Genomic DNA, 72,089 nt, shown 5'->3' with positions numbered 1-72,089 from the left:
TATACACTATCGTGCAGTGCAAAACTACTAATGCTATATTCTTTCAGCGAAAAATCTGTTAAATGATTATTGAATATCGAAATTTTTCAAATTCATTTAGTTAATATACAATGCTACAAAAGTAACAATAAAACAAAATTTTTGTGCTTAAAATTGTTTTATATAACTACGGTGACCATATTTTGTTCAGCAAAATACAGAACAGGAGAGAATAAAACCACCATTTTCTTAATCAGGTTATTTTTAACCTTAAAAATTTCAATTGTCAATAACGTTTTAAACAAAGTATGTATAACAAGTAGTCCGACTCTCACGTACACGAAATTACCCCTCCACATTTACGGGTCTTGTGTGAATACAACTGGTGAGAAATACTATTGTGTCAAAATACTTAAAATTTCTGCTTACATATTCGAATTAATAGCGGGTTTTACGCCAAATCTCACCTGTCCACAGAAATAGTAAAGGCGATTGCAAATAATAATGGTAAAAAAAGTCCAAAATGGCTTAAGTAGATCCAAACATTCCAATCGGAACCAAAATATATAACACATTTTGATATACAAGAAATTTAAGTAATGATATATAAAATTTGCACTTTATTTTGTCCGACAAAAAAGTGAATTTACTTTAATTTTAGATATTTTAAAGAAAATTTTAAGTACAATAGTTTTGTTTTATTGTTATTTTGTAGCATTGTATATTAACTTAATGAATTTAAAAAAATTTCAATATTCAATAATCATTTAACAGATTTTTCGTGGAAAGAATAGATCATGAGTACTTTTGCACTTACGTCTTTTTCGTTAAATATTTAATAGGTGTGAACGTACCTTAAATAATAATTTAATAATTTTTAAATTCTATTTTATTTTATTTATTAATACGTGATAAGCACATTATGCATTGTTGTATTTGAAATGAAAGATGATACAAATGTAAACAACTTTTATTATTTTTAACATCTTCTGTTCATTCCTTCAAGATGAAACTAAGTGTAAAAAGTCTATTATGTAGCAAAATTGTTTTTAAATATTATTTGTAAAAGAAACTGGGAAAATAAGACATTAGAAAAAAATAACATGTTTTTAGACTAAAGTTCAACGATAATGTTACTTTAACCAAAGACACTAAAATATAAAGATGTTGCAGTCAGAGACAGAAAATTATTATTATCCATGAAATTTTTGCTTAAAAAAATCAGTATGAAAGAATCGTCCTAGAAATGTTTTGAATGTGCAAGAAAAAAAATATTTCCCAGAACTTATTTAATCGATTTCCTCAATTAACTTTTTTTCTTGATTTTTATAATAAAAATTGAAAATAAAGATTATTTTTGATTTTTATTCAATTTGTTTCAATAAAAAATTATTTGCGTTTTTTGTAATAATACTCACTCAGTAATTTTTATTTATTCAAACAAAAAATAGAAATCAATCAATAATTTTTATTTTTCAAAACAAAGAGTAAAAATCACCTAAAGAATTTTAATTTTCCAATTTTCGAATCTAATTTCTGCACAATTTCAGCAAATTTGGTCGATGATATCAGTGGTAAAGAAATTTTACCAATTTTCTATTAATCTCTGTTTAAACCCGATCATTTTTAAGACAAATAGTTTGTGCAATTTTTGAGTATTTCGCAAAATTGTTTTATTGTTTGAAAGTGGAGTTTTTTTGACCACAGACTAAACCGAGCAAGCGTTATTAATTTGAACAAAAATTCGTACTAGCATATTTATGAATCTTATAAAGATAAGCCTAATATTTGTTTGTAAAATTTTTCAAAACTACAAAAAATTTTCTTATATTTACTTTTATGTGTCTTCAGAATCACAAAATTCTCGGGAAAAATTTTTAATAACTCAAAACTTTTTTAACCAATTTTGAGTTTTTCTATCTTTTTGGAAAGACAATTTTGTAGACATTAAGATTTTTCTATAAAATGGTGCAATAATTAATACTTAAAGTCTCATTTTGTGAAAAAAAACTCCAAAAAGTGCCATTTTCTCCCATATAATCGCATTTACAAACTTTGGCGGCGATTCGCGGGCTCTTACCCTCAAAATAATTGAATAATATTTTACAGTCTTCCATTTGACGTTAAAATACAACATAAGTTCACTATTAGAAGTTGATCCAAGAGAAAAGCCTATTTTCGACCCACCCTAATGTACATACGTATGTAAATATGAGAACTTTTGCACTTTATTTTGTCCGATATAAGTATATACACTATCGTGCAGTGCAAAACTACTAATGCTATATTCTTTCAGCGAAAAATCTGTTAAATGATTATTGAATATCGAAATTTTTCAAATTCATTTAGTTAATATACAATGCTACAAAATAACAATAAAACAAAACTATTGTACTTAAAATTTTCTTTAAAATATCTAAAATTAAAGTAAATTCACTTTTTTGTCGTGGAAAGAATAGATCATGAGTACTTTTGCACTTACGTCTTTTTCGTTAAATATTTAATAGGTGTGAACGTACCTTAAATAATAATTTAATAATTTTTAAATTCTATTTTATTTTATTTATTAATACGTGATAAGCACATTATGCATTGTTGTATTTGAAATGAAAGATGATACAAATGTAAACAACTTTTATTATTTTTAACATCTTCTGTTCATTCCTTCAAGATGAAACTAAGTGTAAAAAGTCTATTATGTAGCAAAATTGTTTTTAAATATTATTTGTAAAAGAAACTGGGAAAATAAGACATTAGAAAAAAATAACATGTTTTTAGACTAAAGTTCAACGATAATGTTACTTTAACCAAAGACACTAAAATATAAAGATGTTGCAGTCAGAGACAGAAAATTATTATTATCCATGAAATTTTTGCTTAAAAAAATCAGTATGAAAGAATCGTCCTAGAAATGTTTTGAATGTGCAAGAAAAAAAATATTTCCCAGAACTTATTTAATCGATTTCCTCAATTAACTTTTTTTCTTGATTTTTATAATAAAAATTGAAAATAAAGATTATTTTTGATTTTTATTCAATTTGTTTCAATAAAAAATTATTTGCGTTTTTTGTAATAATACTCACTCAGTAATTTTTATTTATTCAAACAAAAAATAGAAATCAATCAATAATTTTTATTTTTCAAAACAAAGAGTAAAAATCACCTAAAGAATTTTAATTTTCCAATTTTCGAATCTAATTTCTGCACAATTTCAGCAAATTTGGTCGATGATATCAGTGGTAAAGAAATTTTACCAATTTTCTATTAATCTCTGTTTAAACCCGATCATTTTTGATGGGTTTTAAAGGTAAATTAATTTCAAAAAATAAAAATCATTGTCTGATTTTTATTTGTACCTTATGGTTTAAAAATTATTTATGTTTTTTATTATTGATTTTTATTTGAAAAAGTTCTTAGTAATTTTTACGGAAAATAAAAAAAACTAGCTATACCCAGTGTGCTTTGCTACACTAAAATAAAAAAAACACTACGATTTTGAAGATTCCAACTATGTATAATAGTTTTCCGATATACATTGTTTACATATTGGGGATGCCACGCAAATTATTGCAAGTTCGCCAATTTTTCTAAACGTTAATTTAGATTTTAATGTAACCTGTTATGGATACACAATCCATGCACAATAGTAAACTCCCGTTTGCTTGTTGATTTGTATGTGTTATTGTTATAAAACATAAATACATTGTCAGCATAAATAAATTCAAATATGAAAACAACTCATATTTCTTTCACCATAAATAAATTCAAATATGAAAACAACTCATATTTCTTTCATCATAAATAAATTCAAATATGAAAACAACTCATATTTCTTTTCAAATGTAAAACTGCTGACTGAATGTCTGTCAGAGTTTTAGTTGATAAACAAATGATATAATTTAAGTTAGTTGTTTAAGAACATCACGACAATAAAGTCGAAAAAAAATAAAGAAACGGTTTTTATTTAATTGGCGCAGTCGGTAGGATACTCGGGTATCCTTGTGTATATTTCGTATATATAAGCGTAAATTATATATGCTTAGAAGCAAGCGATATTAAGTGTTTCAACATTTTTCACTGAGTATTCGAAAAAAAAAAAAAAAAAATATATATATATATATATATATATATATATATATATATATATATATATATATATATATATATATATATATATATATATATATATATATATATAACGTTGATGATATAATTCCTACCCTAATGTTGTATAATGAACAAGCACAAAGGATGTGCATCAACATAATAAAAAGCAAACTGATGCGTAAGGCTCGAAGAGCAATGGAAATACATCCACACTTAAATAACTGGAGTGAAATAAAGGCAATGTTGGAAACCAATTTTGGAGGTTTCCAAACAGCTGATCAATTGTATGAGGAACTGCACGCGGCGCAATACAGAGGAAGTACAATAAACTTCCACAACTACATACTACAAAAGTTGGCAATTTTGAACCAAAAAAGCAGACAAGAAGGAAATATGCAGGATGTTGAAAGGAACATACAAACTGCACTAAAGGTGTTCACAACAAGATTACCCGTACACATGAGAACAGTTCTTTGTTCTCTAAAACCTCTAACCATGGAGGAAGCTATGCATGAGTTGGCCCAATCAGGGTTCTTGAATGAAGAAAAGGGCACCGATAGGAAGGAAGGAAGAAATAATTGGCAGCCTAAGACCAATTATAACAAACAACGGGACAACAAACAACACAACAACGGGCAACAAAACAATAGATGGCTACAAAATAATGATCAACATAACAACTGGCAACCTAAGCTATACTTACCAACAACACAGCAACAACCGGAACCGATGGACGTTTCAACAACTCAGACGAGAAGATAAAACCATCATGGTCAGCAGTCCAAGGAAGCGGAATGTAATTGTAAGTGTTTGAATTTTGATTATAAAAATTATGTTAGACAAGACAGACAGAGTTACGGGTCTCATGAACCAGGAAATTTTCCTGTAATGGCCTCTCACCTAAAAGACCCGGGAGACTCGGACTCCCATATATCCTGTTTAGAGGAAAATCAAGGTCCTTGCGACTATTAATTGACACAGGATCGACCGAAAACTTTTTAAATTTTGACCATTGTCCCCCACAATTTATCAAAAGGTTGGAGAACACCATATCGATTAAAACAGCATCAGGAATTTTTAATATTTCCCACGAGGGTATTATACCAAAAGACAGTATTCAAATACCATTAGTTTCAGATACCACTTTCGGTTTATACGAATTTCATGATTTTTTCCATGGACTTTTGAGACATTTGACTTTAAGATTAAACAGAGCAACAATTAATTACGAAGAAAAAACTTTAAAAATAAATGGAAGGACATTAAGGTTATATTATGAAGGAGATGATGAGGAGACGACAGTTTCAGATGATATATATCGGTTACCAGAATTTTATAGTATTGAGCAATTAGGTAATACTAATAATCCTTTACGTTTAGACCATTTGAATTCCGAAGAATCAAAAGCTATTCGTATCTTAATTCCGAAACATGAAGATGTTTTCTATCATAAAGGTGATGATTTGACCTTTACAAATGAAGTAAAGCATAAAATTGATACAGGACTGACAGGTCCCATATATTCTAAAACATATAGATATCCTAGTATTCATACAGAAGAAGTAGAAAAACAAAAAGGAATCATAAAACATTCAAATTCACCATATAACGCACCTATATGGATTGTCCCTAAAAAAGAGGACAAAGTAGGTAACAAAGAATGGCGTATAGTCATAGATTACCGCAAATTAAATCAGGTTACTAAGGAAGATAAATATCCTATACCACGAATAGATGACATACTAGACAAACTAGGTAGAGCGAATTATTTTTCGACATTAGATCTTACCAAGGGATTCTATCAAATAGAAGTAGAACCTGAAGACCGCGAAAAAACAGCTTTCTCTACGCATAATGGTCATTTTGAGTTCCTTCGAATGTATTTTGGGCTTAAAAACGGTCCTTCGACTTTTCAGCGCATGATGAACAATGTTCTTAGGGAACATGTTAACAAAATCTGTGTTATTTACATGGACGACATCTTAGTATTTTCGACTTCTCTACAAGAGCACATTAGTAACTTAGAAAAAATATTTATTACATTGAGGAAAGCAAACTTAAAAGTGTCTTTAAATAAAAGCGAGTTCTTGAAAAAAGAAACTGAGTTTCTGGGACATATAGTTACGAACGAAGGCATAAGGCCAAATCCTAATAAAATAGAAGCTATTAAAAAACAAACCATTCCAAAAACGGTCAGGGAAATACAAAGTTTCCTAGGACTAAGTGGTTATTATAGAAAATTTATTCCCAATTATTCTAAAATTGCAAAACCTTTAACGATCCGTCTTAAAAAAGACGCATTTATCAACGTAAATGATAAGGATTATAGGGAGAGTTTTGAAAAATTAAAAAATATTCTTATGTCAGATATGATATTAAGGTATCCTGACTTTAATCAGAAATTTATATTAACAACGGATGCGAGTAATTATGCCTTGGGCGCAGTACTTTCACAAAAGAAAGGGCAAATAGCATTTGCATCAAGAACGCTAAATAAACATGAATGTAATTACTCAACTATAGAGAAAGAATTGCTGTCAATAGTATGGGCAGTAAAACAATTTAGACATTACCTTTACGGAAGAAGATTTGATTTACATACAGATCACAAACCTTTAATATGGATAGCAAACCTAAAAGAACCCAATTCTAAACTTATTCGATGGAAAATCAAGCTCAATGAATATGAGTTCGATATATCCCATGTACAAGGTAAAGAAAACAAAGTAGCGGATGCACTTTCAAGAATTAGGGAAACTAACGTAAACCAAAAATATTATTCACAATGCCAAATATGTGGTAAAAATAACAGAGATAAAACTAGCGAAAATCAACATATGTTGATGCATGAGGGAAAAACAAATTGCCCTTTATGTGGAAAAACTTATGCAACAATAAGTGCATTAAATAAACATTTAAGAGAAATACACTCTAGGGAAGATCTTGCGAAAAACCCAAGAAACCCTTATAGTAAAAAACAAACAACTAGTAGAGTAGACATTGTGGAAAGTATTCCAGTCATTGAAGATGACAACCAAACTGTACATTCTGCTGAAGAAGACAGTTCAGACTTGTTTAAGGTTACAGAAAAACCTTTTCAAAGTTTCAAGAATCAAATTATCCTTAAAAAAGGAGATTTATCTAAAATTGATGAAGATATAATATTTTCTAATAATAGAATAATATATAACTATACAGAACTTGATTCTGAGCTGATAGCGCGAATATTAGACAAGATCATACTATTTAAAGCAGTGGCATTATATTGTCCTGACAAAGAGGATTTAATAAAACTCCAAAATGAATTCAAAAACAGAAAATCTAACCCTAATAATATTATTGAAGCTGAAGTATTCTTAACTAATCATATTATTGAAGAAAAGAATGTTGAAGAAATATTAGAAATAATAGCCAAACATCATAGGTTTGATAATAATTACCCTGGAATACTATTATACAAAATAAACAATTAATCAATGAAACTCTAACACAAGTTAGAAAATTCGAATTACAATACGAATTAGATCATATAGAAAAAATAATTGAACAAGTTAGAGAATTATTATTGGCTTCTAAATTAAGGACTCTTACTAGAGACATACTTACCGATCAAGAGATTAACGACTTTAACATTACAATAGACAAAATTAAAAACATCGAATTGGATGTTGCATTGCATGATAAAAACATAATTTTTATAATTAGGATTCCTAATATGGAAACTGAAACATATGAAGAAATTGTTATCCAACCAATTCCAAACAAGAATAAAAAACAAATTGTATTAGATAATAAGAACTATATTGTTAAGCAAAACACTGTTTATAAAAAACTAACAAAAAATCAGTTCAAGATAACTGTATTCAAAATATATTTAATCAAAATCAAATGACGTAATTATGAAATTAACACTTTAACGGAGGTGATAGAGATTAGAATTAATGCTATTGTAGTAATTAACGGAAACTTTGATGTAAATCATACTTGTAATAAGTTCCCACTTACTTTAAATGGAAACTATTTAATTTATATTGAAAATTGTCAAATTTATTTGGATAAATGGTATAATAAGAAAAACTATCAAGACACTATTATTGTTCCAAATCCTATTAGAAATATAACCACTAATGAATCAATAACTTTAGAAGAATTACATTACAAACATATGGAAAATATCAAAGTTATCAAAGAATTAAAATATCATGAGAAAATACAGTATGTATCTATTGCCACTGTTATAATAATTATTATTGTTGTCTTATGTATCTACACCTATATTAAGATTAAAGAAAATAAGAAAACTCAAGTTACAGTTAACTTACCCATAATTCCTTTGGAAAATGGGCAAGCATCTTCGTCCGGGGGTGTTATGGATACACAATCCATGCACAATAGTAAACTCCCGTTTGCTTGTTGATTTGTATGTGTTATTGTTATAATACATAAATACATTGTCAGCATAAATAAATTCAAATATGAAAACAACTCATATTTCTTTCAGCATAAATAAATTCAAATATGAAAACAACTCATATTTCTTTTCAAATGTAAAACTGCTGACTGAATGTCTGTCAGAGTTTTAGTTGATAAACAAATGATATAATTTAAGTTAGTTGTTTAAGAACATCACGACAATAAAGTCGAAAAAAAAAATAAAGAAACGGTTTTTATTTAATTAACCTATGAAAAATTTGAATAATATAATAGTTTCCCAGATATACGAAATTTTGTTTTTAATTCATATGGGAGATGCCTAGGTCCTATTGAATGTCCGCCCATTTTTCTCTAAATGTTCACATGAATGTTTTTCATGTAAAATTGTTGCATTTAATTCATATGGGAGGTTCCAATTTGCTAGTCCGCCAATTTATTACCAAAATGTTTTTCATGTAAAATTGTTGCATTTAATTCATATGGGAGGTTCCAATTCGCTAGTCCGCCAATTTATTACCAAAATGTTCCCATTGATGTCAAAGTATTTTTGCTCTACCTAATAGTTTCCCAGTCATTTAATTCTATTTAGTTCATATGTAAAGTTCCAAAATCAGCCTCCCCCCCCCCCTAATAACAGTCGGCCCATTTTCCTCAAAATGTTCAAAAAAATGTTATATTTCTTCGTGCAAAATTTGAAGATTTTAAGGTCTATTAGTTTCCCAGACAAACGACAACGCCAAATTATTACCCAAATGTTCACATGGATGTCAAAGTTGTTATTGCAAAATTTAAGGACTTTAGCTCTAATAGTTTCTCAGATATATGTACGAATTTATCTATTTAATTCATATGGGGCGTTCCAAGCGCCACTGATGAAAGTCCGCCCTTTTTCACCAAAATATTCATATGAATATTAAAGCAAAATTTTAAGAATCTAGATCTATTAGTTTCCCAGATAAACGAATTTTTGTATATTTTATTCATATGGGAGGTGCCACGCCCCCTAATGCTAGCCCGCCCCCTTTTTCCTTAAATAATAATATTGACACTATACTGGTTCCGACAAAATTTAAGGACTCTATCTGTTATATTTTCTCAGATATACTGATTTAATTATTTCTTCATATGGATGGTGCCACGCCCACTATAGGCATTCCGCCCATTTTGTCCAAAAATATTCTTATGGATCTGAAAGTTGCCCATACAACATTTGAGGGCTCCAACTCTTACAGTTTCTGAGATATGCGACTTTTAATACTAATTTTTAATGTGGGCGTAGCACGTCGCCCCTTATTTCTAGTCCTCCAATTTTTCCATCAAATAATCATATGGATGTCAAAATTGTCCATAAAAAATTTGAGGACTCTAGTTGTACCATGTTCCGAGATATTCGACTTTTGAAGAAGTGGGCGTGGCCCCCCTTCCACTTGCAATTTCAAAATAAAAAGTAGCCTATAGTTCCTTCCATATATAGGGGAACATACACTGAAAATTTCAAGAAGATCGCTTCAGTGGTTTAGCCTCCTATAAGGTACAAACAAATAAACAAACATACATTGATTTTTATATATATAGATACAAATCAAAAGCAATTTGTATTTTCTGAGAAATGAAATACAAACCAAATAAAATTTTTAAATTTAATTTTTTTAAATAAAAATAATAACAATTACTGTATCTGGTTGCAGTACATACATTTTACGAAAACAAAAATTTTGTGCTTTTTTATGATGCGGGGATAATAAAGAAAATAAAACAAAAAACATTCTCTTGTTCTCTATTATATATAAAAAAAACAATTATTTTAAAAGTATGTATTAGGAAGTTGCTTTAGTTTTGACCAATTCATATTGAGTATGAATTCATTTTTGTGTCCATTAATCATATGTATGCATTAAATCTTGGATTTTTTTGTACTTTTTATAGATAACAAATTACACTATGCGACAAAAATAAATACCTGGGAAGTGATACTATTTTTCTGAAAGGTGGATCCGAGTAGAACACCCAAAATCTAGAGTTACGGTTAAAAACCCGGTTTTTCGTACCTTTAAGCACTTATAATTGAGTCTGAACCGATTTTAAGTTTATCCACGGTTTTAGAAAGTAGAAGCTGAGGCCTTTATAATGACATATATAACGTTTAAGTAACCTGGAGAGATATGTGTGAATTTTATCAGCAAACATAATTTTTATTTTAGTTTTGCACCGATGTCCAAGTTTGGAGATGTGTTTTGAAAGTATTTTATATAGGAACCGTACTATTTATTAATTGATTAGAAACTCATGCCTATTCATGAGAAAAACGCAACTTTGTTTTTAAAAATCCGTTAGCAATTGACGACGTTATTGATCTTTTCATACCCACCATTAAAAAAGGAGGGGGGTATGTTGATTTTGTCATTCCGTGTGTAACACATCGAAATATTGTTCACAGACCCCATAATATACTTTTTTATATTCTGGGACCTCGTAAGATTCTAAGACGATTTAGCTATGTCCACAAAAAAGAGATATTGAGATGAAATTTTCCCAAAATATTTTTCATTGATCAGAAATGTTTGGTATTGAAAATGGGCAAAATCGGTCAACGATTTCACATAGCCCCCATACAAATTTACCCCCCGGAATATTGTGTAAAAAGCTTCAAACATTCACAAATTCGTTGTTTATGAAGCAAATGGCACAAAATTTCGCATAGGTCAGTTTTTCGACCTCCGAAATAAAATTGTGTATTATGTCGGACATAGGATCACAATTGGCCCTACCCCCCATATAAGGTCCCCTTTTGAAAATTACTATAATTCTTATTACTGGCTTAAACATACGAATATAGCGATGAAATTTGACACACATAGGTTTCATGCTAACCACTATCTCTCCACTAAACTATATTTGAATCGGTCCATAATTGCCCCTACCCGCCCATATAAGGTCCCCCTTCAGAAAATGACTTTATCGCTTATTATTGGCGTAAAAATACGAGTATAGCGAAGAAATTTGACATAAATAAGTATCTTAGGAGCCAAAACCTTTCCAGCTAATTTTATGTGGATCGGTCCATAATTGACCCTACTCCCTATATAAGGTCCCCTCCATAAAATTACTTTAAGGCTCATTACTGGCGTAAATGAAATTCGACACTGATAAGTTCTATAGGAACCGAAATCTCTCTACCAATTTGTATGTAGGTCAGTCCATTATAACCCCACGCCATATAAATTTTCCCTCAGAAAATTACTACAACGAGAAAAATACGAATACTGCAATGAAATTAGACATAAACTAATTTTAAGCTAAAATCTTTCTACCATATTTTATGAGGATCGGTCCATAATTAATCTTAACCCCGTACAAGGTCCCTTTAAGAAAATGACTTTAATGCTCATTACTTGCTTAAAAATGTAAATACATAGATCTATGAAATTTGAAATAAATGAGGAACTGTAATCTTCCTACCGAAAGAGCGCTGTCAATAATTAAATCCCCATTAATGGACCTCTTTCAAATATTACCCTGATGTTCTCATTAATATCGACATAATAATAAAATATTCAAAATATCAAAGTTATTTATATGGCAGTGATTTGATGGTGGGTATATACAGTGGCTCCAAAAAATTAGTTCTCAATAATTAATTTACGCTTGTATTTATAAAAAAATCTTATTTTGCTTTTAATGCACTCAATAGTTAAAGCACACTTTAGCCTTAAAAACCAATTATAAAATTGTGATATTCATAAACAAATAATAAACGTATATTAACTATTGTGCTGATTTATGTTTAAGTTGGCAGCACTGTACAATATGGCTGTCATTTTATGTGTTAGTGTTGCGTACAATTAGGATAAAATATTCGTTGATTCGGTTTTCTTAATTTCATATTTTTGTTTATAATAGATTTTTGACAATAAAAACAAACTTTTAAGAAAAATAAATATATATATGGCTTTAATAAATGTCTATTTAGTTCAGATTTATAAATATAACATATAATTTCTAATTATTATTAAAAGTATCCGAATAACGGATATTTTGCGACACATTTTCTTATTTTTACTTATTTTCCTTGTAATTTTTGATAAATTTTTGCAAATATTGATAAATTTCTTTGATATTTGACTAATTTTAATGCCGGCGAATATATTTTGCATTAGTATAACACTAATCAATATAATTTACATGGTTAATTACTTTATGGCATTATATTTAACCAACAAACTTTGAAAAATCCAAATCAAATGATTTTGTCCATCATTTGGTTGACAGACGGGAACTTCCAAATTGCCTAAAAATAGTGCTGGACAATTGGAATATTGTCAAATATTCATGCATTAATCCAATAATGCCTAGATTTGAGTTTTTTCCTCAAAATATAATCGTTTAAAAATTTTCTGGGATTTTATTTACAAATTTGTAAACGTTAAAATTAGAATTTTTAGATTTTATTTTAAAAGAAACCATAATTAGTTTTCGCAATCAACCTAAAATTACCGGAAAAATCTTTATCTGAGAAAAAAATTGTTAAAAATCAACTTATTGTTGGCTTAAAGAAGGGTCGAGCCTACAATAAAATTCTTCTAATTGTCAATGGTTTATTGAAGGTGTTTTAAGCTATTTCACGTTTTTTTTTTATTTAAGTATTCATTATAATTAAAATTACAACAAATTAAAAGAAATAAAGCACTAGCAGCATAGGCTATCGGCTTATGTTTATAACATACATACGTATGTTTAATTCAATATAGACTACAATATAGGCTATTATATAAGTGAGGTAGCTTAAATATTCTTTTCTATATTTAGAGCTTGTAAAAATTTGTAAATTTTATTAATATTATCTGCTGTTGGGATAGCTAGTAGATCCACCAAATTATTGCTATTGCATATTCTTAAGCGAGTGTTGTTTAGTCGTTGACATTCCGAAACAAGGTGAAGGGTTGTTAATGGAGAGTTGTTGCAAAAAGGGCATGTCGGTTGGTTATCTTTAGTGATTAAATATTGATGCGTTAGGCGAGTGTGTGTTAGGCGTAGCCTAATGTAGCACATATTTCTTCGGAAATCAGTAGAGGATGGAAGCAGAATCGGTTTTTTCTTAGGGTTAACATTACTGTAAAGATGATTGTAGGTATTCCATTGGTTAAATATAGATGAGTTGAAGTTGATAATTGGTTTTCTAGTGAGAAAGTTTTTGGAGCGCGGAATAAACAACTTAATTGGATGTAAGTATGCTGATTTTGCTGCATTATCTGCCGCTTCATTACCGATTATTCCAATATGGCTTGGAATCCATAATAATTTAACTTTATTTTTCATTTGTATTAACAATTGTTTTATAATAGTAATTGTAGAGTTCTTATTTTTTATATTGGAAGACGCATCAAAGACAGATCGACTGTCCGTGCAAATTATCCATTTGTCGGTAGTTGTTTTGCAAAATTTTAATGCTTCAGCAATTGCCTCAGCTTCGGCTTCAAAAACAGTTGCATGTTGTGGCAATAAGCCATTGCTTTGTATTGCTCCATTTTCATCAACTACAGCAAATCCTACATGATTTATTGTTTTTGATCCATCAGTATATAGGAATTTCCAATTATCAGCTTTGAAGTTTGATGCCAATTCGTAATAAATGGATTTAAAAACTGTTGGAGAGGTAGAATTTTTGTCAAATAATTGAAGATTTTTCAAGAATGAGTTTGGTTCAAGTAGCCATGGTGGATGATTTTCCAGGGGTGGTCTGAATTTTTTGATGTTAAATTTTTTAGTAATTTTAAAGATGTGTGTTAAAGTTGAAGGATATTTTAGCTCTCTTTTTCTTTTGTACAACAAATCAATGTGTTTTTGTAACAAAGATTTGTGGTGGAAAATTTTATCTGTTAAATTAATTTTAAGTTTATTGGCATGTATGCGTAATGGATCAAAACCACCTTCTGCATATAGATTTTTTTATTGGCGTAGTACGGAATGCTCGTAGACTAGTTCTTATGGATGCGATAAGAATATTTTCTACTATTTTTAAAACAGATCTTGAAGCTTTACTGTAAATTACCAACCCGTAATTAATTTTTGAGAGTACTAATGATTCTACCAATCTTAAAAGACTATTTGTATTCATATGGCTTTTAGGTGAAGATAGATATTTTATTATATTAAGTTTTTTCGTTAAGTGACTCTTTAAATAATTACAATGATTCTTAAAATTGTATTTACAGTCGATATTTAATCCTAAAATCTTACAATTATTTACATTATGAATACTTATATTATTATACACTATTTTAAGATCTCTGCAATTATGTTTTCTACAAATATGAAGATGGTTAGTTTTGTCGAAAGAAATATATGCACCCGATGATTTTGACCAGTTGTCAATATCATTAAGTGTTTTGCAGTATTCCCGTTCAATTTTGCGGTTATCTTGCTCCCTTGCAATAAGATAAAGGTCATCTGCGTATATACAATGGTCTATCTTTTTATTGTTGCTTATAATGCGACTTAAATCATCGAAAGCAATAATAAACAGAGTTACCGATAATGGTGATCCCTGTGGGATCCCATTAAATAAAGGAAATGTGTCGGAATTTATATTGTTTATACGAACTGAAAATTTTCTATTTGTGAGAAATGATTTAATGAATTTAAATATTTTCGGACCAACTTGAAAGTTTCTGGAGTACAATGTGGACACCAACTCTGTCAAATGCTTTCAAAAAGTCAATTGACAAGATCGATGTATGTCTCTTGGTGGAGCGATTTCTACATATTATGTGGTCCAAGTACAAAAGAGCATCTATTGTACTTAGTCCAGATTGAAATCCGACTTGATTTTGCGATAATAGATTATGTTTTCTTATAAACCACATTAGACGTCTTGATATAATTTTTTCCAGAAGTTTAGAAATGCATGGAAGAAGAGAGATGGGGCGGTAGGAGTCAATATCATCTATTGGTTTATTATTTTTATATATAGCAACTACAGAAGCAGTTTTGAAAAATTGTGGAATAGTACCTGTATCAAATATATTATTGAATAAATTTAGTATACGGATTCTGAATTGATCTGGCAGATGTGCCAGCATAGGATAGGATATTTTGTCAAGACCTGGAGATTTACCTTTGGAGGTTGTTATAGCAAAATTTAATTCTTGTAAATTAATTGGATTTTCTATTGTCCTGGATTTAGCAGGACAAGAAGTTACTATCAATGATGATAAAATTTGGGTTTTTACACTAGTAAATTCAGTGGAAAAGTTTGAGTCTTTTGAATTATCTGACCAGTGTTTTGCAAAGGATTTTGCCAATTCATGAGGATCTGTAACCGTTTTTCCATCTAGGGAGATACAGCTTATTGTATTTGGCGTGTAATTACCCGTTAATTTCCGGATGTTCTGCCACAAAACCTTAGAGGGTGTGGATGGATTTAAATTTTCAGTGAAATCATTAAAAGATTTGATTTTGGCTATTTTTTTGGCTCTGTTGAAAATTGCATTATTTCTTTTATATGTGATAAGGTTTTCTGTTGTCATGTTTCGACGAAATGTTTTCCATGCGAGTTGTTTTCTATCACGCAGTTCCTGCAATTGGGAGGACCACCATGGAACAGTTTTAGTTTCATACTTATTTGAAGTTAAGGGAATACTTTCATTAGCCGAAAGTCTAATAATTTTCCTTATAGTAGCGGATTCTTCATTAATATTAGTTGAAGGGGGGGTAGTGTTATTCAAATGTATGATTTTTTTCTGATAAGTATCCCAGTTGGCATAGTTAGTGTTAAATTTTGATATTTTTAATTGTCTCGAATGATTATTAATAAGCAGTTGTGTCACGGTAGGATAGTGGTCGCTATTGTAGAGATCTTTAATAACATACCATCTACACATAGGTGAAATGGATATAGAAGCAATTGAAAGGTCAATGTGGGAAAATGTCCCATGTGTGCTAAGATGGGTTGGGCAGCCATCATTGAGTGTGGCAAGATTAGAGTCCAATAGAAATTGTTCTACTACTTTACCTCTGTTGTTAGGAGCAGAAGATCCCCAAAGGGTGCTCCAAGCATTGAAATCACCAGTTATTATAACTGGTGTATTAATATTTGTCGTAAGGTTATTGAGATCTGAGAGTATTATAGGGGTTAGTGGAGGGAGATATAGTGAGATAATGGAAAATGTAATAGATAAACTTATTTCTATGCCAACTGCATTTAATGACATATTTGTATCTAAAATTTTATGTGGTATATTTCTTTTAATGAGTATTGCAGATCCTTGCTTAGATGTCATGTTGGGATTAAAGAAATAACCAATATAGTCTCTAGGGGTTATAGGAACATAATTATTTTTTAATTTAGTTTCTTGCAAGCATATTATATCAGGTTTTCTTTCGTAAATAAGTAGTTGCAGGTCTGTGTAATTATTGAGGTAACCACGTATATTCCATTGTAGTATATTAATCATTAATTATTAAGAGAATTATCACTGGAAAGAGAGGATGAATTAAGAGAAATCGAGAAGTAAAAAATATTACTCTGAAGTCTCATCATCAGTACCCATAAATTCGATGTCTTTTGTTTCTGTATCAGAGCTAGTTTCGGATAGATTAATATTTTGTTTTTGAGAGTTGAGAAGAGAGTTGTAAGTTTCTTGGAAATTGGAGCTAGTAGGTAAGATTAATGTATGTTTTTTGTTATTTTCGGGGGTTTTATTTTTAAGGTTTGTTGTTGTAGGAGAGATAGTGGTTTGTTTTGAATAATTTTCGTCGAGAGTTTTGTTTTTAGGGTTTGTTGTTGTTAGGGAAGAATTATTTGAAGTAATTACTTCAGAACTATTTGTGTTTTTCTTGTCTGAATCTGTTTTTGTGTTATGTGTTTTGGCTTGTTGTGAAAGAATTTCTGAGAGTTTTTGTTTTAGTTGGGTATTCTTAGTCATATTGGTTTCTGGTGCTTTTATTATTTTATTTTGTTCAGTTAAAGGTTTGTTGGAATTTGAGTTTAATGAAGTGGTATTTTGATTTGTGACAATTTTGGAGTATGTTGTAGAGGTGTTGGTATTTTTAAATTGTTCTCTATGAATATTTGTTGCTTCGCGCATTGTACATTTTCTTTGGGTTTTTATTTTAAGAATTTCTTTTTGCTGAATAAACTTTGAACATTTATTGGAAGAGGCTGGATGGTCTTCGGCACAGTTGGCACAGTATAATCTTGTGCATGCCGTATCAGTGTGGGGAGGTAGATTGCAATTAACGCAGGAGGGGGAATTTTGACAACGTTTAATAGTATGGCCTAATAATTGACATCTTTTGCATCTCATGGGATTGGGGATATACTCACGTACTTTCACCTTGTACCATGATATGTCAATTGATTCTGGGATTGTGTAAAGATCAAATGTTAATAAAATGACACCGGAAGGAATCTTTTTACCATCAATTAATTTCTCATATTTATAGACGTTGACAACTCCTTGAGAGCTTAGTTCACTTACGATTTCATTATCGGGAACAGATTTGAGATATGGAGCATAAACTGTGCCCTTGGTGTAATTGAGTTGTTCATGTAGTTTGCATACTATAGGGCATATACCATGTAGATCCTTAGAATTAATAAACTTTGTTGCCGTTACATTATCTTTAACAAGTAAGAGTAGGCTACCGTCTCTTAATTGAGAGATGGCTAAAATTTCCTTACTAATGAGAATTAGAGCTCTGTGAATAGCAAAGCAAGAATATTCAGATAGTGGTTTATTATTATCAGCTGCGCTTACAACAACATATCTCGGGTTTGTTGGTTTTCGCGTTGGTAAAGCAGGGAAGTCAATTAAAGATTCTCCTCTGTTTCTTTTCTTTCTTTTTCTTTGGGGACTTTGGTCAGCAAGTAATGCAAACCGGTTATCCCCTATGAGGGGGGGCCCGAAGGGCATGATTTCGATTGATCACAACAATACAGTACTTGTAAAGAAAGAAAATTAAGAAACAAAAATATAAAATATTTATTTTAGTTGTTTGTTGGTTTTTATAAGGAAAAAATAATGCACTAAATGTACGCGACGCGCGAAAACAATTGGCTGACTGTACACGTTGAGTGTTAGTCGGAGACTGCTATTTCACGTTTATAAATACGATTTTCCTGAATTTTGCCTAAAATTGTTTAATAAACCTAAAATAAGTTTTTATAAATACAGCCGTTAGTCTTTCATTAGTTTTTTTTAACTACAATTTAAGTATTTTGTAAATTCTATTTGTATTATTTTATTTACTATGCAGTATAGTTTATTGTTATGTACTTAAAAATTTTATGAGATTTTAAAAATTCTAAACGTTTAAGCAAAAACAAAATATGCGTAAAATTTTTGCTCCAAAAAGTGAGTGCACACTTGTTTGTTTTGTTATTAATTGCGAAAATAACGGCACTTTTACAAAAACAAAACAAAGTAAATTGGGATAATAAAACTTTTTAAGATTATTAGCAACATTTTGGTGACACGCATGGTTATAAAAGTAACTTAAAAAAAAGTAATTGTGGACATGCCTCCTAAACAAAAAGAAACTACAGAGGCGGAAAGACAAATCATAATTAATCTGAGTGAATCTCAAAAATCAATTAGGCAAATTGGAGAAATAGTTAAAAGACCTTATTCCACCGTTAAAAAGATTATTGACAAATATAAAAATACCAAAAAGTTAACAAACGAGCCAAGATCTGGACGACCACCTGTCTTATCTGAAGCAAAAAAAGGCTTTATAGTTGGGGAAATCAAAAAAGATCCAAAATTACCAGCTACAAAACTTACAAAAGCCTTTAACATAAGGTTTGGTTACAATATTTGTGTTAATACAGTTCGTAATGTGCTGTATAAAGCTGGTTTACATGGCCGAGTTTCGAGAAAAAAGCCGTTTATAAGCAACGTCTTGACTATGCTAAATCCCACAAAGATAAGCCAATGTAATATTGGAATCGCGTAATTTTTACAGTAATTTTAATTTGTATGTTAATGATGGAAGATACAAGGTATGGAGGAAGCCCAACCAAGAATTAAATGACGCGAATCTATGTCCCACATTTAAACATGGGGTTGGCTCAGTCTTAGTATGGGGGTGTATGAGTGCTGGTGGTGTTGGAAATTTACAGATTATAGATGGCATTATGGACCACAAAAAATATATCGACATTTTAAAAACGCACTTGGTTCCAGCGTACAAAAAATGGGTCTTCCGCCAAATTATATTTTTACCCAGGACCAAACATACCGCCAACAATACTAAGCTGTGGCTGTTGTACAACGTTCCAACATGGATGGAAACACCTCCTCAATAGCCAGATATAAATTCAATCGAAAATCTCTGGGAACTCTTAGACAGAAAAATTAGGGAAAGGAAAATTAGGAACAAAAATTATTTAATACAAGCTTTGCAAGAAGAATGGGCAAATATATCTTCGGAGGTGACCCAAAATTTGGTCAATTCTATTCCAAGAAGACTAGAAGCCATAATTAAAAATAAGGGAGGTCAAACAAAATATTGAAAATAATGTTTCAAGTGATTTTTTTAAATTAATCATAAGTGAGCACTCAATTTTGTACGTGGAAATTAAGTTTTTTTTTTTTGTTTTTGTTTTTTTATATAATATTATGATTTTTTTTTGGTTTTTAAGTATAGAATATTTAACTATAATAAATGATGGATATAAAAATAAATTTTATTTTTAAAATACTTATTTTTTTAATAATAAAAATATGCATTAACAAAATCAAAGTAGCTGTGAGCACTCAGTTTTTGGAGTGACTGTAAGATTCGGCATAGCCGAATATAACACTCTTACTTGTTACTTGTTTTAATAAAAATTGTTCAAAAACTGATTTTCTGAAGGATGCTTTTTATGGAGGATAGGATTAACCCTTTCAGGGTCAAAAATAATTTATGTCGAGAAAAAAAAACTTGAAAACTATTTAAGATAATTTGAGTATGCTGAATTCGGGAAAAATAATATTTGTTGATTTTGGGTTTTCCCTAATGAGTTATAGAAGGTCAAAGTTAAATGTCGAATATATTCGACATTCGAAAAACAGTAACCAAAAAGTACCACCAATATTTTTTATGAATATTGTTTTGTAAAATGTCTTCTTACACTTATATCAATACAATACAATTTAAATCTGTATAGTCCGATCTAGTAAAATACAATTTTTTTGGCCATTAAATGAAGCTGTTTTTTTATATATTGTTAAAAAGCACTTTTTAAAAAGTAGTCATTAGTGACAATTTCTTAAAACCTGATTTTTAAATATTTTACAAATACGGAAGATCTTTCAAAAACTCAATTATAAACATAATAAAGTCTTAATTTTCATCAAAAAGAAAAAATTAAAACTAAAGTTAAAAATTATACTCAAAAAAAGCCTTGAAACATAGTCTATTGTAATGTCGAATATATTCGACCGGCCGATCCTCTAAAAATTTAGTGAAAGGATTTATGTTTATATAAAAGTTATTTATGCTGAATTTCATCGTGATATTAATATTAAGAGGAGAATTATGGAATTCAGGTCATTTTCTGAAGGAGGGTTTGTATGGGGACTAAATAAATGGGGTCAAATAAGACCGTATTGTCTAAAGAATCAGCAGTATCAGTAAAGATTACAGCAAACTCATTTATACCGATTTTTGTATTGTTTGGACCTTATTTGACCCTAGTCCCCATGCAAATCCTCCTTAAGCAAGCGACTTTAATTCCATAATTCTCTTAATTAGATCAATATCACGATGAAATTCTGCTTAAATAACTTTTATATAAATCTAAATGCTTCCACCAAATTGTAGGAGGGTCGGCCCATATTTAGCCCTATCCCCCATATAAAGCATTTTTCGGAAAATCAGTTTTGGAAAAATTTTGTATTAAGAAAAAGATTGTCCGTCGTCAATTGCTAACGGAAAACCAAAGTTGCGTTTTACTCATGAATAAACATGGTTTTCTAATCAGTTAATAAATAGTACGGTTCCTATATAAAATACTTTCAAAAAACATCTCCAAACTTGGACAACGGTAAAAAAACTAAAATAAAAAAATATGTTTGCTGATGAAATTCACACATATCTCTCCAGGTTACTTAAACGTTATATATTTCATAAAGGCCCCAGCTTCTGCTTTCTAAATCCGTGGATAAACTTAAAATCGGTTCAGATTCAACTAAGTTACTGACTTATAAGTGCTTAAAGGTACAAAAAACCGGATTTTTACCCGTAACTCAAGATTTTGGAGGTGTTTGGCAAATTTCAAAAACATATTCTTGTTCTACTCGGATTCACCTTTCAGAAAAATAGTATCACTTCCCAGGTATTTGAATTTTCGTTTATTTTGTCTCACTGTGTTATATTACTTAAAACAACAGTTATAAACCTATAATTTTTTAGAAAAACTTCTCTTAATTTTCTGTTTATAAAATTTGTATAAGAAAATATATGGGATTTTTGCAGAAAAATTTTTAAGATGTTTTGTTATTAAGATTTTTTAGCAAAAACTTACTTCGTAGAAAATTCTTTTCATATACAGGGAAATTTATATTTTTAGTAAATAATAACAATACTTATTTATGAAAATTTTATTTTTATATTTACATTCTTGGAATTTTTAATAAAAAAATTTCCAATTTGCAAAAATTTTTATTTTATATTTTATAGAAAATTTTCTAAAATTTCTATTTTAAAGGCGATTTTTGTAAATTTTCTTTCTATAAAAAATTTTCTAATATTTTTTTCTCTACAGATTTTTTTATTTCTATAGAAAATTAAAAATTAATAAAATTAATTTTCTAGAGAAAATTAAATATGTACAAGCACGTATGTACATATGTTTGCGTCACACTAGAATATGCTCTCCATTATCTCTCAATGGATTTTTAATAAATCCACTGAGGATTTTAGCACCGGCAAATCATTGTATGGCAGTGTAACATCTTTGTATTATAGAGTCTTTGCTTTAACCCTCTACAAATTTTTCTAATTTTTTTACATTTAATGACAATAATTGAAGCCCAAAGACGGACCTACCCAGCGAAAAAAGACGTGCAAAAAAGTAGTAAATGGTATTTTTAATATTTATTTGTTTAACCCTCTGGGACCGATGAGGATTTTTCTTAACTATTTTACTGACGTGGTGTCTACCAGACACCATTTTTTGAAAGCTTATATTCTCTAAGATCTATTTTTTAAACCCACTAAAAATATTTCATTTTATACTTTTAGTGTCTAAGTAGTTATTTATTATATATTTTTTTTTTAATTTCGACGCGATAATTCATGTTAATTGACAAGGTTCAAATTGAAAAATCTAATTTTTCTGATTTTTTTGGTGTCTGTCAGACTACCTCGTCAGTCCCAGAGGGTTAAAATTCACGTTTCCTTTAAATCCTAAGAGAATACCAAAATGAAATATTACAATTCCTATATTAGAGTTACATGAGTGAATTGGATGCAATTTTTCATATGTTCACTTATAACAATTTATTAGAATATACCCAGCAAAAAAATTTTGAAGTTGTTCAAGAAGAAGGGATGCCTTCACGATTTCTTTAGTACGTATTCAATTTAATGCGTTTTAAATACATTATACAAAACTTAGTTTTATATAAGTTTTAATAATACAGCTGATTTTCGTAATGATCTGGCCTCATTTGGGCCTATCCCCCATACAAAGTCCCCTTCAGAAAAATACTTGATGGTCAAAATTTACGTATAAACAGTAATCCCACGATGATATTCTGCATAAATAACTGATGTAGGCGTAAATCCCTCTGCCAAATATGTTTTTTTTTTTATTTTATTATCTTTTCTAAAGTCTAATACGTTTATTTGTGAAAAAAATAAAGAAATATTGTATTTGACGTTTTAATATTATAGGGCACATTTTAAACTAAAGAAGAGTTAAATACCTCTAATTTGAAAGTTTTATTTTCGCCACAAATTAAGTTTCGATTCGAAATTTTCTCCGTTTGGCAACTTTAGTATTCTGCATATTGATTCTATTCTCCGCTACAGGGTGAAGGTGAAGTCAATTATACAAAAACAACAAAAGTAGATACTTTTGTCAAAAAATGTACATGTTGTCACCGTGCTTTTTTTGTATATCCACCATCAACAAAGATGGGGGGTATATTGATTTTGTCATTCCGTTTGTAACACATCGAAATATTGGTCATAGACCCACAAAAGTATATATATTCTGGGTGCTCATTAAATTCTAAGACGATCCATGTCTGTCCGTCCGTCTGTTGAAAGCACGATAGAGTCGGAATGGAAAGAGCTAGAGGCATATAGTAGGTATATAGGCGAAACTGAAGGGGTTTTCAAACAAAATTTGTTATTCTCTTCACACAGACGAGTTCTGAGAGAATAAAACACACTTGAGAGTACTAAACGCACTCACAAAACTTCAAATTTTCTTCGCGAAATTGCGAGGATATTAGCACTTAATAGTTTTTCTTATCACTTAAACTTAATATTTATTATTTTTTGCCATACTTTTAATGTATTTAAAACCCCGAAAATAATTTAAATTTTACAAACGAAAAAAAAATATTTTTTATTCTTTGACATTTCATTTTAATTAAAACTGAAGAAAGAAAAGTTGTAAATTTTTGTATTGAAAATGAAAAAAGTATTTCACATACTTTTTTTTCTTTCTCCATTAGTGCAGAAAAAAATAATAAAAAGACGTGTTTATAATATGTTTTAAGACAAAATATCTTTTGAAAAAATTAATTAACTAATATTTTTATTTACAAGTAGATGAAATCCCAGTAATAACACACAAAAAATAACGTATCAAAAATACATTTATTATTTAGAACAACTGTGTTTTTGTGATTTTTTGTAACATTCTCCCCAGTTGGGTCTTTGACAGGGGACTTAGGTCTTTGACAATCCCTTTCGCCTATATGCTACTATATGGCTAGAGGGTTGAAATTTCACATAAATATTTCTTGTAGGTAAGGTTTGGTGGTATTGAAAATAGGCAATATCGGCCCACGTTTTCGGATAGCCCCCATAGAAGTGGCCCCTCGAAAAGCAGGTTTAACAGTCATAACTTGTTTAAAAATACGAATATAGCGATGAAATTCGACATAAGTAAGTTTCTTATGATCCAAAATCACTGTGCAAAATTTTATGAGGATCGGTCCATAATTGACCCTAACCCCATGTTTGGCATCAATCCAATTTGTCCAAGTTTTTATGAAAATAAAACAATATAAAGTTTCAAATTTTATGAGACGTAGATCTCTTTTATTTAAAACCAAATATTACCTCGTAGAAGGTTTGCAGGTTTTTTATGTAAAAGATAATGTGCACGTAGTGCTTGTCGTAGACAACATCAATATCTTAAGACCGTGTAAAAAAACAAGCTTAATTTGGTGGCAAACAATATTTAAGTACCGTTAACGGTTTACTCGTTAGAATCTTCCAGCAAAGATGTATAAAATTGGCATTAGATTCTAACGTTGTTAAAAATAGTATTATTCATTAAAAGGAGCAATTACCAAAAGGCAGCTCGCAACAAAACTCGCTTAAACATTGCCGGCCACCTTGCAATATCTCAAGCATATTGTAACAATTAATTCATTCGCAATATCTTAAACCGAATGAAGCAAATGAAAATATAATAATTCATTCGCAATATCTTAAGCCGAATGAATCATGGTTGGTTTTATGACAGATCCATCAACGGTATAAACTAAATACTTAAATATTAGGCAAAACGTAAACATATTTTAGTGAGCTTATTTAGTGATAATGAAGTAAATTTTTCGATAAAAGTATTTCAATTCCTATGCGACCAAGTCGAATATTCCGGAAAGTTAATAACTGAATTAAATTGATTAGGATTAACTGGACCTGTCAGAATCCAGCCAAAAATCGTCTTTTGTGATAATAACGACCCTAATAAGTTTTGTTGTATATGCGGTAAAACAATCCAAGGGTATAGATCAGCGCCAATAAGGATATCAATAGGTCGGCTATCAAAAGGATTAAAATCCGCCAAACGAAGATTTGGCATGTTGAGATTTTGAATGTTGGCGTTGACGGAAGTCGTAGGCAAATTTGTCGATATTTCTGGTAAAACAAATGCATTTATATTTAGTTCTACGGAAGAATCGAAGTTAGATCCGATTTTCAAAGAACAAATATTTCTTGAAACTACTGATGCAGTATTATTGACACCAGAAATTTCAACATTCGTAGAGCGCGAGGAAATGTTAAACCTTTTTCGTAATCGCTCAGTAATAAACGAGCATTCCGAACCCGGATCAATCAAAGCACGGATCTGATACTCATTGTTATTATGTTTTATATTAACAGTCGCTATCCCTAAGAGTACGAACTGATTATATCGAGTATGAAATACTTGACGGTTTGACATAATATTATTCGACGTATTCGGTGTTGGATAATTTTGTAGCGAGTTAGTGGTTCGTAGAACCGCGTCTGAATTGCGTTCAGTAGAAACAGAAGGCGTTTCTGTATGCTGAATATGAAGCATAGAATGGTGCCGATTATTGCAAATAAAACAATTACTATTAACTTTACAATTGCAGACATTATGTGTCCTCGAAAGGCAATTAGAACAGCAATTATATTTGTTTACGGTAGAAATTCTATCCATTATTGAAAGATTTTTAAACTTTAGACAATTTCGCAAAAAATGAGACTGGTTAGGACACAAGATACACGACATTTTAGTAGAAGTAGCATCGTAAGAATGTTTTGAAGATTCCACGTCAGAAGAGTTTGTCCCTTTAAGGTCGTGAAGACATTGCAATGTTTGAATTCTTTCCGTCAGAAAGTTATCAAAATCATGCCAAGTACACAACACAGATTTGTCCTTAACGCCCTGTTCCCATAAAATCACAGTTGACCTAGGCAGACGCTGAATACATATGAAAATAATAATTGGGTCCCAATTCTCAGTAGGAATTTTATAAATAGAAATAGCAGTAAGGCAACTATTAATTCCTCGTTGTAAAGTTTTAAGGGCTGTTATTGATTCCTTGTCAAAGAAAGGAAGACCAAATAAAAGTTTGAGTTGGTTATGTACCAACATACGAGTATTTTCATATGTTTCTATCAAATCGCGCCAGGCTAAGTCAAAACTTTCATTAATTAAGGGATATTTAGATACGATATCTTTAGCTTCACCCTCGGTTTTACGTATTAAATGGCAAAGTCGTTCTATATTACTAAGCCGCGTGCTATTTATATAAATTGCCGTGAATAAATCTCTAAAAGTAGGCCAAGAAACATAATCCCCACCGAACGTGTCAACATCACAAGAGGGTAGAGTCAGATTGTGTTCTGAAGTGCCAGTATTTAAATTTACCGTTGAAGAATCACTATTCTTCGAATCACGTTTAAATTTGTCCATTTTCTGATTAATAGAGCCTAAACATTGAAAATAAGCCATGTATGTGGTCTGATATTTAGACGCTGCCACATCTACATCACTAGATTCACTGGGGGGAGAAGTTTCGAAAAACTTCTGACAAGAAGTATAAGTTGTTCTAACTTCCTCCCACAATCGTCTTATTTCCTCGCCCTGTATCTCTAAGGTAAAAATGTTATGAATATCCTCACCTAAATCATTAAACATCGCGCCGAAAGTAATAAGAGCATCCGATGCTCTAATAAATTCGTTTAGTGGCGTAACAGACATGTTTAATATTAAAAAAAATTAACAAAATGTAAGGAAATTAAAAATCAGAACTAATTCACGACAAAAAATATTATAATTAGTTTTAAATGTCAAGCAACAAACGTGACAATGGCTAAACTGACCGACCGTAGGGTGACCAATATAATGAAAGAACAAGAATTAACCGTATATGTATTTTGTTTTTATATTTTACAGATGTAAATCTGTAAACAAATGAAGCACAAAAGAAAATATAAAAACACTAATTTATTGAAAATAAAAAAATAACTTTAATTTATTGTCAGTCGGAGCACAAAAAAATTAAAATTTCCAAAAAATTAATTAAGGGATAGATTGCACTGTATTAAATATTAAAAGTAAAAATGACGAAAAAATACAAAAAGAACTTTGTGTATATGTGCGCGTTAAAACAACCGAGTTTTTTACCACTTCACTTTTGCTCACAAAATATATTTACGTACCTTAAATATTTCGTAGAAATAAATAAATATATATATTGCCAGTGGACTGTATTGTTGAGGATGATGGACTTCAAAAGATGCCAACAATATCCAGTACTCAATTCAGGAATCCGGTTCGCTAGGACCAAATGTTTGCCATCAATCCAATTTGTCCAAGTTTTTATGAAAATAAAACAAAATAAAGTTTCAAATTTTATGAGACGTAGATCTCTTTTATTTAAAACCAAATATTACCTCGTAGAAGGTTTGCAGGTTTTTTATGTAAAAGATAATGTGCACGTAGTGCTTGTCGTAGACAACATCAATATCTTAAGACCGTGTAAAAAAACAAGCTTAATTTGGTGGCAAACAATATTTAAGTACCGTTAACGGTTTACTCGTTAGAATCTTCCAGCAAAGATGTATAAAATTGGCATTAGATTCTAACGTTGTTAAAAACAGTATTATTCATTAAAAGGAGCAATTACCAAAATGCAGCTCGCAACAAAACTCGCTTAAACACCCTGTAGTGAAAATAAATTACTATTTCCATCCCTGTACAAAATGCAACATTGCAGATGTTAGAATAAGGATTTAAAGAATAATAAATAATTAAATAAAGGAGTCAGTATGGACATTCGAACAATGAAGTTGTTATTTAAAATAAGCAGAGTGATGGACTTTTACATGGCGACCGTGACAATTAAATAAAAGTACAGTTGTGTCAAAAGTTGCTAATAAAAATTTTAAAAGTCTGGAACTAAATAATAAATGTGTGAATTTAATAAAAATTGTTAAAGAAAAACCAAATAAGACCTAAAAAAAAAGTTAAATAAAATAAAAGTTTTATTAAAAAAAAAAACTCATAAAAATTTTGCAAAGTAAAAACTTAAAAATGTGCTTATTCTATTAAATATTATAATAATTGAGAATACATTAACAGCAATTTATTAGGCACATTTTATTGAAATAAATAAGTTCATAAAAAAAAACTTTGTAAAAAAAGCCTAAAATCAAAATTGTACAAAAAAATACCTTTGTAAAAAAAGGCTAACATCAAAAATTACTTTAATAAAAATTCTAAAAAAAAAAAAAAAAACCTGTTTTCAAGAAAAAAAGCAAAGGAAAGATTGCATAGTGAAAAAAAAAACGAAATTACAAAAGTGTTAAAAAAAGGAGGAACAAAAAAAGAAAAACAACAACACTAGTGATCAAAAATAAAAAAAAGAGTGCAGAAGAGAAAATAAATAAATCAAAAGTAAATAAAGTGCAGAAGAGAAAATAAATTCATGCAAAATAAATTCTTAAGAGAAACAAATGTAAAAAAAAGGAAAATTGTTAGGAGAAATAAAGTATAAATTTTTTAACAAGACAAAGCATAAGAAAAAAAAAGAATGGAATAAAATTAACACATAAAGAGAGCGTGATGTAAATAACAACGAAGCAAATAGCGGGAAAATACCATGCAGTGTGAAGAAAAAGAATAATAAAATAATGTGTTGACAAAATTCCTAAAAACAAAAATAAGCTTAAATAAAGAAAAAAGAAGTAAAAGAGAAAGAATATTTAACGAATATGTGTAATGAACTCAAAGCAAACTTCCTCAACATATTTACAACAACATGCAGCAATGAGAGGCAAAATTTGTAGCAGAATAAAAACCGTGACTGCATACAATTGGAAATAACTCGTGTGACGTCATCATTTATTGTTATGTAGTTTAGTATAAGATCGTAGTATACGACACTGTAGATAATAATTATAAGACTACTTGTTTTACAAAATGTATTATTGTAATTTTTGAAGAACAAAATTGTTGAATATTAATTATATTTCTTTAAAGATATTTACGTACAAATAAATTTAAGAATATAAAATTATATAAAAATAATATAAATTTATATAAATATACCTATGTACTATAAAATTATAAATATAAAATTATATAAAGAAAAAAAATGAATTTAACTAATAATTGAATACATATTTAAAGTAATTTAATTAGAAATAAAATATATATCCAATTAAATAAATTAGCATTAGAATACATATAAAATACAAACGAATATGATATTTAAAAAAAAAATAAAATTTATAAAATGTTAAATCTGTTGATTTGTACTATAAATTTTTTTAGTAAGAAAACGAAAACGAAATGGTGCCTGTAAATACAAAAAAAAACAATGGTAAAACTTTTATATATTTTTTCTTTTTCCTTGTATAAAATATTATTATTTTTCTCAAATCTAAGTATATCAAATAAATAATTCAAATTTTGCTGGGTGAGAATTAAAAAGTAAAGTAATCAAAAAGTAAAGGAATAATTTTAAAATAAATACAAATAAATTCAAATTAAATGCATAAAATCTATGTATATTACTTAAATAAATGTCAAATTTCGATCAAGATACGTTCAGTGAACTTGTAACAAAATTTTATTATATTAAAAGGCGTATTTTACAAAAACGTCCTGTATCAACTAAGGAAACGAAAAGAAACGAATATATTACTTTACTTATAAATGGTTATAATTTTAACATATGCTGGTTCAAATTCCAAACAGATATTATCTAATACAGAAAGTAGTACATGTAAAAAATTAATTCACTGTAGAGAACTTTTGGTCATGGTACCCCATGACGTTTTATTATTCGAGCTTGTTAACGTGGAAGTAATGACAGATTCTGGATCAGATTCGGAACAGGAGAATATTAAGGAACAATTAATAAATTCAGATTCTGAGGAAAGATCAGTAGGAGACAATAGCGATCAAAAATATTTGACAATGGCCACTTTAGAACAAAAGAAAGCTTTTATTAGCATGTGTGCTAATATTATCAGGGAAAACTATGACGGAAATCCACTTGCTCTTGAATCTTTTCTAGATAAAATAAATTTAATTCAGGACTTGACCGACAATAACCTAAATTTTACTTTTGTGTCATTTGTTAAATCGAAATTAGAAGGCAAGGCTCGTGAAGCACTACCGGAAAATGTAAACACCATTGAAGAAATAAAAGTTGCGTAGAAACAGAGAATTAAGCCTGAAAATTCCAAGGTCATTGCAGGTAAAATCGCTGCCTTACAGATTAGGAACAACAATTATACCGATTTTGCAAAGCAAGCAGAAGACCTTGCAGATACACTTAAAAGATCACTAGTTATAGAAGGCATAATTAAAACAAAAGCACACGAAATGGCAATTGAGCAAACGGTTAATGTGTGTAGGTTGAATGCTAAGTCAAGTCTAGTTAAATCTATAATTGCATCGACAGCTTTTAGTGATCCTAAGGATGTGATAGCTAAATTAATCGTTGAACAAACAGTTGAGGCAAATGAAAACCAGGTTTTATCATTTCAATCTCATAGGAACAACCCACATTTTCCTAGAAACCACAATCAAAACCGTTTTAATAACAATTTTAGTCGTGGCAATGGTTATAGACGAGGCAATTCAAGAGGTTATGGGAACTATCGTGGTAATTATAATAATCGAAACAGGAATAATAATGACAATTTTAACAGGAATGGAAACAACTTTTCAAACAATAACAGATACAGGTCAAATAATCGAACAGCGAGGACTCTGCCTTTAAACGCAGATGTCCCTCAGCAAGACCTGTTGGGGGAAACAGATCAGAATTAGATAATTCCAAACAAGTACAATTGGAAACTGTTGACCATTGTAAACCAACCAAATCAGTTTTCAGTTTAAATTTAAATTATTCGGACTTTATCCATTTAAAATTTACGGATTCGGACAAATTATGTACTTTCTTAGTTGATTCTCAAGCGGACATATCGCTACTTAAAATTCGTTCCATAAATCCAAATATTGAACTAAATCAAAACGAGAAAGTAGATATTACAGGTGTTACAACTCAATCAATTTCAACTTTAGGTACAATTCAAACAAATCTTATTATAAATGACCATCTGATTCCTCAACTTTTTCATGTTGTCAATAATAGTTTAAATATTCCCACAGAAGGTATACTTGGTAAGGATTTTCTTAGAGCAAATAAATGCAATATTAATTACGACAATATGTCTATTTCATTTTGGTATTACAATAAACTTTTGAAAATTCCCATTGAGCATGGCACGGATAATGACAAATGTATTATTCCACCTAGGTCGGAAGTTTTTAGAATTTTTAATCTCGGAAAATTATCCGAACCGGTTTTTGTAGACTCACAGGAAGTGTGTGATGGAGTATTTGTAGGTAAAAGTATCGTAGATTCGGAAACACCAATTATTAGGATAATTAACGTGACAGATCAAGTTAAATGTATTAAAAATTGTAATATTAAATCGGAGAAAATTTCAAATTATAACATTTATACATTTAATACGGTAGAAAAGGGAAACGAAAGGATTGAAAAACTCAAAAACATACTAAAATCACAAATTCCAAGCGAAGTAGAGGGGAAACTAATGCCTTGTGTGAGAAATATTCTGATATTTTTGCGCTTAAATATGATAAAATGACTGTCAACAATTTTTATGAGCAAAAACTTAGACTAAATGATGATTCTCCTGTGTACGTGAAAAATTATCGCATTCCGCATTCCCAAAAGGAGGAAATCGACAGGCAGGTAGATAATCTATTAAAAAATGATCTAATTGAGCCAAGTCAATCAAATTATAACAGCCCCTTAATTTTAGTACGGAAAAAGAGCATAGACGGCCAGAGGTCATACAGGATGTGTGTTGACTATAGAGCGGTAAATAAGAAGCTTATAGCTGACAAATTTCCGCTTCCACGAATCGATGACATTTTGGACAACCTGGGCCGTGCTAAACATTTTTCAATACTCGATTTGTTCTCCGGTTTTCACCAAATACCGATACACTCAGATTCAAGGGATATAACTTCTTTTAGTACAAACTGCGGTTCATTTAGATGGAAAGTTTTACCATTTGGTTTAAACGTGGCTCCAAATTCATTTTCGCGCATGATGCATTTTGCATTTTCAGGTTTACCTCCAAACCAAGCATTTTTATATATCGATGACATAATCGTTATTGGCTGCAGTATGTCACATCATCTTAAAAACTTGGAAAATGTATTTAAGACGTTTAGAAAATTCAATTTAAAGATAAACCCATATAAGTGTAACTTTTTTAGACCCGAAGTAGCGTTTCTTGGGCATAAATGCACTTCAAATGGCCTTTTACCAGACGATTCAAAAATAGAAATAATTCGAAATTACCCAACACCTACCGATAAAGATGCAGTTAGGAGATTTGTTGCCTTTGCAAATTATTACAGACGATTTATACAGAATTTTGCTTCAATAGCTGCACCTTTAAATTTCATTACTAGAAAAAAAGTACATTTCCACTGGGATGATAAATGTCAAAATGCTTTTGAGAAATTGAGAACAAGCTTAATATCTTCAACAATACTACAATACCCAGATTTTTCGAAAAAGTTTATTGTAACGGTGGATGCATCGAAGATAGGTTGTGGCGCAGTGTTAAGTCAGGACTTTAATGGCAGGGACTTACCAATATATTTCGCGTCAAAATCTTTTAATACGGCTGAACAGAAAAAACCAACAATTGAGCAGGAACTCCTAGCTATTCATTTTGCTATAACACAATTTAGACCGTATGTTTACGGTACGGAATTTGTTGTTAGGTCAGACCACAGACCTCTAGTGTATTTGTTTAATATTAAAGACCCTTCATCAAAATTAACTAGAATACGACTATAAAATACAAACGAATATGATATTTAAAAAAAAAAAATAAAATTTATAAAATGTTAAATCTGTTGATTTGTACTATAAATTTTTTTAGTAAGAAAACGAAAACGAAATGGTGCCTGTAAATACAAAAAAAAAACAATGGTAAAACTTTTATATATTTTTTCTTTTTCCTTGTATAAAATATTATTATTTTTCTCAAATCTAAGTATATCAAATAAATAATTCAAATTTTGCTGGGTGAGAATTAAAAAGTAAAGTAATCAAAAAGTAAAGGAATAATTTTAAAATAAATACAAATAAATTCAAATTAAATGCATAAAATCTATGTATATTACTTAAATAAATGTCAAATTTCGATCAAGATACGTTCAGTGAACTTGTAACAAAATTTTATTATATTAAAAGGCGTATTTTACAAAAACGTCCTGTATCAACTAAGGAAACGAAAAGAAACGAATATATTACTTTACTTATAAATGGTTATAATGCAATTTTAACATATGCTGGTTCAAATTCCAAACAGATATTATCTAATACAGAAAGTAGTACATGTAAAAAATTAATTCACTGTAGAGAACTTTTGGTCATGGTACCCCATGACGTTTTATTATTCGAGCTTGTTAACGTGGAAGTAATGACAGATTCTGGATCAGATTCGGAACAGGAGAATATTAAGGAACAATTAATAAATTCAGATTCTGAGGAAAGATCAGTAGGAGACAATAGCGATCAAAAATATTTGACAATGGCCACTTTAGAACAAAAGAAAGCTTTTATTAGCATGTGTGCTAATATTATCAGGGAAAACTATGACGGAAATCCACTTGCTCTTGAATCTTTTCTAGATAAAATAAATTTAATTCAGGACTTGACCGACAATAACCTAAATTTTACTTTTGTGTCATTTGTTAAATCGAAATTAGAAGGCAAGGCTCGTGAAGCACTACCGGAAAATGTAAACACCATTGAAGAAATAAAAGTTGCGTAGAAACAGAGAATTAAGCCTGAAAATTCCAAGGTCATTGCAGGTAAAATCGCTGCCTTACAGATTAGGAACAACAATTATACCGATTTTGCAAAGCAAGCAGAAGACCTTGCAGATACACTTAAAAGATCACTAGTTATAGAAGGCATAACTAAAACAAAAGCACACGAAATGGCAATTGAGCAAACGGTTAATGTGTGTAGGTTGAATGCTAAGTCAAGTCTAGTTAAATCTATAATTGCATCGACAGCTTTTAGTGATCCTAAGGATGTGATAGCTAAATTAATCGTTGAACAAACAGTTGAGGCAAATGAAAACCAGGTTTTATCATTTCAATCTCATAGGAACAACCCACATTTTTCTAGAAACCACAATCAAAACCGTTTTAATAACAATTTTAGTCGTGGCAATGGTTATAGACGAGGCAATTCAAGAGGTTATGGGAACTATCGTGGTAATTATAATAATCGAAACAGGAATAATAATGACAATTTTAACAGGAATGGAAACAACTTTTCAAACAATAACAGATACAGGTCAAATAATCGAACAGCGAGGACTCTGCCTTTAAACGCAGATGTCCCTCAGCAAGACCTGTTGGGGGAAACAGATCAGAATTAGATAATTCCAAACAAGTACAATTGGAAACTGTTGACCATTGTAAACCAACCAAATCAGTTTTCAGTTTAAATTTAAATTATTCGGACTTTATCCATTTAAAATTTACAGATTCGGACAAATTATGTACTTTCTTAGTTGATTCTCAAGCGGACATATCGCTACTTAAAATTCGTTCCATAAATCCAAATATTGAACTAAATCAAAACGAGAAAGTAGATATTACAGGTGTTACAACTCAATCAATTTCAACTTTAGGTACAATTCAAACAAATCTTATTATAAATGACCATCTGATTCCTCAACTTTTTCATGTTGTCAATAATAGTTTAAATATTCCCACAGAAGGTATACTTGGTAAGGATTTTCTTAGAGCAAATAAATGCAATATTAATTACGACAATATGTCTATTTCATTTTGGTATTACAATAAACTTTTGAAAATTCCCATTGAGCATGGCACGGATAATGACAAATGTATTATTCCACCTAGGTCGGAAGTCTTTAGAATTTTTAATCTCGGAAAATTATCCGAACCGGTTTTTGTAGACTCACAGGAAGTGTGTGATGGAGTATTTGTAGGTAAAGGTATCGTAGATTCGGAAACACCAATTATTAGGATAATTAACGTGACAGATCAAGTTAAATGTATTAAAAATTGCAATATTAAATCGGAGAAAATTTCAAATTATAACATTTATACATTTAATACGGTAGAAAAGGGAAACGAAAGGATTGAAAAACTCAAAAACATACTAAAATCACAAATTCCAAGCGAAGTAGAGGGGAAACTAATGACTTGTGTGAGAAATATTCTGATATTTTTGCGCTTAAATATGATAAAATGACTGTCAACAATTTTTATGAGCAAAAACTTAAGACTAAATGATGATTCTCCTGTGTACGTGAAAAATTATCGCATTCCGCATTCCCAAAAGGAGGAAATCGACAGGCAGGTAGATAATCTATTAAAAAATGATCTAATTGAGCCAAGTCAATCAAATTATAACAGCCCCTTAATTTTAGTACGGAAAAAGAGCATAGACGGCCAGAGGTCATACAGGATGTGTGTTGACTATAGAGCGGTAAATAAGAAGCTTATAGCTGACAAATTTCCGCTTCCACGAATCGATGACATTTTGGACAACCTGGGCCGTGCTAAACATTTTTCAATACTCGATTTGTTCTCCGGTTTTCACCAAATACCGATACACTCAGATTCAAGGGATATAACTTCTTTTAGTACAAACTGCGGTTCATTTAGATGGAAAGTTTTACCATTTGGTTTAAACGTGGCTCCAAATTCATTTTCGCGCATGATGCATTTTGCATTTTCAGGTTTACCTCCAAACCAAGCATTTTTATATATCGATGACATAATCGTTATTGGCTGCAGTATGTCACATCATCTTAAAAACTTGGAAAATGTATTTAAGACGTTTAGAAAATTCAATTTAAAGATAAACCCATATAAGTGTAACTTTTTTAGACCCGAAGTAGCGTTTCTTGGGCATAAATGCACTTCAAATGGCCTTTTACCAGACGATTCAAAAATAGAAATAATTCGAAATTACCCAACACCTACCGATAAAGAAGCAGTTAGGAGATTTGTTGCCTTTGCAAATTATTACAGACGATTTATACAGAATTTTGCTTCAATAGCTGCACCTTTAAATTTCATTACTAGAAAAAAAGTACATTTCCACTGGGATGATAAATGTCAAAATGCTTTTGAGAAATTGAGAACAAGCTTAATATCTTCAACAATACTACAATACCCAGATTTTTCGAAAAAGTTTATTGTAACGGTGGATGCATCGAAGATAGGTTGTGGCGCAGTGTTAAGTCAGGACTTTAATGGCAGGGACTTACCAATATATTTCGCGTCAAAATCTTTTAATACGGCTGAACAGAAAAAACCAACAATTGAGCAGGAACTCCTAGCTATTCATTTTGCTATAACACAATTTAGACCGTATGTTTACGGTACGGAATTTATTGTTAGGTCAGACCACAGACCTCTAGTGTATTTGTTTAATATTAAAGACCCTTCATCAAAATTAACTAGAATACGACTTGAGTTATCAGAATACAATTTTACAGTCGAATATATTAAAGGTACAAATAATGTTGCTGCAGATGCACTATCGCGAATCTCAGTTGACGAATTGAGAAACGCAAATAGGGAAATTTTTGCTGTGACAACCCGCGGAATGTCTAGGCAAACGCATCAAGAAGAGGACAAAGCAGAAACTAAAATAATTCAAATACCCATATATGACAAATTTAATCACGAATTTACCAATAAAATACCGAAAATCAGATCAGAACTTTTATATAAAGACGATAAACTAGATAAATTGCGTATAAATATTTTCAGAAAATTTAAATTACTAATGTCTTTGAATATTTTTATTGAAAACGAAACATTAAATTTAGATGAAATGCTTTTGAGGTTACAAGAATTAGCCGTCAATAACAATATTCATAAGATGGAATGGCCGAAAGATGACATATTTTTCAAAATTTGCAATATACAAAAACTAAAAGACCATGGCATTCGAATTTTGGAAAAATTAGAAATTATGTTGACTAATCCTATAGAAAAAATATTTGATGATAAGGAAAAGAATAGATTAATGACCGTCTATCATAATGATCCACTCTTAGGAGGGCATTGTGGACGTAGAAAACTATACGCAAAACTGAAAACTAAATTTTTTTGGAAGAATATGTCGAGAGATGTAGCTAAATTCGTGAAAAACTGTGAAAAGTGCAATTTGAATAAAGTAAAACCAGGAAATAAAGAGCAATTAGTCATAACAACAACACCTATTCAAGCATTCGATATAATTGTAATAGATACAATAGGTCCACTTACTGAATCTAAATTTGGCAATAAATATGCTCTGACTTTAATGTGCGAATTATCTAAATATTTAGTAACTATAGCTATACCAGACAAAAGTTCAAAAACCGTAGCTCGTGCAATTTTTGAAAATTTCATTTTAATTTATGGTTCTTTTAACACATTAAAATCGGATTGTGGCACAGAATTTAAAAATCAAGTATTAACGGAACTGTTAAAATTATTAAAAGTTGAAATGAACTTTTCTACTGCATATCATCATGAATCTTTAGGCACGGTAGAACGTAATCACAGAGTGTTTAATGAATATTTGAGGGCTTACATTAACGAAAATCTTTCGGAATGGGATACTTACTTAAAATACTTTACATTTTTCCACAACACCACTCCAAATACAGTTTTTGATAATAAGTTTTCACCATATGAACTAATTTTTGGAAAAATTGCAAGAATGCCAAAAGAAATTACAAAAACTACTATTGAACCAATATACAATGTTGAAAATTACAGTAAGGAAATAAAATATCGTTTACAAAAAACACATAAATTAGCAAAAGAATTGATAGATAAACATAAATTACGAAATAAAAACTATTTTGATAAATATGCGAAAACTTTAAATATAGAAACAGGTGATAATGTTTTAATTCAAAAGCAACCATATGATAAATATAAAAGTATTTACGATGGTCCATTTATCGTTAAAAAAATCAATGGATGTAACGTAACTGTATATGATAGCAAAACGAAGAAAGAGAAAACAATTCATAAAAATAGAATCCGAATATTTTGAAAATTATTAATTGAAAAAAAAAATATTTTACCAATATTAGCTTTGTTCCAGAACTTTTCTGGCTAAAGAGAATTAATGAATTTTCTCTTCGTACTTATAAAAAGTACGGGAACAGAAAAAACAAAATTTCTCTTTCAATAAATTTGTATTGAAGTTTATTCATATAAATTTCTATTGGAATTAAAATAAAATTGAAAAACTACAATCACACATATTTATTTATGAAAATAAATCAAAAATATCAAACATTTTTTGTTTTCAATGTATTTTTTTAAACAAATAATTTATTTGACAATTTTTTTTTCTATTTGCCAGGAAAAAATGTTCTGGCTAAAACCTGCAAGTTCTGGCAAAGAGAAAATAATTTTAATTGCTCAAATTTGTTCCCTTTTACAATTTCTGGTAAAAACCTGCAAACTTGACAAGTAAAGGAACAAAGCTATTATAAAAGAACAAGCTTGTAATTTCATATATATATTATATTCATTTTGAAAAAAGGGAGAAAACGCTATATGATTTTCGTTCAAAATTTAGAACACATATTTGTAAAATTTCAAGTACAATAAATAAAATAAATTGTAGTAAGTAAAATATAAATATACATGACAAATTATAATTATAAACTTATAAGTTTGAATTTATTATAGTTATGATTTTATAAGTATATGGAAGTAATGTATTTTTAAATTAAAGAAAAAAAGCAAGAACTAAACAAGTCTGGTACCTCTTGTTTAATTCTTCTTTTTTTTAATATAAAAAGGGAGGTGTAGTGAAAATAAATTACTATTTCCATCCCTGTACAAAATGCAACATTGCAGATCTTAGAATAAGGATTTAAAGAATAATAAAGAATTAAATAAAGGAGTCAGTATGGACTAAACATTCGAACAATGAAGTTGTTATTTAAAATAAGCAGAGTGATGGACTTTTACAACCCCATATAAGGTCCCCTTCAGAAAATGACTTTAATGCTCATTACTGGCTTAAAAATACTAGTATGTAGATGAAATTCGACATAAGTAAATTTCATACGAGTCAAAATCTATCTAAAAAACTTTATGAGGATCGGTCCATGATTGACCCGACCCCCCTATATAAGGTCCCCTTCAGAAAATGACTTTAACGCTTATAACTGGCCTAAAAATACGAGTATATAGATGAAATTCGACATAAGTAAGTTTCATTCGAGTCAAACGAGGTTTGATGGTGGGTATATAAAATTCGGCATAGCCGAATATAACACTCTTACTTGTTAAATTTACATTTTGAAAATAAAATTCCACATGCCCAAAAATTTATCCACGTGAAATAAATGTGTATTATAATATACAATTTATTAAAAATTATATCGCCATATGAAATCCAAAAGGCCCTATGTTACAAAAAAAATCAAAATCGACTTTTTTGATCGATTATGACGCACCGTATTAAAATACATGTTCCCGCTAAATTTTACACTCCTACAAATAAAATCAACGTCGCTATCTTCGAAATTCTAAATATACATTAAAATTCATGAAAATTTTAAAATTCTTTTGAGTTTTTAACTTCGAAATTGTAAAATGTTATAAGTTGGCATCAAATAAAACAAAAATGGCACCTTTGGCGAAACCTTGCGATTTATAGATTTTTTTAACAGCTTTAGATTTTTTCAAAAAAAATCCAATTTCCGAAAATCTTTATGAAAACAAATAAGCATTATGCTCCATTCCATGTTTCGGCCTATTTGACCAACAAAAACCGATTTTAATTTAGTTAAAAATGTTGAAACTTACTATTTTTTAATGTAACTTACGCCCTTTTGGGTTTCAGAAAAAACAAATTCTCAAGGGCGTAAGTTTCATATCTCCGCAATTAAAACAAAAACCGCAAATTTTTCTTCAAATACTAATTTGTCAATAAAAAATAAGCTTAACTTGAGAAAATGTTAAAAATTTTTGGATTTTTTAGCTTCTCCTGAAAAATTTGTTCAATGTAACTTAGGGCTTTTTGGATTTCATATGACGATATATGATTTGAAAAAATCCCAATATACATAATAAGAATATAATTTTAAATTATAGCTTACCTTCGCCAAGGGTAACTATCTTGTCGTGATGCGAGGGCTTAAGTACACATCGTGACTAGAGCTTACTGTGACTAATGCTTCGGTATCCAGCCACAGGAAGTTATGGTTTCAAAGAAGTGTATAACTAAAGGTTACTCATCTTGTCAAGATAGTGAGTGTGGTATGTGTCTGTCAATCATACTTCCTTCTATCATGACATAGATGATACGCTATGTTATTCGATTTGGCTCTTTGAGCAGTAAGGGCTTTACCGTTAGACATAGCGTTATATAGGCACTTTTAAGGTCAAGGTGAGTGGTAGCAGTGCCGAGGGCCTGGATGGCTAGCCAGTGCATAAAGAGGCTAGTTGCTAACAGCTCCCCTCAGCGTCATGGTAAAGCGCTGTTGTAACGTAGTTGCCTAGTCCACGTACGCCGTCACTGCGTGGATCGTCCGTCTGTACGTGCATACTCGTGGGATTCAAAATAGAAGAACCAAAGATAGAAACAAAAAAGAATGAGAGTAGGGACACGACGGAAGGGGTGGTCGACCTGTTAGGGAGAGACAATCCGGACGTCACGGTCAACGAGGATAATGGGAGTTGGGGAGAAGTACTCCGCAAGCGGCCTTGGACATCATTCTGAACCTGTCACCTATAGAACATTTTGTAGCGGGTGTGGCGGCTAGGAATCTACTAAGACTCTACGAGTCTTCGTTAGTGAAACCCTCGCGCGACAATCATGCAAAAATTTTGTACGAAGTAGGTCTGCTTGATCAGGGTAATTCCCTTCACGGAATTACGGATTATGATATTACGACTCTAGACTTCGGGGAAACACCTTTGATAGAATTTCCAACTAGGGATGATTGGCTTGTATCCGATAGACTGTTTGGAGGGTGTGCAGTTTTCACTGACGGGTCCAAGATGGATACCGGCACGGGTGCCGGTGTCTATATCGCTGATATCAACATAAAACGGTCATTCAGACTCCCTGACGAATGTAGTGTCTTCCAAGCAGAGATCCTAGCGATCTGGAAAGCGACGGAACTGATTCGGAATCATATCGATCCGGGGTCGGTTGTGACAATTTATGTTGATAGTCAAGCTGCTCTTAGAGCACTGGATTGTCACACGGTACACTCGCACCTAGTTGTAGATTGCAGAAATGCCCTTAGGGACATTATGAGACTGTTTGTCATTAGATTGTGTTGGGTGCCAGGGCACTGTAATGTACATGGTAATGAGGTTGCGGACGAACTAGCTAGATTAGGTTCGAACCTTGATATAGATGACAGGGAAAGGATGGTTAAACCACCCATTTGTCACTATAATAGGTTGATATTCGAAAGAATACGTGATATCATTAACCAGTCCTGGAATAGTAGATTGGATTGCAAAATATCAAAGGCCCTGTGGCCAAAACTTGATATGGGTGCTACCAAAATACTTATAGGACTGGACAGACGCAGTCTAAGGGTTCTGATAGGGATTCTAACTGGACACTGCTCAATTAGAACCTTTGTTAGTAAGTGGGACAGTAGTGTACCGGACTATTGCAGGTTATGCGAGGATGAGGAGGAAGTAGAGACGATCGAGCATATTATTTGCCAGTGTCCTAGGATACAGAACCTCAGGTTGAAATGGCTAGGGAATAGGTTCCATGGCGAACTGGGGGAAATTGCGGGACTTAACCCTCGTAGTCTACAAGGTTTTGTCAAGGGAATTAGTCACTTCTTTAACTGGGCTTTATAGGGGGACATGGATTTTCTTTATTATATATATATAATTATTTACTTATCTGTTATTTAATTATCTATTAATATGACCTCTTTACCATTTTCTTTCATTCTTGTGTTGTGGTAGCGTTTTTGGCTTCTCTGTTTTTGAATCTCCACTCTCTACCTATTTTCTTTTCTATTTTCTTTCATTCCTGTGTTGTGGTAGTGTTTTGGCTTCTCTGTTTTGAATCTTCACTTCTTGAAGGGAATCACAATGGACCTTATGGTCTCCGAGTGGATATACACCGTTTTTACGGTGTATAACCCTTCTTAACCTAACCTAACCTTTTAAAAAATCAAATAATTGTTACAACTCTAAATGGTGTACTTTGACAGTTGTGTTTACCTCAAATAAAAAATGAGTTATCAGCTGTTGAATTGACTTCATCTTATGAGTGCATCCTCCTCTGCCACATAAACATCTTACAAAAACGTCCCTGAGATCATAATGCAGTATGCACACAATCGTAAAGCATTGAAACGAAATGGAATTACTTATTTTTCTTAAGATTCAGTTTTTTATTTGAATACCTTTTTTCGATCGTAGCGTAACTAAATGCGTAAACGTAATCGAAATGCAGGTCTCTCCTGAAAAGTTTATTAAAATCACATACATATATACAGGAAGTTTTATCAAAGCAGGGACGATATATTAATCAAATTATTATTTAATATTTATAATAGAAAAATATCTGTCAATTGATTTACATCTCCGGGTTGTTATGGAACCAACATTTTATTAATTAATTGGCTTTGTTGAACAACTTCGCTCTATATTCATATTTAATAATCAGTTTTTTTTTTTGTTTTTTGTTTTTTTTTTTAAGTTTAATGTTTCAATTACTACAGATAAATACCAAAACATACATTCATACGTACATTAAAAAACTATACTAAAACGCATTCAAACTGTTCTAAAAAAAAAGATATTTATATGTATACGTATATTAAATCATTGGGTCACATACAAATATGTAATTGTTATATGTTGCTAAAAAATAGTGGTAAATTGAGTAGTTTAATCTATTAACGCATAATTAACAATGTACAATACTACATACATTTTATTTGGAAAGTTGATTGTTGATTGTTTTTTATTCCTTTATTTTTCTATTCTTATTTATATCTTAATTATTTCTTTTTAATCTTTTGAATTTTTGTAAAAGTGTTTCATTAATTCTTTGAATTTTATTTTAAAATGTACAAACTAACTTTAAATTTATAGAAAAACAACAAAAATATATATGTATGTATATAAAAACAAAAAAAAAAAAACAATAAGAAAAAGAAAACGCAAACAATCAAACCAAATACATGTTCACTTTTCTTTGATTCACATTTTCGGCCGACGTATTTTCTGTGTTGTGTGGTTGTTAATGTTAAGTGATCTTCTAATAATATATGTATTTATATAATTATATGTATGTATGTATGTATTGTATGAAAGAAGTGATATTATACGATGATGCTGGCTGAAGTGTAGTAATAATAGTTTAGTAATCCTTATACATTCAAACTTCGACAAATATCATATATAAACAATATTTAGAATTATTCAAAAGTGTCACGTAATTTATATTCAATTTCATTTCTCTGATTTTGTTTTTTACTTTAAAGCAGAACATGAATGAATTCAAAATTAAATTATTCATCCTGCATGTCCTCTGGTAATTCATGAGGGTTTAACATTCCAGGTATATTACGTTGCATTTGCATTTTGTTAGCCTGTGCCTCCCGAAGTGCGGCTTCTCGTTCCTCCAAATATAAGTCCGAATCATCTTCTCCGGTAACTTCCTATATTAATTAAGAGAATAAACATGTTTTAGAAATAAAGAAATCATTATTTATGATATGCAATTTTTCACTTACTCTAATTTGAATTAAGAAGTCTCTCAAATGCTCTTTAAATGCTTGTACATTTTCGTCTAAATTAAAAAGTCCCGTAACAAAGACTTTGATTTGGTTGTCAGTTAAATGACTGAATGCCGATTTGAGCAATGAGGCCACATATTCTTGAATGAAAATAGTATTATCTGGAATGGGACCCAAATTCACAGTTATTTTATTATTTTCGACCAACGAAAACATGTATGCCAATATGATTGCATGATTTCCAAGACCAGCTGTGTGAGAAGTATCAGTAACCACTGAAAATATCTGCATCAAAATATCTGTAAAATATGTCTGATAAAAACTCTGTGCTGCCGTTGGATGTTGTTCCAAATTTTGTAACATCTACAAATAAAAAGTATAGATATATAATTAATAAACAATTGTATTATTAATAATATTTATTTATATCTATATTTCTGTTATCTATTTTATTATTTTTTTAATATCCAAGCCCATAGGCCAAATATCCCTTATGAACATAACATAAGTTGTTTTTTGGTACATTTCAGGAGAACGTTTTAAAGTTTTAAAATCCAATACATTTAAAAATTTCGATATCTTCAAAAGTTCTGATCCAATATTTATGAAAAATTTACACAATATAGATTTTTGCATATCTTGAGATATGTACTTTTTCATTTTTGCCACAGATATATAAATTAATCCCGATATTGTCAGTTCCATGTTTTTGAAATTATCGCTTCTATGTGTTTTAGATGAAAACGTTTTACTGTTCCTATTTCTATCATTTAGGTAAAGTAAAGAAAGACTGTTAATTTTCCAACATTTACGACCTTTTGTTTGATTACAAGGTTTAGAAAAATCAGAAAATTTTTTTAATTACAAGTAATATAGCATTATTTTCAGGACTTCGGAACTAGTTTCGTGAAATCATTTTAGAGTTGTTCGTTCTATGGAACGGTTCTAGATCGATAATTTTGGATTAAAAATTATTACACTCAGAACTCAGAAAGAGTTCTTGACAAAGTAATTATTTTTAAAAAGACTTACTTAAAAAATTCGTTATCCTTGATATAGTTAAAAGATAAACATAAGATAATATAAACACGATATTTTAGTATTTTCATTGTTCCCGGTACATTCATAAATAATTTTATATTTTAAGTTTCCTGCAAAAAAATTTATTTAATTCTTGATTCATTTTAATTTTATAAAATTTGTGTTAAACCCGTTCCAGATCGACGGTATTGAACACAATATTTTAAGGGCTTTGAAAACACTTCTCGATATAAATTTTCGAATTTTGATCACTTTACAAAAATATCTCGAAATTTTATTTTTTGTTAGTTGTTTATGCTTGACACTTTTTCCCGAACCTATTATATTCGTGCTGTTAATTTTCCTTTGTAATACCATCTTAACCGCCTAACTATGTTTTTCACCATAAATCTACTGAAAATTGAAAAATGTTTTTCTTAGTGCTATCACAAGTGCTAGGAAATTTCAACAAAAATCAGAAAAACAGAAAAACTTCACAGAAATATTCCTCACAACACATAGAATACATATTTGAAGTTTTTCCCAATCGGTGCAGATTTCCAGCTTATCGATCACGAACAAACATTACTTTTTTATTTATATAAATGTATATGTAGATAGAATTAGGATAATCACGGTAAAACCATAAATGAAAATAATAATAAATAATGTTTTTTAATATTTATTTTAAATTCTACTATATTTTTGTAAAAGGCTCTTAATTTTTAAAATATAAATTAGTTAATTTATTGAACGTTGCTTACCTTGTATAAAATGTTAAGTCCAGTATCGGCAACATTACGCATGGTGTGCTTAAAAGCCCAAACAACAGAATCAAAAACAAGTTTAAATTGTGCTGGTGGTATGTTTAGGAAAGCTTTGAAGCAATGGGCGTTAACAGCTTGCAAAAGTTCATAAAAGCTAACACGATGTTGAGGGTAATCTTCAAAGTTTTTGTTGATCATATCAAGAGTGCACTCGAAAACAGCATCAAATATTTTAGGGACCTCATTTGTAATATCGTTTCGTAGTTTGTATACAATGACACCCATAGAACTAAGAACCTTTGGTTCTCTAGCTGACGGTACTTTGCAACGCTTTAATGAGAAATATTGTGAAAACGAGTATACAAACATTTACATATATACTAAAGGCACAAGACAACAATAATACGATAATTTGTTCAAAAAAATATTGTGTGGGCCATCATAAGCACACGAAATTTTAGCAAATTGTCGCATTATTGTTGTCTTGCGCAGGTATATATTTTATACATATCATAGCTGTAATATATGAATGGAATAAAGAATATATGTATAATATTACTAAATCATTTTATCACATTCATAATTAAATATTTTCCTTTTCATTTAAAGATAGTAAAAACTTTTCTACAGTGTATGTATTTATATGAATGTATGTACATTTGTATACAAAAACAAACAAATACGTTTTTTTGGTTAAATAAAATTATTTTTTAATTAATATTAAAATCAATCAAATCTAATATCCCATTTACAATCCAGCGAAATCTAGTAGATTAGATTTCAAATCTTGTTCAAAAACTAGATCGTTCATACTTAATTTTTAGAAATTAAAAAGATTTAATTTTAAAAACAAATACAGCTGAATGAAATTAAAAATAAGACAATTTTTTACCAAATTGTGATTATTACCAAAAATTAATTTAATTTTTTTTAGTGGGAAATACAGGATATTTTTTAGTATTTTTATATAAAGAATTCGACATTTTTTATTAAATTATTTTTCTTTTTTTATTTTATTTTTTTTTTTCTTTTTTAGTTTTTATATTTGTTTTATTTCAAATGTCATTTTTCTTTGCATCGACGTATTTTTTAGTACTATTTGGCAAAAGAACATAGTTGCATTCTATTTCTACTAGATTTTGAATTAATTTGCTCGAAATCTCATAACTACATTATTTCGGTGTGTTCTAAACTAAAATGTTAATTAAACTCAAGAAATTTTTTTGAAAAATTTTAATTTCGTAACATTATTTGGTTGAGAATATTCGCATCGAACAGCTATGATACATATGCAAATATAGATTGTTATATGGTTTACCTGGTAATCCAAGAGAATAGCATCCAACAATGGTGGTATAAAGCTATCCATTACAAGTTGATTGTCGTTTGATCGAGAAACCCATTCAGATATAAGATTAAGCGTTTCCTTTTTCACAACGTGCATTGCTTTAATTAGTGGTTGATTGTTTACATTCACGCCATTAACTTCAATAGCTTGAATGATATTCTCAGAAGTAATCTTATAAACGTTTAACATATCTAAATAAATACGACCCAACTGGATAACGTAAGCGTGACCGAGAGCTTTACATGCGGCAACGTTCGTTTTCAAAATGCTTCCCAATTGCTTTACGGCAGTCATATTTTTGAGGAAATCAACATTTTTCGATGCACGAGAAATTATTTCATCCCATACTTGGTTGGGTAAGAACATATATTTCTCGATTAATATATCTTGTTGAACTTGATCAACTTGGGCGGATATCATATATCCTACAGCTTCATAGAATGTGTGAACCTATAACAAAAATTTATACATTAGTAAATACCTTCAAAAATGTTGAAATGTTTTTATAGATTAAATTCCAACATAAATTTTCCATAATATAATATCCCAAAAAAATATTTTGTCAATAGTTTACTCGTCGTAAGCTGACTTTACCATATTATGGAGAAATTAAAACATCAAGAGAATATATCAATATATTGATTTAAATAACATACATCTATTCGTTGAATATATTGATGTTTTTCTTCTCTGCAAACGCGTAAATAATACAAATGGTAGCTTACAGATTAAAGCTGCCTACACACTATGAGAGAAGTCGTTAGATTTTTATTTAATTTTTTTTATTTCATACACAGAAAAAATTAATTTTAAAAAATTTTCAATTAAACGATTAATCGAAAATTTTAAAAGGGCTCAATTCATTTTGTATTTGAATCATAAAAATGTATAATCAAATACGTATTTAACAACAACAAAAATATAAAAAAATAAAAATTTTTTATACGAAATCAATTATAAGTAGTAATTGAATATACAATTTTTGTTATAAGTTGAACTTCAATAAATAAAATAATTGGTAATTGAAATCGTTTTTCTGTGTACTCAAAAATTATAATAGAAAATATTTTTTGTTTCTACACTATTACATTTGAAATAAAATGAAACTTCAATTCGAAAAAAATTAAAGAAAAAAATATACATTTTTATTTTAAATTGGATTTTGTTTTTATTTTTTTCTGTATTTAAATAAAAAAAGTCTGAAAAAACGAAAAAATCCAATCGTTTTGAAAATTTTCAAATGTTAAAAAATCATACGATTTTCAATGATGTTATACACTACTTTCGTAACATATTTTTTCCTATATACAGTGGTTGACATTCGTTTGTACGCAACATATTTTTTTTAACTTTTGATAGAAAGTAAATACTGTTTTAAGAAAAAAAGTTTACGAAATAGTTTGATACTATCTTCGTTACGAAATAAAAAAATTGTAATATTTTTTGCACTATTAGAAATTCCTGAGAAAAAAATCAAATTTGTCTAAGACATTCCTTTGTACGCACTTTACATAATTTATAATAACCATAAAAATAATTTGTAAATTTGTCTTTTTCTTATCTTAACATTAGATTCCATTAGATTTTGGTTAGGTCAGTTTTTAAAGCGCTTCAAAAAGAATTTCCGAAGGTCATGCCTTAAAATTTTTTTCTTATTTAAATGCTAAAAAAGTATATTTTTTGTTTATAAATCTTTTCAGCGAAGATTGTAAGAATGATTTCGATTGGTTGTGTCTTAAAATTCCGTCAGGTCAAGGAAGAGGATAAAAATCTCTGTCGGAAAATCAATCCAAACCCTGATCCAATACCCATTTTGGGTAGAAATTGTATCTCCTGTCGCAATTTTCATTATTTTTTCTGCTAAAACATCGTCTAATAAATCATATAATATTCCAAGTATAATTTTGGTTGAAAAAAATCCGATGGAAATCTGTAATTTGTATTAGAAACATGTCTAATGTACCAGAATTTCGCAACCAAAATGAAATTTGTATTTTTAGCGGCATTTTGGCTCAATCCGCACAATAAGCTAACGGCCTAGACAATACAAGTTTAACTTATTTTCACTTTGAAATATTAACTTTTAGAAATTATTCATATCCGATATCGGGCCTTATGGAGAGTGCAGTTTTCTCTCCTTGTAAATCTTAATAAATCTTGGTTTACAAGAAATTCTTGACAGAGTAATAACTAAATCAAGGGTAAAGGAATGATGATAGATCTTTTTACAGCAAGGAGTATAATTTTTGTCTTTATTTTATTAAGAAAATAGGGATCATAATTTTAAGTTTTTTTGTAACATTACGCTCGTAAAATTGATTAAGGAAGCCATTTTTCAAATTTTTTTCATAGTTTTGAGCTATTTTTAATACAGCATGAGTGTCTATTAGGAAATAATAAAAAATGTTGCTTAAAATAATCCTTAACTTTGACGTTTAGATAAAATATTTCCTAATTTAGTTTCGACAGCGATCAAATCGCAATTTCTACAAATAATATATCTTTATAACGATCGTATGGCTATACAATATATTTATTTTACATCTAAGCCCTAATACTCGCTCAAAAGAATTAAATTATTCTAGTAAAAGTAATAATTAAATGACTGCGTACAACAAAAATAAATTTTTTGTCTGATATTTTTATTAGGGCACTGGCACACGTTCAATATACATTGATCAATATGGATCACGACCCATTTTAATAGATTGATGTATACCTCGGTATGCTACACGTTCAATATTTATAGCGTCAGTATTTTCATTATTTCGTGCTGCACGGGTCGTACGATGATAACAAGAATGCCGCGAAAACTCCAAATTCATACAAATTTAGAAAAAATTTATTATCTTTTATATTTTTTAACATTAAAAAAAATATTTTACTTTTGTTTTTTTATTTTATTTACTTTTCCGAATTTTCAAATGTATCGTGATTGATATCACAAAACATGCTACACGTTCAATATTTATCATGTGATTTTACGAATTTTGGATTTCAGAAAATTGGGGTTTTCTGTGATATGGAACACAATCCGTCAATATTACATGCTACACGTACCTTATATATCACAATACAGCAAATATCACGATTATATTGAACGTGTTGTGACACTGCCCTTAGAGAAAAATATTTTATAATATTTTCTATTATTTAATAATAAGATGTATTCAATCCAGTTTCGAAAAAAGTTTTACAATAAACCCAAAAATGTCTTTAAAAATCAAAGAAAACATGTTGCGTACAAACGATTGTCGATCACTGTATTAGGAATTTTTTATTTTAGGAAAATAATTTCGTTAAAACATGTAAATTTAATTTAATTTGTTAGGAAATAGAATAATTTTATTACGATTTTTTTTTTTCGTAAATTTAAGCGATTTAACACACACATAATATTAATAACATCATAATTAAAAAAACTACAACACGATTTTTATAAAATTTAATAAAAAATAATTCACGAATTATTTTCATGACATAAAGAAAAAAATTCGTGTGATTAATAATTTGTTAACTCTTTCGTCCCAAGATTTTTTTAATGTTTCTCAATTTAGAGCATAATTTTGAGTACCTACAGTAAATGCTTATTTTCAAAGAAAAATACGTTATTTTTTAGAATTTGATGTCACTACATGATAAAAAGTGTAATATCCTGCGATATCCATCAAAAACACTTTATCCATTCTTCATCAAAAACCATCGATATACGTCGAAATAACTATGTGGTGAAGTCATATCCATAAAAGTCCAACGGAGATCCAATTGTCGTGGGAACGTGATGTTGTTGTTGTTTCCAGCGGTTTATTTATGCAAACAAACACAATGTACACACAAGCAAGCACAATCTGAACGTTGTTGTTGTTTTCATGCATCTGCATAAAAAATACTAATTTTTTCTTGTAAATCCGTTATTTGCTGATTTTAAATAGGAAACTTCTCGAAAGCAGGTCAGATAGAATTATTGAAGACTGAGATACCAAAGATTGATGAGGTCTTCAAAACTGATTTCAACACACAGACAGACAGACGGACAGACAGACAGAGATGTTTTCATTGAAAAATTGACTTCATTTTGAAATAAAAACAGAACAAATTATAATTTTAAAATTTGTGGCATTGAATAAACAAATTTATACTTTTACGACTGTAATTTTGTATTTTTTAATGTTTAATTTTAAGAAATTACTATCGATATATTGAAATAAAATGACGGGATTTGTTCGAAAATTCGAATATCAAAAACGAGTAAGCTCAGTGGAAACTCCTTGAAAAGGTTTAGGCAAAACTTTTAGATTTCAAGCCAGTGGAAACATATTATAAGGCTTATCTCTTTGCAGATGATATACAACTTTTATATTCTGGCCATCTTCAGCTTATTGATGTGTTTCAATATGATATAAATCTTTAAAGATATAATGTTTCTGGATGGATGAGAGAAAATAATCTGAAGATAAACCCATCAAAGACTAAAGCTAAGTATGCTTTTTAGACCGGATGGTTGCGTAGTGCATTTATCTATTACGGTTGGTGTTGAACTTATTGAGTTCGTTGAATGCATCAAATGTCTTGATATTTAGTTGGATAAACATTTAACTTTTTCCCAACATATTACTTCTCAGAGCTCTAGAATTAATTTTACTCTAAGGAAATTATATTCCTTAACCTTTTCCGTGATTTTGTCGAATATATTCGACATTACAATAGACTATGTTTTTAAGCATTTTTTGAGAATAATTGAAATATAATATAATTGAATTGAAAAGATGAAAATTAAGACTTTATTATATAGTTGTAATTTAGATTTTGAAAGATCTTCCGTATTTTTAATTAAAATTAGGTTTTAAGAAATTGTCCCTTATGACTAGTTCTTAAAAAATGCTTGTTAAAATTTTTAGGAGATCGGACTATTCAGATTTAAATTGTATTGATATAAGTGGAAGAAGACATTTAACTAAACAATATTCATAAAAAATATAGGTGGTACTTTTTGGTGACTGTTTTTCGAATGTCGAATATATTCGACATTTAACTTTGACCTTCTATAACTCACTAGGGAAAACTCAAATTAAGTTTTCAAGTTTTTTTTTTTTCTCGACATAAATAATTTTTGACCCTGAAAGGGTTATATTTGTGTTTACCGCTTTCTATTCGAAAATCTATAGCACATTCATTGTTAACGTCTAACCTATTGCATTAAGGTATATTATTGATGTAATGCTCAGGATTTTAATAAGTGTGTACTACTTTGGTTGCTTGGTTGCTCTTTTATGAATTTTGTTCAAATCCGTTTGTTATTGTTCATTTATAAGGTAGTAATAAATAATTGCCCTGAATATGTAAGAAGCATTCTGCATTCTGGTAGAAATTCCCAAATTATAATTCCTATAATAAATCGAACCATTTACGAATAGCTTTTTTGAATATGCATCCACTAATGTGATTTAATTTAATTATTACTTTTTCTTGAAGATTGCAATGAATTTTTAAAATTATACAGCGATAAATGAATATTATCATATATGAAGTTATTTACACATACATACATATGTATGTACATTAGGGTGTCCCGTGGACCACTTTATGGGAGGAATACCTTTGAAACAATGCGTTTCAATGTACTAAATACTAGAAAAAATAAAAAAACATTTTTTTTGAAAAGGTTCTCAGTTTGCTACCTTCGATTGAAAATATTTATCTCAGTACAATAAGTCTAAAAAAATTTCTGCAATCTTTTCGAATTGGGTGTCAAAAATTCCGCAATTTTTAGCTTGTCGGAGGAAAAATAATAAAAATTCTTGTTAGTGTATTTCTGGTCCGCAAAACGACTTTTATTGTATTATAAGGGGCATATAAATTAAAAAAAAAAAAATCTAAAAAAATCTGAAATGGACTAAACCAAATATCAAACTACTTTAAAATATTTTTCTGTATGAGCAAAAAATTATGACAATTTTGACACCTATTTCGATAAAAAGCGAAAACAATATGGCTTTCCTACCCACTATATATCATTTGTGGTCCAAAAATATTCTACAAAAGTTTTAAAATTATTTTTCCTGTAAACAGCTAAAAATTACGGAATTTTTCAGACCAATTTCGAAAAAATCGCATATATTTTTTTCAAAAATTATACTGAGGTCAGGATTTTTAATCGCTGGTAGGGAACTGAGGACCATTCTAAAAAAATATTTTTTATTTTTCTCGTCTTCAGTGCATTAATACGTATCGATTGTGTGGCATTCCTACATGAAAAGTCTGTTCCTCGGGACACTTTAATGTACATTAGACCGACTCACTCTGTATGGAAAGCAAAAACGTGCTTTTGTTACCACTCTCAAAATTTACCTTGCTTTGTTTTATGATGATTACAAAAACATTTTAAGTCAAGCGATAGCCGTTCGTGAGCTCGACCAAATTTAAAAAAGGTATTTTTGAGTTATTTTTTAAATTTTTGTTTTGATTGATACAATATATTCAATATGAAGTATCATTTGAAAGGTGTTTTAAAGGCGCGTCCAATGATGTGTTAATCATAAATAACAGTTAGTTTTTTCATAACAATGAATATTTTCAGAAGGGTAACTCGAGTTGAGTCGGTCTAATGTACATACAGTTAATCACAAAAATAAGTATACAGAAATACTGACAATTGGTTTTATTTAAAAAATGATATTATTTTTACAAAAACCAAAAAAGTAACACATTTATTTATTAATAACAATTATGATAATTATTATTCACTACTTTTTTCCGGGTTATTTTAGTTATTTGAGTTCTCATTTAAGGTGAAGTTAAATAGGTGCAAAATTTACGTCACAAAAATAAGTATACATATAATTTCAATATGTATTTGGTTTAATGATATTAAAAAATGTATAAAAATTTTACCTGTTTGAATGTAATTACTTTATAATAAAATATTTTGTACACTATAACTTGGATAAATTTCACTTGTTCCGAAAAATTTAAATTTTTGGTAATTGATCTGAATATTATTCATAGGAGCATTTTTTTCCTATTTAAGAACATCTGGTTATTTAAACCCCCGGAGTTTTGGATGTGGTATTCAATAATATCCCTCGTTTGTTCATTATGATGCATTAGAAGACGATATTTTTTTTAAACTATGTAATTATTTCTTTACAATAATTGCAATCCATCTCGGAACATTGCCGTTTTTAACATAGTATAGCGTTCATATTCGATATTTAATGGCTATTTCCTGAAATTTATTTCTTAAAATGCGAAATTAATAATATTTGTACTAGTATCCATTAATTAAAACAAGTTTTTTGATTCCAATCATCCATTACACACTTCTAAATACTACCAATAATCGTCAAATGGTGACCATGTCAATAACTTACACTTCATATCGGTTCTGAAATTGCTTATTGTCCAAAATAGTAAGATTTTTATATTAAATCAGGCACAATTAGTGTTATGAATACGAATTGAACAATTTTGAACACGGATACATCTTAATTTGTTGCTAGAACAAATTAAATGTCCGATACATAAAACATGGTTATTGTCTCGAGGATATCAGTATATGATTGGTAGCATTATTGTATACTTTGGAAATCGGAGGATTTGAAAAACCTGATTAAATTAAAGGAAATATACACTGAAAATAATCCATGCCTAATATACACGAAAAATGTTGTACATTATACGAAATGCTTCGTGGTTTCGCACCACGAAATTCTTTCGTAATATATACGAAATTGTACGAAATATTTTCATTTTACGATTTTTTTAAAGACATAAATATTTTAGTTCTTTTAAAATAATTACTGTAAATTTAGAAAAAGATTGCGAATTAAAAAAAAACTACTTTTTTATGTTAAAAAAAAAAACATAAAAAATTTTACAGGAAGTTAGGCAGCTAATTTCCTGTAAATTAAAAATTACGTTTAATTTAACTCCCTTAAAATTACGAAAATAACAAAAAAAAAAAATCGTAACAAAATAATTTTTTTGTGAAATCAAAAATAATTCTTGTATACACTGAAAAAAATCCATGCTTAATATATACGAAAAATGTCGTACATTGTACGAATCGTTCGTTGTTTCGCACCACGAAATTCTTTCGTAATATATACGAAATTCTACGAATTATTTTAGTATAATGCAAAATAATCTTGGAAAAATTAATTTACATAAATTGAAAAAAGTGAATTTTGGGGTTGATTAAACAATATTTCGTATTATACACGAAATTTTCGTATATATTACGAAAAAAGTAGTTACGAAATTTTTCAGTGTATAGAATTATCCAATTTTTCAAGTTCATGTTGTAAGTATTAAGAAATCGGAATTAAATTTCGGATTATATGAACGTACTGTGTTCAAAAAGGCCAAATCCAAGCATATCACATTAATTTCAAAACAACAACTCTTTTCAAGAGTTAAAAATTCTATTTCTAATGCATCATTTGGAAGGTTCAATGACCAACAGATCCAAAATCCGGGTTCTAAAGTGGAAAAAAATTTCGAAGAAATCAGAAAAACTGTTCTACTAATTATTTCTGGAGTCAATCGGACAAAATTTCTAGATTTCGGAACTAAAAGTAGATTTTTTCCATGTTATTGTGTAAAAAATATTTTATTATGAAGTAATTATATTAAAACAAGTAAAATTTTCATAAATTTTGTTAATATCATTAAACCAAATATATACTGAAATGATCTGTATACTTACTTTTGTGACGTAAATTTTGCACCTATTTAACTTCACCTTAAATGAGAACTCAAATAACTAAAATAACCCGGAAAAAAGTAGTGAATAATAATTATCATAATTGTTTTTAATAAATAAATGTGTTACTTTTTTGTTTTTTGAAAAAATAATATCCTTTTTTAAATAAAACCAATCGTCAGTATTTCTGTATACTTATTTTTGAGATTAACTACATAGTATGTTTCTTTTTTGTAGTCATACTCTTATACATATATATCTGTAATATCGATTTAAGTTGCCTATGTAAACATATAAATTTGCTATTCTGCCAACTATATATGCACTGAAAATAATCCATGCCTAATATACACGAAAAATGTTGTACATTGTACGAAATGCTTCATGGTTTCGCACAACGAAATTCTTTTGTAATATATACGAAATTGTACGAAATATTTTAGTAAAATGCAAAATAATTGTTCATTTTACGATTTTTAAAGACATAAATATGTTAGTTCTTTTAAAATAATTATTGTAAATTTAGAAAAAGATTGCGAATTAAAAAAAAACAAATTTTTTATGTTTTTTAAAAAAACATAAAAACAGGAAATTGGGCAGCGAATTTCCTGTCAATTTAAAATTACGTTTAATTTAACTCGCTATAAATCTTGCATATTACTAAATAATCGTTAAATATTACATGCCTTAAGTTTGGTATTCTGTTCAAAATTTCACGTGAAATTTTTAAAAACTTTATACAAAAAAATTGTAATGAAAATATTATGGAAAAATGTTGCTGAATTAGTATTCTGTTTGTGTTTTTGAAAAACATGTGAAATGTTTCTAACAACATTTTAGCAACATATTTTTCATTTGTATGAAATAATATAGGCTCCAGTTAGTTCACGTGAAATTTTAAATAAAAGTTTATTTATAGGTCATTAGTTGTTGGAAACCATATGCCGTCTAATATCCGTTATATATTACGTGATATTTCATAATTTAGATGCATTTTCATTCATAAAAAGTTTTTTACAAAAAAAATTTTTCTTTTTAATTTATTTTTAAATTTAAATTTGTCAAACAAAACATAAACATTTGGTTTTGTTTACTTATATAATCGATAAAAAACGACAAATTTTATTAAATCCCTAGGTAGATAACACTGATACATTTACATTTTTTCAAACGAAATTGTAAAAGTTGATAAACATTTTTCAAGACTTCAAACAGAGTACCAGCCATATAGTAGGGATATAGGCGAAACTGAAGGGGTTGTCAAACAAAATTTGTTATTCTCTTCACACAGACGAGTTCTGAGAGAATAAAACACAGTTGAGAGAACTAAACGTACTCACAAAACATCAAATTTTCTTCGCGAAATTGCGAGGATATTAGCACTTAATAATTTTACTTATCACTTAAACTTAATATTTATTATTTTTTGCCACACTTTTAATGCATTTAAAAATCCGAAAATAATTTGTATTTTACAAATGAAAATAAAATATTTTTTATTCTTTGACATTTTATTTTATTTAAAACTGAAAAAAGAAAAGTTGTATATTTTCGTATTGAAAATGAAAAAAGTATTTCACATACTTATTTTCTTTTTCCATTAGTGCAAAAAGACGTGTTTATAATATGTTTCAAGATGAAATATCTTCTGAAAAAATTAATTAACTAATATTTTCATTCACTAGTATATGAACTCCCAGTAATAACATACAAAAAATAACGTATCAAATAAACATTTATTATTTAGTACCTTTCGAACAACTGTGTTTATTTTCGTGCTTGTACTAATACATTCTCACCAGTTAGGTTTTTGACAGGGGACTTAGGTCTTTGACAATCCCTTTCGCCTATATGCTACTATATGGTACCAGCCTTTAACGAAATTATGTTTGTAAAAGAAAACAAAGTTTCTTAATATATACGAAAAAAGATATTACGACAGGTTTTCGTACTTTCGTAAAATTAGAAAAGGGGTTGATTAAAAAAGTAGTTACGAATTTTTTTTTTTATTTTCAGTGTGGCCATATGGGATCGGTTGGTTTTTCGTAAGTAAAAAATAAATACGTATAATAGATACATACCTGTTGTGGTTGTAAATCACAAATAATGCTACTCATAGTACTTAAGATTTCATCAATAAACGTGCAAGCTTCATTTGGTTGTATTGTTACAAAATATCGCCTGCACTTGATAGCAATTTTAATAAAAGTGTCGCATGCCATATCCTGGACACCGTCATGAGTCTCATGCATAAATTCGAAAAGTTTATTTACAACTGTTTTAAGAAACTTCCAATGAGCTCTTAAAAATCGTGGATACTGTCCCACAACGTACATAATATTTGACGCAATAATGGCTTTATTATCTTTACCCTTTTTTTGTTCGCATAAGCCCAATAGATCTTTAATTACGGTCACCAAAAAACGTTTCTCATCCTCTTCACAAAAAGCACCTAAAATATAAATTGATGTTTAATTAATTAAAAATAGTAATAAACGTAAAATTATCCAACAAATAAAAATATTTTATTTATTTTAATAAAAAATTCAAATTTATCGAAGGTTAGATACCCTTAGATACCATAGTGATGAGGGTATGTATGTATGTATGTATGTATGTATGTATGTATGTATGTATGTATGTATGTATGTATGTATGTATGTATGTATGTATGTATGTATGTATGTATGTATGTATGTATGTATGTATGTATGTATGTATGTATGTATGTATGTATGTATGTGTGTATGTATGTATGTATATATATGTATGTATATGTATGTATGTATGTATGTATGTATGTATGTATGTATGTATGTATGTATGTATGTATGTATGTATGTATGTATGTATGTATGTATGTATGTATGTATGTATGTATGTATGTATGTATGTATGTATGTATGTATGTATGTATGTATGTATGTATGTATGTATGTATGTATGTATGTATGTATGTATGTATGTATGTATGTATGTATGTATGTGTGTATGTATGTATGTATGTATGTCAACATTTGTGTCATAAATTAGCGGACTTGATTTTAGGGGCGGATTCCTCCCATGTGAATAAAATACAAAAAATATTTTTCTAGGAAACTATTGGAGCTAGAATCTTCAAATTTTGTCCCTGTGAACATTTGGGAAAAATTAGGGAGGATTGACACCTCCCTTTTGAATTAAGTACAAACAGAAAAAGTAAAATTCGTATATCTGTGAAACTGTTGGAGCTAGAGTCATAAAATTTTGTACGAAGAACTTTGACATCCATGTGAATATTTGGGTTATAAATTGGTGGACTTTCAATAGGGGCTCCCACCATATGAATTAAATAAAAAAATTCGTATTTCTGGGAAACTGTTATAGCTAGAATCTTCAATAATCGTAGTCTGTTTTTTATTTATATTGATTTTATTGGTAGCAATGTACACACATGTAGCTAGTATTTATATATAAATTGATTTTGTCTATATTTAAATTTATTTAATTTGCAAAATTAGAACTCGAATCGCGACTTCTATTTAACACTATTTAATTTTTTAACTCTTATCGCGAGCATAATTTTTAAGCTCGCGAGTCAAAAAGATTTATTCGCCTATGAAGGGATTTATATTCCTTTTTTTGAATAAATAAAAAATAAATAAAAATGAAATATTTAGCTTGCATTCAGTGTCGTCATTACCATAAGGGCACTTGGGGCACTTGCTCATATCCTCGACGTCAAGGAGCCCCAAGCAGTGTTGGTATTCAGGCTTTGTGTGTTTCGATTCGCACGTGCGAATGCTATTGAAAATTTGTAATGATAATATTTCTGAAGCTTTAACATCAATAACCAGAAGAATTTAGGTCAAAAAAATTAGAGATTATTCTTCTAACAGAAATATGGAATGTTCTTTTAGGAACTATGAACAAAACAAACTTAAGTTTACAGAATAATAGACTATTAATGTTCCCATAAATCTTTACACATCTCTCTGTTGTATATACACTGGTTTCCCGGTTTAACGAATACTCAGTTTAGCGAATTCGAGATTTAACGAACGGACAAATTGTTTCCATTGAGTACCTTATATTACGAATGAATGAGTAAATTTTGTACTCGATATAACGAATTTCAAAAAAATTGTATATAAAAAATAATACGGAGAGATCACTAAACTTCATTATTAACCAAAAGCAATAACATATTAAGATTTTATATAAGTTCAATATCCAATTCAATTGGTACAAAATTTACAATCCTGGAACAGAAACTAAAACAACACTTAAAAAGTTAGTTTCGGAAATATAAATAAAATTTATTAAGTAGACATACATTTTAATATAAAATTCTTTATTAAAGGGAATATTATGATTATTTTACTAATAAAGTGTGAAATGGAATTGTTTGTAATGAAAATTACCGTAAAATACTTAGAATTCAAATCGATTAAAGTGGTGTCAAATCCCTAATTTGGTTTTTTATAAGAAAAGAATTAATTTTCGAAAAGAAACAACTTTACCTTCATTAAACAAAAAATATAGTTTTTTACATAATTTTAATAAAAATTTTCATAAAAAAAATTATAAAAATGCAAGGAAATTGTCAAAAACTTTATGTGTGCATTAAAAAAGATTTAAAAAATTGACTTCCTACCTTCTATTACCCTATTTTTACCATTAAATCATAGAAAAGTTGTTATTCGGTTTAATGAATTTTTCGTTTTTACGAATGGACCTGACATTATATCTTTCGTTAAACCGGGAAACCACTGTACATGTTGAAGGATTGAAAAAAGTTGATTATACTCCGATTTATGGTGACAATATTTAAACAAATAACGAGTCCCGTGCTTGACGTTAATAGACGTCATTTACTTCAATGTGTTAATAATTAAATTTATGAGGATAGTGACGATATCGGGCCAGGAATATAATTATAACATGAGACTTTCTAATTTCTGTAAATATTTTTGCAGTCTACTTGATAATTTTTCAACGGAGATGCTGAGATATCAAAAAGAAACAAAAAAATTTTGATTTGTCTCTATAAATAAAAAAATAATAAAGGAAACAAATAAGAGTGTTATATTCGTCTGTGCCGAATCTTGTATACCCACCATCAAATCATTGCCAAAAAGGAATGCTTCCTTATAAATAAACTTTGATATTTAAGAATCGATGCTTTTGTTATTATCAAAACAATTTTCTCATTTATTACATCTATGTATAGGGAAATTTTTGTCGAATTTTGTCGCTGTCCTTGTATTTTTAAGGTAGCAAAAGCGTTAAAATTATTTTCTGAGGGGACGTTTGGTAATTATGGACCGATCCTCGTCAAATTTTCTATAACGATTTTAGTTTAGGCTAGTAATGAGCGTTAAAGCCATTTTCCGAAGGGAACCGTATATGGAGGTAGGATAAATTATGGACCGATCGTTATAAAATTTTACAAAGCGATTTAGGTTTCTATATAATAAGGGGACCTTATATGGGGGGTAGGGTCAATTATGGACCGATCCTTATAAAATTTTACAATGATATTAAAGTTTCTATAAAATATGTTCGTGTCGAATTTCTATAGATGCTTATTTTAGACCATTCTGAGCGTCAAAGTATTTTTCTGAAGGGGACCTTATATGGGGAGTAGGGTCAATTATGAACCGATCCATATACAATTTTACAAAGCGATTTAGGTTCCTATAAAATATGTTCATCTCGAATTTCATCGCTATAGATGCTTCTTTTGGACAGTTATGAGCGTTAAAGTCATTTTCTGAAGGGGACCTTATATGGGGGGTAGGGTCAATTATGGACCGATCCTTATAAAATTTTACAATGATATAAAGGTTCCTAAAAAATATGTTTATGTCGAATTTCATCGCTATAGATGCTTTTTTTAGTCAGTTATGAGCGTTAATGTCATTTTCTGAGCGGTACCTTATATGGGGGATAGGGTCAATTATGGACCGATTCTTATAAAATTTTACAATGATATTAAGATTCCAAAAAATATGTTTAAGTCGAATTTGATCGCTATAGCTGCTTTTTTTAGTCAGTTATAAGCGTTAATGTCGTTTTCTGAGGGGGACCTTATATGGGGGATAGGGTCAATTATGGACCGATTCTTATAAAATTTTACAATAATATTAAGGTTCCAAAAAAATATGTTTAAGTCGAATTTCATCGCTATAGCTGCTCTTTTCAGTCAGTTATGAGCGTTAATGTCATTTTCTGAGGGGAACCTTATATGGGGGATAGGGTCAATTATGGACCGATCCTTATAAAATTTTACAGTGATATTAAGATTCTTATAAAACATGTTTATGTCGAATTCGCTATAGCTGCTCTTTTTAGTCAGTTATGAGCGTTAATGTCATTTTCTGAGGGGGACCTTATATGGGGGATAGGGTCAATTATAGACCGATCCTTATAAAATTTTACAATGATATTAAGGTTCCTAAAAAATATGTATATGTCGAATTTCATCGCTATGGCTGCTTTTTTTAGACAGTTATGAGCGTTAAAGTCATTTTCTGAGGGGGTCCTTATATGGGGGATAGGGTCAATTATGGACCGATCCTTATAAAATTTTACAATGACATTAAGGTTCCTAAAAAATATATATATATGTCGAATTTCATTGCTATACCTGCTTTTTTTAGTCAGTTATGAGCGTTAATGTCATTTTCTGAGGGGGACCTTATATGGGGGATAGGGTCAATTATGGACCGATCCTTATAAAATTTTACAATGATACTAAGATTCCTAAAAAATATGTTTATGTCGAATTTCATCGCTATAGCTTCTTCTTTTAGTCAGTTATGAGCGTTAATGTCATTTTCTGAGGGGGGCCTTATATGGGGGCTAGGCGAAATCGTGGACCGATATTGCCCATTTTCAATACCAAACAAACTGCATCAATATAAAATATTTGTGCAAAATTTCAGCTCGCTAGCTGCTTCCGTTTGGATTCTATCGTGTTTTCAACAGACGGACAGACAGACGGACAGACGGACGGACATGGCTAGATCGTCTTAGAATTTAATGAGGATCCAGAATATATATACTTTTGTGGGTCTTAGATGAATATTTCGATGTGTTACAAACGGAATGACAAAAACAATATACCCCCCATCTTTTTTGATGGTGGGTATAAAAACTTATAATAAAAATTGGCTGGCCATATATTAATTGAAAGATTTGATATTTTAAAAACGATAGATTTTTCTATGTAAATGTTTTATTTGTCATCAATATTTTGTATAAAAACGACCAGTTAGTATGTCAAAAAACAATTAAAAATAAAAAAAAAATGTGGAAGATTTTAATAAGTGTGAAAAAAGTCACAAAAAAAAAAAAAAAAAAAAAAACGGGAGTACCAGTGTCTAGTTCAGATATTAAGAATGATTCTTTTGCAATAACAAGGTCCATGGCAATTCAATTACGTCCAGAACTATCCAAATACGAACTAACTGTAGAAAATTGCTAAGTCATATTGAAGTTATATTGTGGTCTGATGTTCTTTTCCTTTAATGGAGTCGGTCAAATTTATAAATACAAAGTGGTATATATTTTTTACGGCTTCTAATGCTTTATGTATGTATATATAGATATTTTGCGACAAGATTCCGAATAGATGGAATTTTTCCAATGACTAAAATTTTTTATCGAAATAAAAATATTTAGAGAATGAATAGTCTAAAATAAATAAAAGAGCAGCGAATTTTAAGTAAAAATCTGATAAAACGAAAATAATAACAGAGAATTTATGGTGAATCTTGAAGGAGCGGTTAAAACAATACCGATTAACTCCTATCAATTTGGGCGAGCTTTAGCAGCTTTGAACTGATGAAGAAAATGAAAAATTAGTAGAAAATGTGCCAAAACGTTTAAACACTTATGAAGAAATTTTGAAAATATATTAAAAATGCAATTTTTCCCAAAATTTTTTGTTTGGTGCAAAATTCAGTACATGCGTGTTATTTTAGTTTGTTTGTTTTTTACTTAGATTTTGAAGTTGTTTAATTTGAATTGAAATTAATTATGTTACATATTAAATATATAACAAATGGCATAAACAATTTTAGGATTTGGTTTATTACTTCTATTTTTATTCCATAAGAAGTCTACAAAGTACTAACATATACCCTTTGTGCATGTACATTAGGGTGAGTCGAAAAAAAAATTGTCAGTCAACCCCTCCTATTAAAGATATGTTCATAACATTTCCAAAAATATAAAAAAAAAAAATATTTTTTTGGCACGCCTAGAAATACCGCCCTTCTTGTTTTTTATATATTACGTCGCCATTTTAAGTCCGATCGTAACATATCGTATATCCATATTTATGGCACTCTTAGACAATTTTTTAATCCGACGTCATATTCACAATTTTTTTCAAAATAATTTACAATACAAAAATTGCATCCTACTCCCTATCTAAACACAAGAAAGATCATTTTATTCAGCATTAATTTTATTAATTAATAACAAAATCACGTTGGTACATAAAAACTAAACATTTTCTTTTGTAAAATTCGATAAAAATTGAAGAATTATGCTAAGTTTTATAAAAATATTTTATATTTTTTTCCATACAACTACTTGCATGTTTCTTGTTTTTTTTAACAATTTTGAAAAATGTTTATACTAATTTTTATAAAATTTGATAAATCTATTTTATGATAAATTAACCTTTCTTTTAAATAGTTACATATTTTTAAAGAAGTTCTTGAAATAGTTAAAACCAATAAAAACAGAATAGTCGGGAATGGCCGACCATGAGTATATTTAAAATGCAATTTATTGATGAAAAACTGTTTTCCTGAAAGAGACTACATATGGGAACTAATTCTCTCAACATTTGGTGGAGGGATTTTTATGTATGTTCATTTGACTGCTCCATAAAAACGAAGTTGGGAATTTTGCACGTCTCCCCTCTAGAATTGTTCTTTGGGTTGTAAAACTATGTCATACAAAAAATTAGGCTGATAGGATAACGTTAACAGGTGCCGCAACAGCTCTGAAGTTTCCAAGTGCATTTACAACGGAAAAATATAGATTTTTTCAGGAAAATATAGATTTTTTTCAAAGGAATCGTAATGTGCACAGAATAAGTATTTCGGAATAATATAAAACACAAAAATTGCTTGAAGAATTTAGAAGTTATTGCAAATTCCCCAGGCCATTGGCGTGTCTCACAGCACATGAATTCGAAATGTGACAAAAAAAATTTTTTTGAGATATATTCTAAAAAAAACATTTTGTTACTTGAAATATATCTATAGTTACTCGAATATTAGTTTTTGTCCTTATAAGATAACGCAAACTTGTTCTCAGCTATGGTCAAAAAAGTTTGATTTTTTTTTTATAACGGTCGTTTCAAATCTACAATTTTAGTTTTTTTGAAACTTTGTTTAACAAATTTAAAAATTCTTAGGAGATCTCATGGGGATTTATGGATAATAGATAAGGCTTTTGAACAGTAAAAAAATAGATAAATATTTCTTACAGTTTAGCTGTACCTACGATTTGAACTCGTCGGATTTCGGGAAAATCGTATTTTTTTTTTTTTTTGGAATATTTTAGAAAATACGTATTAACTGCCTGTTTCACAATATCGAAACAACATTTTCTTTCTTATAAATATATTGAAAACAAAAACAAAATTTTTAATTTATGTGTTGTTTTCAATATATTTGTAAGAAAGAAAATGTTCTTTCGCATTTAGAGAAACCTGCAGTAATTCTTTACTGTTGTACATTTAAAATAAAGTATTTTCAAAATATTATTTACAACATATATATCCGAAGCTTTATTAAAATTGGACATTTTTAACCCATAACTGTGGAGTTCAAAGGTCAAATTTTCCAATATTTGGGAATTCTTTGTGTACCATATCGAAATAATAATTATTTGTCGTCCATATTTACTAAAAATTACTGGAATTTATGATATATAATCCAATATTTAAAATAGAGTGAAAAAAAGCCAAATTAACCCTTTGAGGCCCTTGTGAACAATTTAACACCAAAGTTCAAATATTCGAAAAATCTCTATCTATTTGAATAATGTTCTATATAATTACATGAATAACAAAAATAAAACAAAAAGTTATATTGTTAGCTTAGTACGCAAACGTAACAAGTCCTCTTTTATACATTTTACAGGAGAAGAAAAAAACTTCATAACTTTTCTTGTGTTCCATATTTTTAAAATCTGTAAACGAAGTTTTCTTCATAGATTTCTCCTTTTTTAATATCGATTGTGAAACAATTTAAAAATAATGCAGTTGAATACTTATGGTGCTTTTTAGGACTTAGCACATTTTCTTTTTCTGAATTTTTATTTTTTGCTGGACTTAGCACATTTTCTTATAACTTTTTCCTTACGTACATGTTTTATTTTGAAGATAATTTGATACAAATGTTTTGCTGTGTCCTTCGGACGAAGTGTATAAAATTTAGTAATGTAGTAAGTCTACGATTTCTCATAGCCCCCATACAAGTGGCTCCTCAGAAAAGAGATTAAACAGAAATAAATATATTGAGTTATTTTTTTTTGTATTCAAAAATTATATAGTAAAGAATGGCGGACATCTGGCTTTATTTGATCCTAACCCCCATATAAGATCCCCTTCAGAAAATTATTTTAACGTTCATAAATGCATTAAACATATCAGTATAGCTTTGAAATTTTATATAGACAAAACTTTAATTAACTTAAATATCTACAAATTTTTATGAGTTTCGGTCCATATTTGACCATAGCTCCCATATAAAGTACCCTTAAAAAAATTACTCTATACCAGAGTAGTGCTGAAATCCGACATAAACAAGTTTTATGGGACCCAAAAACTATTTACAACATTTTATGAGGATAGGGCAATGTTTGACCCTACCCCCAACGACTTTAAAGCGCACAACTGGCTTAAAGTAGCATTATAGCAATGCAATTCGACGTTAACAAGTTTTATAGGAACCAAAATTTCTTTACTAACTACCATGAGATACGGTCCATAATTTACGCTATTCTCTATATCATCCCTCTTAAAGGAAATAAATTTATTTTCAATATTTACTTGTTTTACTTTATTTTAAAAAAAGTATTCCATGATTTCTTACTCAATTGAAGATTTTACAAACTACACACTATTTCCTAGACGTTGATGTACAAAATGTTTGATATTTCTTTTTACGTGACTAATTAATGCGTTTATAATAGCAAATTGTAAGGACTTAATACTTTTTCTTTTTATATTTTTATTGTTTTGAGGACTTAGCACGTTTGCACTCCACAGCAAAAGTACATGTATAAAGTAAAAATAAGATAATTGTTTGATTGTAACATGTGTATTTCAAGTTATACTACCATTCTGCGTTAAAATCTCAATTTCTGTAAAAAGTGGACTTGTTACGTTTGCGTACTAAGCTAACGATATATTAAGCATAAAAATTATTCTTTAACCCTTTTTGACAATGGAGTAAACTTGAGGTGTCCATTTTTAAAAGAAAAATTTTGTTTTTAAAACTTATAATTTATGTAAAGCTTTTTTACGGTCGATTTGGCCTTTGAACTCCACAGTTTATGGGTTAAGAATGTCTGATTTTAATAAAACTTCAGATATATATTTTATATTATCTGGACTTTAATATTCTGAAAATGAATGTACATCAGTAAAGAATTAATACGTATTTTCTAAAATATTACAAAAAGTTGCGATTTTCCCGAAATCCGACGAGTTCAAATCGCAGGTACAGCTAAACTGTAAGATAATATTGATCTAATTTTTTTCCGTTCAATAGACTTATCGATTGTCCATAAATCCCCATGAGATATCCTAAAAATTTTGCAATTTGTTTAACAAAGTTTCCAAAAAAAACAAAAATTGGAGATTTGAAACGGCCGTTGAAAAAATCAAACATTTTTAGTCATAGCTGAGAACAAGTTTGCGTTATCTTATAAGGACAAAAACTAATATTCGAGTAATTATAGATATATTTTAAGTAACAAAATGTTTTTTTAGAAAATATCTCAAAAAAAGTAAATTTTTGTCACATTTCCAATTCATGTTTACGTTATCCTATCCGCCTAATTTTTTGTACGACATAGTTTTATAACCCAAAGAACAATTCTAGAGGAGGGGACGGTCTGTCGGACAATATTTTTTTTTTTTTCCTTCATACAATCTTGAAGCACTCTAACGCTCATATAGGCGATAGTTATGGTAGTGTTTAAGAGGGAATTATCGACCTTGATAATTCCAATTCGTATGGTTGTATGAGGGCTAGGGGAATAATGCACCGATTTAATCCATATTAAAACAACTTCGTCCTTGGGTAAAATGAAACATATGAGGTTATCTTCATCAAATTATCTGTAAAATTGTCACTTGTAGTTTGATTACAAGTGTACATGGACGGACAGTCGGACGGAGATAGCTAAACCACTATAGTGCTGTAGATATAATTAACTTTCTTCTTTTTTGATAGTAATAGTAATATCTGAAATAGTTTGTAACTGAAAAAATAAAACAGGATTTTTTCCTAGCAAATTAATTTTTTGTTGTGAGAACACAGAAAAAATTAATTTTAAAAAATTTTCAATTAAACGATTAATCGAAAATTTTAAAAGGGTTCAATTCATTTTGTATTTGAATCATAAAAATGTATAATCAAATACGTATTTAACAACAACAAAAATATAAAAAAATAAAAATTTTTATACGAAATCAATTATAAGTAGTAATTGAATATACAATTTTTGTTATAGGTTGAACTTCAATAAATAAAATAATTGAAAACGAGGTTTTGGTAATTGAAATCGTTTTTCAGTTTTTTCTGTGAACGGATGATAATGAATATTTGAAAATTTTTAAATATTTATAAAATAGCTGTTTATGAATAAAAGTGAGAATTTCAACAGCCAATATTACATATAATTAAATGCTTTTTATTCTTTTATAGCCACAATTTCAGATTTTGGGGAAGGATCCGAGACATCAGAAGTCGCGCATAGAATATTACGTCTAATTAAAAAATCGTCTAAGGGTGAAATGTAGCTACAGCCATAGACACTGATATATCACATGTTACGATCTGGCTTAAAATGACGTCGTAATATATAAAAAACAAAAAAGGAGGCAAAAAAATAATTTTTATATTTTAGGAAATGCTATTAACATCTCTTTAATCCTAGGGGGTGACTGACACAACTTTTTTCGTCCATAAAGACCGAATGTACCTATTTTGGGAAACATCATAGGAAATAACTAGCTTTATTTTGAGAAGGGTAACTCAAGTCGATCTAATATACATATGTATGTATATAGGTATTTTACAAATAAATAAAATTAATTTCTAAAAATACATTACTTACCTGATATGGAACCGATTGCCCAACACAACGTGTTTAAATTTTTCCACGAAAATTCAGTACCGTTAACCTGATTTAAGAGTTTCATTGTCATTATTCGTTCTGTATCACCATAATCCAAATGTGTCAAAAACACTAATGCTTCACGCATATTTTTATACAAATTAATGGCGTTAGTGTCTTTCATGAATTCGCGGACCACTTCTCCGTTTTCATTCTCAACAACAAGAACTTCTTCTGGTTTAGCCATGCGTGATATCATGATATATCGTACTTTTGATAATATTTCTGAATAGAATCGACGTCGTGGAAAAGCAGCGTTGCGTCTGGCTAAAGTTTGTCCTAAATGAACGTTAGAGCCGCCTCCGAAAGACTCGCTTGTATATAGGTCTTCTACCAAACTGTTCCAATACTCTAAGCATATTTTAAATACTTCAACATCTTCAACTTCAGATATCATCACCAAGTAAAGTAAGGCTTGGTTTAAATAATCGACATATTTCACATCTTCTACCAGTTTACCGTGCTCTTTTAGGAAAGTGCATAAAAACATTGCCAAATTTTGAACGAATTCTTGTTCGCTGTCGCAGCCATTGGCATAAATATGATTCATGCTAGAATTTTGGCTGATCATTTGATCCAACTGTGTCATAGTATCTTTAAAAAGATTTGCAAAATTTTCGTTGTAATCCGGAACGGTGAGACCAGCAATTTCCGATAAACATTTAAGGGTAACATTTCTAAACATCGGAACGCTAAGAAATTTAAAAATAAGAGTTTCGATCAACGTTGTCTCGAAAATGTAACCCAATGGTATCCAATTGAGGAAACGCAATAGAGTTTCGAGTGTAACCTGTATAAGTGGAGCATTCATTGAACTTTCGAGGACAAAAGAGCAAAGCTGAAATATTTGCGAAAATTCTGAACACATGGTGTCCTTTAAATGTTTTGCTTTAGTTTGTGTTATTTGCCCGGAGGAAAAATCAAAAACTTCTTCACTAAGATTTTTCAATATAATCATATTGTTCTTGCATAATGATTCATTTGTCTTTGAAGCGCCAACAATGTCACTAATAAAGGTTTCCCAGTTGCGTGGCCACTCACGCTTCAATATTTGCACCAATATTATGTTCAACTTATTTAAATAGACTTTGTTCGCCTCCATAGTAGCAGCGTCCGAGGACGTTTTTATTATAAGACCGACGACATACTTTTTGATACCCTCGCACTGATTGCGGGGAAGAATTTTCCAACGCGTTTTGATTACTTCCTCTAAAATTTGCAATGCGTAGTATTTAGTCTGTTGATTTTGTGAAAACTCTAAAATACTATCTACACGCGTCCATGCATCAGGATGCTCCTTAAGCGTGGTAAGTATATCTTGGGCTAAACGAAGCTGCTCACCCTGCGATGTATATAGACACTCGACTATGCGGTCGAGAAGATTAATATCAAGCTTTTGTGAGAAATCCAGCAATTTGCTGGCTTCATCTGTCGAAAGCATCGCCATTGCCTTATAGTAAAAGCAACGTTCTTTCCGACGTCTTGTACTGTCCGCGTTAATCTTGTCCCGGTATTTTTCAGAAATAAGTGCACGTGGGTGTGAGCTGTTCTTTTTTCTTTTTAGCAAACAAATTCCGTTTTAAGTAAGGCGCCTCTTCCTACAAAAATATAAAAAATCAAATTTATAGTTTATTCATTTCTTTACCGGCAGGCATTTAGGCAAACTGATTTTGTTGTATAAAAATATACTGCTTTATTTCGCCACAATGACGTTAGCGGCAGCAGCAGTAACCTCCATTTTCGGGTTAACACACAACAAACACAAGTACACACAAATATTCAACGAAGAAAAACGTTTGCTAATTCATTTTGGCTAAATTCGCCATTGGTATTTATTTTAATTGCGATTTAAATAAAAAATATTGAGAAAATCATTCAAAACTCTTTAAATGCCGATTAACATTATAAAATGCAATAAAATAGATTTTTATTAAATTCCAGACATGTACTTACCTACAGTCTGTATGCTTTGTGCTTCTTCTATTCGCCTTAAAAATATATAATATGCGAAGAAATAGAAAAACCGAACACAAAATCGGCACTTAAGGCGAAAATGCTGTAAAAATTATTCGCGCAATTTATTCCAAATATTTTTTAGTGCTTATTGAACTTTAACAAAATGAACTTCTTTAATTTATCTGTATTTAAACCTCAAAATCGCAAAAAAACACTTTTTTCGCAATTAAATTATTGTTTCCTATGCCGTGGTGTGAAATTGTGTTTCTTCATTAATTTTACCAGCGTCCCTAAGCAACGTTGCTTAAAAATGTAAAATTATATCTACTACTTTATTTAGCAAAAAAACATTGATGTAAAAATTAGTACTTTTGATTTTTCAGTACTATTGAAGTACACAATGGGAAAAGTACTACACACAGTGTTGGCCAAACTTCGAGTTATAGAAGAGAGTTATTGAACGCGACTTGTGTTTAAATGTAAGCGGAATCAGACAGAGTACACAAAAATATATATCAAAGATATTTAAATTTTAAAAACA

General features: G+C 29.5%; 1 protein-coding gene across 1 annotated transcript; it reads right to left on the bottom strand.

Annotated features, from left to right (window-relative positions):
• Nucleotides 1-43,081: 43,081 nt before the first annotated feature.
• LOC119616474 (exportin-1) lies at nt 43,082-71,875 on the bottom strand. Its single transcript, XM_037972834.1, has 7 exons — nt 71,546-71,875; nt 69,533-71,190; nt 58,255-58,625; nt 47,440-47,919; nt 46,119-46,451; nt 44,332-44,697; nt 43,082-44,256 (listed from the first exon to the last, which is right to left on the bottom strand). Exons 2-7 carry the CDS (start codon nt 71,037-71,039, stop codon nt 44,107-44,109), a joined length of 3,207 nt encoding a protein of 1,068 aa, XP_037828762.1. The 5' UTR covers nt 71,040-71,190; nt 71,546-71,875; the 3' UTR covers nt 43,082-44,106.
• Between the last annotated feature and the right edge of the window lie 214 nt (nt 71,876-72,089).

Source organism: Lucilia sericata, unplaced genomic scaffold (genome assembly GCF_015586225.1).
Source record: "Lucilia sericata isolate MDLA Ls3-8-SP2 unplaced genomic scaffold, ASM1558622v1 Contig000074F_arrow, whole genome shotgun sequence".
Taxonomy (NCBI): Eukaryota; Metazoa; Arthropoda; class Insecta; order Diptera; family Calliphoridae; genus Lucilia; species Lucilia sericata.
Note: the sequence above shows the minus strand (reverse complement) of the source record. Positions and strands in the feature narration are given on the sequence as shown.

Coding starts and splice junctions, on each gene's coding strand:
- LOC119616474 (XM_037972834.1), bottom strand. CDS start 71,039: ATGGCGATGCTTTCGACAGATGAAGCCAGCAAATTGCTGGATTTCTCA. Junction 46,452..47,439: donor CTATTCTCTTGGATTACCAG/GTAAACCATATA, acceptor TTCTCATTAAAG/CGTTGCAAAGTACCGTCAGC. Junction 44,698..46,118: donor GACTTAACATTTTATACAAG/GTAAGCAACGTT, acceptor TTTTATTTGTAG/ATGTTACAAAATTTGGAACA.